Here is a 72,089-nt window from a genome sequence, read left to right on the forward strand (position 1 = left end):
AACCCCTGTGGTGTCACAATGCATCCCATGCCCTTTTAGGCCACTTGATGTCACAATGAAACATTTGATTCTTGGCCTCCATGGTGTCATAATGATTCCTTGTTTCTATTGGGCCCCATGCTGTCACAATTCATCCCTGGCCCTTTTACGCCCCCTGGTGTCAAATGGGATCCTGGGATTATTAGCCTCCATTGGGTCACAATGGATCCTTGCTTCTCTTAACCCCTGTGCTGTCACAATGCATCCCATGCCCTTTTAGGCCACTTGATGTCACAATGAATCATTTGATTCTTGGCCTCCATGGTGGCATAATAGATCCTTGCTTCTATTGGTCCCCGTGCTGTAACAATCCATCCCTGGTCCTTTTTATACCCACTGGTTCCACAAGAGATCATGAGATTGTTAGCCTGCATTGGGTCACAATGGTTCCTTGCATCTCTTAACCTCTGTGCTGTCACAATGCATTCCAAGCCCTTTTAGGCCACTTGATGTCACAATGAACCATTTGATTCTTGGCCTTCATGGTGTCATAATGGTTCCTTGCTTCTATAGGTCCCCATGCTGTCAGCGTTCATCCGTGGTCCTTTTACGCCCCCTGGTGTCAAAAGGGATTCTTAGATTGTTAGCCTGCATTGGGTCACAATGGATCCTTGCTTCTCTTAACCCCTGTGGTGTCACAATGCATCCCATGCCATTTTAGGCCACTTGATGTCACAATGAATCATTTGATTCTTGGCCTCCATGGTGGCGTAATAGTACCAGGTTTTAATTGGGCCCCATGCTTTCACAATACATCCCTGTCCCTTTTAGGCCCATTACTGTCAAAAGGGATCATTAGATTGTTAGCCTGATTGGGTCACAATGGTTCCTTGTTTCTCTTAACCTCTGTGGTGTCACAATGCATCCCATGCCCTTTTAGGCCACTTGATGTCACAATGAATCATTTGATTCTTGGCCTCCATGGTGTCATAATGGTTCCTTCTTTCTATTGGGCCCCATGCTGTCACAATTCATCCCTGGCCCTTTTACGCGCCCTGGTGTCAAATGGGATCCTGGGATTATTAGCCTCCATTGGGTCACAATGGTTCCTTGCTTCTCTTAACCTCTGTGGTGTCACAATGCATTCCAAGCCCTTTTAGGCCACTTGATGTCACAATGAATCATTTGATTCTTGGCCTCCATGGTGGCGTAATTGTACCAGGTTTTAATTGGGCCCCATGCTTTCACAATACATCCCTCCCCCTTTTAGGCCCATTTGTGTCAAAGGGGATCATTAGATTGTTAGCCTGCATTGGGTCACAATGGATCCTTGCTTCTCTTAACCTCTGAGGTGTCACAATGCATCCCATGCCGTTTTAGGCCACATGATGTCACAATGAATTATTTGATTCTTGGCCTCCATGGTGGCATAATAGATCCTTGATTCTATTGGTCCCCGTGCTGCAATAATTCATCCCTGCCCCTTTTAGGCCCATTGGTGTCACAAGGGATCATTAGATTGTTAGCCTGCTTTGGGTCAAAATGGTTCCTTGCTTCTCTTAATCTCTGTGGTGTCACAATGCATTCCAAGCCCTTTTAGGCCACTTGATGTCACAATGAATCATTTCATTCTTGGCCTCCACGGTGTCATAATGGTTCCTTGTTTCTATTGGGCCCCATGCTGTCACAATTCATCCCTGGCCCTTTTACGCCCCCTGGTGTCAAATGGGATTCTTAGATTGTTAGCCTGCATTGGGTCACAATGGTTCCTTGCTTCTCTTAACCTCTGTGGTGTCACAATGCATTCCAAGCCCTTTTAGGCCACTTGGTCTTACAATGAACCATTTGATTCTAGGCCTCCATGGTGTCATAATGGTTCCTTGCTCCTATAGGTCCCCATGCTGTCAGAGTTCATGCGTGGTCCTTTTGCGCCCCCTGGTGTCAAAAGGGATTCTTAGATTGTTAGCCTGCATTGGGTCACAATGGTTCCTTGTTTCTCTTAACCCCTGTGGTGTCACAATGCATCCCATGCCCTTTTAGGCCACTTGATGTCACAATGAATCATTTGATTCTTGGCCTCCATGGTGTCATATTGGTTCCTTGTTTCTATTGGGCGCCATGCTGTCACAATTCATCCCTGGCCCTTATACGCCCCCTGGTGTCAAATGGGATCCTGGGATTATTAGCCTCCATTGGGTCACAATGGATCCTTGCTTCTCTTAACCCCTGTGGTGTCACAATGCATCCCATGCCCTTTTAGGCCACTTGATGTCACAATGAATCATTTGATTCTTGGCCTCCATGGTGGCATAATAGATCCTTGCTTCTATTGGTCCCCGTGCTGTAACAATCCATCCCTGGCCCTTTTTATACCCCCTGGTTCCACAAGGGATCATTAGATTGTTAGCCTGCATTGGGTCACAATGGTTCCTTGCTTCTCTTATCCTCTGTGGTGTCACAATTCATTCCAAGCCCTTTTAGGCCACTTGATGTCACAATGAACCATTTGATTCTTGGCCTTCATGGTGTCATAATGGTTCCTTGCTTCTATAGGTCTCCATGCTGTCAGAGTTCATCCGTGGTCCTTTTGCGCCCCCTGGTGTCAAAAGGGATTCTTAGATTCTTAGCCTGCATTGGGTCACAATGGATCCTTGCTTCTCTTAACCTCTGTGGTGTCACAATGCATTCCAAGCCCTTTTAGGCCACTTGATGTCACAATGAATCATTTGATTCTTGGCCTCCATGGTGGCGTAATTGTACCAGGATTTAATTGGTCCCCATGATTTCACAATACATCCCTGCCCCTTTTAGGCCCATTAGTGTCAAAAGGGATCATTAGATTGTTAGCCTGTATTGGGTCAAAATGGTTCCTTGTTTCTCTTAACCTCTGTGGTGTCACAATGCATCCCATGCCCTTTTAGGCCACTTGATGTCACAATGAACCATTTGATTCTTGGCCTCCATGGTGTCATAATGGTTCCTTGTTTCTATTGGGCCCCATGCTGTCACAATTCATCCCTGGCCCTTTTACGCCCCCTGGTGTCAAATGGGATCCTGGGATTATTAGCCTCCATTGGGTCACAATGGATCCTCGCTTCTCTTAACCCCTGTGGTGTCACAATGCATCCCATGCCCTTTTAGGCCACTTGATGTCACAATGAATCATTTGATTCTTGGCCTCCATGGTGGCATAATAGATCCTTGCTTCTATAGGTTCCCATGCTGTCAGAGTTCATCCGTGGTCCTTTTGCGCCCCCTGGTGTCAAAAGGGATTCTTAGATTTTTAGCCTGCATTGGGTCACAATGGATCCTTGCTTCTCTTAACCCCTGTGGTGTCACAATGCATCCCATGCCCTTTTAGGCCACTTGATGTCACAATGAAACATTTGATTCTTGGCCTCCATGGTGGCATAATGGTTCCTTGTTTCTATTGGGCCCCATGCTGTCACAATTCATCCCTGGCACTTTTACGCCCCCTGGTGTCAAATGGGATCCTGGGATTATTAGCCTCCATTGGGTCACAATGGATCCTTGCTTCTCTTAACCCCTGTGCTGTCACAATGCATCCCATGCTCTTTTAGGCCACTTGATGTCACAATGAATCATTTGATTCTTGGCCTCCATGGTGGCATAATAGATCCTTGCTTCTATTGGTCCCCGTGCTGTAACAATCCATCCCTGGCCCTTTTTATACCCCCTGGTTCCACAAGGGATCATGAGATTGTTAGCCTGCATTGGGTCACAATGGTTCCTTGCTTCTCTTATCCTCTGTGGTGTCACAATTCATTCCAAGCCCTTTTAGGCCACTTGATGTCACAATGAACCATTTGATTCTTGGCCTTCATGGTGTCATAATGGTTCCTTGCTTCTATAGGTCTCCATGCTGTCAGAGTTCATCCGTGGTCCTTTTGCGCCCCCTGGTGTCAAAAGGGATTCTTAGATTCTTAGCCTGCATTGGGTCACAATGGATCCTTGCTTCTCTTAACCTCTGTGGTGTCACAATGCATTCCAAGCCCTTTTAGGCCACTTGATGTCACAATGAATCATTTGATTCTTGGCCTCCATGGTGGCGTAATTGTACCAGGATTTAATTGGTCCCCATGATTTCACAATACATCCCTGCCCCTTTTAGGCCCATTAGTGTCAAAAGGGATCATTAGATTGTTAGCCTGTATTGGGTCAAAATGGTTCCTTGTTTCTCTTAACCTCTGTGGTGTCACAATGCATCCCATGCCCTTTTAGGCCACTTGATGTCACAATGAACCATTTGATTCTTGGCCTCCATGGTGTCATAATGGTTCCTTGTTTCTATTGGGCCCCATGCTGTCACAATTCATCCCTGGCACTTTTACGCCCCCTGGTGTCAAATGGGATCCTGGGATTATTAGCCTCCATTGGGTCACAATGGATCCTTGCTTCTCTTAACCCCTGTGGTGTCACAATGCATCCCATGCCCTTTTAGGCCACTTGATGTCACAATGAATCATTTGATTCTTGGCCTCCATGGTGGCATAATAGATCCATGCTTCTATAGGTTCCCATGCTGTCAGAGTTCATCCGTGGTCCTTTTGCGCCCCCTGGTGTCAAAAGGGATTCTTTGATTGTTAGCCTGCATTGGGTCACAATGGATCCTTGCTTCTCTTAACCCCTGTGGTGTCACAATGCATCCCATGCCCTTTTAGGCCACTTGATGTCACAATGAAACATTTGATTCTTGGCCTCCATGGTGTCATAATGGTTCCTTGTTTCTATTGGGCCCCATGCTGTCACAATTCATCCCTGGCCCTTTTACGCCCCCTGGTGTCAAATGGGATCCTGGGATTATTAGCCTCCATTGGGTCACAATGGATCCTTGCTTCTCTTAACCCCTGTGCTGTCACAATGCATCCCATGCTCTTTTAGGCCACTTGATGTCACAATGAATCATTTGATTCTTGGCCTCCATGGTGGCATAATAGATCCTTGCTTCTATTGGTCCCCGTGCTGTAACAATCCATCCCTGGCCCTTTTTATACCCCCTGGTGTCAAATGGGATCCTGGGATTATTAGCCTGCATTGGGTCACAATGGTTCCTTGCTTCTCTTAACCTCTGTGCTGTCACAATGCATTCCAAGCCCTTTTAGGCCACTTGATGTCACAATAAATCATTTGATTCTTGGCCTCCATGGTGCCATAATTGTACCAGGTTTTAATTGGGCCCCATGCTTTCACAATACATCCCTCCCCCTTTTAGGCCCATTGGTGTCAAAGGGGATCATTAGATTGTTAGCCTGCTTTGGGTCACAATGGATCCTTGCTTCTCTTAACCTCTGAGGTGTCACAATGCATCCCATGCCCTTTTAGGCCACATGATGTCACAATGAATTATTTGATTCTTGGCCTCCATGGTGGCATAATAGATCCTTGATTCTATTGGTCCCCGTGCTGCAATAATTCATCCCTGCCACTTTTAGGCCCATTGGTGTCACAAGGGATCATTAGATTGTTAGCCTGCTTTGGGTCACAATGGTTCCTTGCTTCTCTTAACCTCTGTGGTGTCACAATGCATTCCAAGCCCTTTTAGGCCACTTGATGTCACAATGAATCATTTCATTCTTGGCCTCCACGGTGTCATAATGGTTCCTTGTTTCTATTGGGCCCCATGCTGTAACAATTCATCCCTGGCCCTTTTACGCCCCCTGGTGTCAAAAGGGATTCTTAGATTGTTACCCTGCATTGGGTCACAATGGTTCCTTGCTTCTCTTAACCTCTGTGGTGTCACAATGCATTCCAAGCCCTCGTAGGCCACTTGGTCTTACAATGAACCATTTGATTCTAGGCCTCCATGGTGTCATAATGGTTCCTTGCTCCTATAGGTCCCCATGCTGTCAGAGTTCATGCGTGGTCCTTTTGCGCCCCCTGGTGTCAAAAGGGATTCTTAGATTGTTAGCCTGCATTGGGTCACAATGGTTCCTTGTTTCTCTTAACCTCTGTGGTGTCACAATGCATCCCATGCCCTTTTAGGCCACTTGATGTCACAATGAACCATTTGATTCTTGGCCTCCATGGTGTCATAATGGTTCCTTGTTTCTATTGGGCCCCATGCTGTCACAATTCATCCCTGGCACTTTTACGCCCCCTGGTGTCAAATGGGATCCTGGGATTATTAGCCTCCATTGGGTCACAATGGATCCTTGCTTCTCTTAACCCCTGTGGTGTCACAATGCATCCCATGCCCTTTTAGGCCACTTGATGTCACAATGAATCATTTGATTCTTGGCCTCCATGGTGGCATAATAGATCCTTGCTTCTATAGGTTCCCATGCTGTCAGAGTTCATCCGTGGTCCTTTTGCGCCCCCTGGTGTCAAAAGGGATTCTTAGATTGTTAGCCTGCATTGGGTCACAATGGATCCTTGCTTCTCTTAACCCCTGTGGTGTCACAATGCATCCCATGCCCTTTTAGGCCACTTGATGTCACAATGAACCATTTGATTCTTGGCCTCCATGGTGTCATAATGGTTCCTTGTTTCTATTGGGCCCCATGCTGTCACAATTCATCCCTGGCCCTTATACGCCCCCTGGTGTCAAATGGGATCCTGGGATTATTAGCCTCCATTGGGTCACAATGGATCCTTGCTTCTCTTAACCTCTGTGCTGTCACAATGCATTCCAAGCCCTTTTAGGCCACTTGATGTCACAATGAATCATTTGATTCTTGGCCTCCATGGTGCCATAATTGTACCAGGTTTTAATTGGGCCCCATGCTTTCACAATACATCCCTCCCCCTTTTAGGCCCTTTGGTGTCAAAGGGGATCATTAGATTGTTAGCCTGCATTGGGTCACAATGGATCCTTGCTTCTCTTAACCTCTGAGGTGTCACAATGCATCCCATGCCCTTTTAGGCCACATGATGTCACAATGAATTATTTGATTCTTGGCCTCCATGGTGGCATAATAGATCCTTGATTCTATTGGTCCCCGTGCTGCAATAATTCATCCCTGCCCCTTTTAGGCCCATTGGTGTCACAAGGGATCATTAGATTGTTAGCCTGCTTTGGGTCACAATGTATCCTTGCTTCTCTTAACCCCTGTGGTGTCACAATGCATTCCAAGCCCTTTTAGGCCACTTGATGTCACAATGAATCATTTCATTCTTGGCCTCCACGGTGTCATAATGGTTCCTTGTTTCTATTGGGCCCCATGCTGTAACAATTCATCCCTGGCCCTTTTACGCCCCCTGGTGTCAAAAGGGATTCTTAGATTGTTAGCCTGCATTGGGTCACAATGGTTCCTTGCTTCTCTTAACCTCTGTGGTGTCACAATGCATTCCAAGCCCTTTTAGGCCACTTGGTCTTACAATGAACCATTTGATTCTAGGCCTCCATGGTGTCATAATGGTTCCTTGCTCCTATAGGTCCCCATGCTGTCAGAGTTCATGCGTGGTCCTTTTGCGCCCCCTGGTGTCAAAAGGGATTCTTAGATTGTTAGCCTGCATTGGGTCACAATGGTTCCTTGTTTCTCTTAACCCCTGTGGTGTCACAATGCATCCCATGCCCTTTTAGGCCACTTGATGTCACAATGAATCATTTGATTCTTGGCCTCCATGGTGTCATATTGGTTCCTTGTTTCTATTGGGCGCCATGCTGTCACAATTCATCCCTGGCCCTTATACGCCCCCTGGTGTCAAATGGGATCCTGGGATTATTAGCCTCCATTGGGTCACAATGGATCCTTGCTTCTCTTAACCCCTGTGGTTTCACAATGCATCCCATGCCCTTTTAGGCCACTTGATGTCACAATGAATCATTTGATTCTTGGCCTCCATGGTGGCATAATAGATCCTTGCTTCTATTGGTCCCCGTGCTGTAACAATCCATCCCTGGCCCTTTTTATACCCCCTGGTTCCACAAGGGATCATGAGATTGTTAGCCTGCATTGGGTCTCAATGGTTCCTTGCTTCTCTTATCCTCTGTGGTGTCACAATTCATTCCAAGCCCTTTTAGGCCACTTGATGTCACAATGAACCATTTGATTCTTGGCCTTCATGGTGTCATAATGGTTCCTTGCTTCTATAGGTCTCCATGCTGTCAGAGTTCATCCGTGGTCCTTTTGCGCCCCCTGGTGTCAAAAGGGATTCTTAGATTCTTAGCCTGCATTGGGTCACAATGGATCCTTGCTTCTCTTAACCTCTGTGGTGTCACAATGCATTCCAAGCCCTTTTAGGCCACTTGATGTCACAATGAATCATTTGATTCTTGGCCTCCATGGTGGCGTAATTGTACCAGGATTTAATTGGTCCCCATGATTTCACAATACATCCCTGCCCCTTTTAGGCCCATTAGTGTCAAAAGGGATCATTAGATTGTTAGCCTGTATTGGGTCAAAATGGTTCCTTGTTTCTCTTAACCTCTGTGGTGTCACAATGCATCCCATGCCCTTTTAGGCCACTTGATGTCACAATGAACCATTTGATTCTTGGCCTCCATGGTGTCATAATGGTTCCTTGTTTCTATTGGGCCCCATGCTGTCACAATTCATCCCTGGCACTTTTACGCCCCCTGGTGTCAAATGGGATCCTGAGATTATTAGCCTCCATTGGGTCACAATGGATCCTTGCTTCTCTTAACCCCTGTGGTGTCACAATGCATCCCATGCCCTTTTAGGCCACTTGATGTCACAATGAGTCATTTGATTCTTGGCCTCCATGGTGGCATAATAGATCCTTGCTTCTATAGGTTCCCATGCTGTCAGAGTTCATCCGTGGTCCTTTTGCGCCCCCTGGTGTCAAAAGGGATTCTTAGATTGTTAGCCTGCATTGGGTCACAATGGATCCTTGCTTCTCTTAACCTCTGTGGTGTCACAATGCATTCCAAGCCCTTTTAGGCCACTTGATGTCACAATGAACCATTTGATTCTAGGCCTCCATGGTGTCATAATGGTTCCTTGCTCCTATAGGTCCCCATGCTGTCAGAGTTCATGCGTGGTCCTTTTGCGCCCCCTGGTGTCAAAAGGGATTCTTAGATTGTTAGCCTGCATTGGGTCACAATGGTTCCTTGTTTCTCTTAACCCCTGTGGTGTCACAATGCATCCCATGCCCTTTTAGGCCACTTGATGTCACAATGAATCATTTGATTCTTGGCCTCCATGGTGGCATAATGGTTCCTTGTTTCTATTGGGCGTCATGCTGTCACAATTCATCCCTGGCCCTTATACGCCCCCTGGTGTCAAATGGGATCCTGGGATTATTAGCCTCCATTGGGTCACAATGGATCCTTGCTTCTCTTAACCCCTGTGGTGTCACAATGCATCCCATGCCCTTTTAGGCCACTTGATGTCACAATGAATCATTTGATTCTTGGCCTCCATGGTGGCATAATAGATCCTTGCTTCTATAGGTTCCCATGCTGTCAGAGTTCATCCGTGGTCCTTTTGCGCCCCCTGGTGTCAAAAGGGATTCTTAGATTCTTAGCCTGCATTGTGTCACAATGGATCCTTGCTTCTCTTAACCCCTGTGGTGTCACAATGCATCCCATGCCCTTTTAGGCCACTTGATGTCACAATGAAACATTTGATTCTTGGCCTCCATGGTGTCATAATGGTTCCTTGTTTCTATTGGGCCCCATGCTGTCACAATTCATCCCTGGCCCTTTTACGCCCCCTGGTGTCAAATGGGATCCTGGGATTATTAGCCTCCATTGGGTCACAATGGATCCTTGCTTCTCTTAACCCCTGTGCTGTCACAATGCATTCCAAGCCCTTTTAGGCCACTTGATGTCACAATGAATCATTTGATTCTTGGCCTCCATGGTGTCATAATGGTTCCTTGTTTCTATTGGGCCCCATGCTGTCACAATTCATCCCTGGCCCTTTTACGCCCCCTGGTGTCAAATGGGATCCTGGGATTATTAGCCTCCATTGGGTCACAATGGTTCCTTGCTTCTCTTAACCTCTGTGCTGTCACAATGCATTCCAAGCCCTTTTAGGCCACTTGGTCTTACAATGAACCATTTGATTCTTGGCCTCCATGGTGGCATAATGGTTCCTTGCTTCTATAGGTCCCCATGCTGTCAGAGTTCATGCGTGGTCCTTTTGCGCCCCCTGGTGTCAAAAGGGATCCTTAGATTGTTAGCCGGCATTGGGTCACAATGGTTCCTTGTTTCTCTTAACCCCTGTGGTGTCACAATGCATCCCATGCCCTTTTAGGCCACTTGATGTCACAATGAATCATTTGATTCTTGGCCTCCATGGTGTCATATTGGTTCCTTGTTTCTATTGGGCGCCATGCTGTCACAATTCATCCCTGGCCCTTATACACCCCCTGGTGTCAAATGGGATCCTGGGATTATTAGCCTCCATTGGGTCACAATGGATCCTTGCTTCTCTTAACCCCTGTGGTGTCACAATGCATCCCATGCCCTTTTAGGCCACTTGATGTCACAATGAATCATTTGATTCTTGGCCTCCATGGTGGCATAATAGATCCTTGCTTCTATTGGTCCCCGTGCTGTAACAATCCATCCCTGGCCCTTTTTATACCCCCTGGTTCCACAAGGGATCATGAGATTGTTAGCCTGCATTGGGTCACAATGGTTCCTTGCTTCTCTTATCCTCTGTGGTGTCACAATTCATTCCAAGCCCTTTTAGGCCACTTGATGTCACAATGAATCATTTGATTCTTGGCCTTCATGGTGTCATAATGGTTCCTTGCTTCTATAGGTCTCCATGCTGTCAGAGTTCATCCGTGGTCCTTTTGCGCCCCCTGGTGTCAAAAGGGATTCTTAGATTCTTAGCCTGCATTGGGTCACAATGGATCCTTGCTTCTCTTAACCTCTGTGGTGTCACAATGCATTCCAAGCCCTTTTAGGCCACTTGATGTCACAATGAATCATTTGATTCTTGGCCTCCATGGTGGCGTAATTGTACCAGGATTTAATTGGTCCCCATGATTTCACAATACATCCCTGCCCCTTTTAGGCCCATTAGTGTCAAAAGGGATCATTAGATTGTTAGCCTGTATTGGGTCAAAATGGTTCCTTGTTTCTCTTAACCTCTGTGGTGTCACAATGCATCCCATGCCCTTTTAGGCCACTTGATGTCACAATGAACCATTTGATTCTTGGCCTCCATGGTGTCATAATGGTTCCTTGTTTCTATTGGGCCCCATGCTGTCACAATTCATCCCTGGCACTTTTACGCCCCCTGGTGTCAAATGGGATCCTGGGATTATTAGCCTCCATTGGGTCACAATGGATCCTTGCTTCTCTTAACCCCTGTGGTGTCACAATGCATCCCATGCCCTTTTAGGCCACTTGATGTCACAATGAGTCATTTGATTCTTGGCCTCCATGGTGGCATAATAGATCCTTGCTTCTATAGGTTCCCATGCTGTCAGAGTTCATCCGTGGTCCTTTTGCGCCCCCTGGTGTCAAAAGGGATTCTTAGATTGTTAGCCTGCATTGGGTCACAATGGATCCTTGGTTCTCTTAACCCCTGTGGTGTCACAATGCATCCCATGCCCTTTTAGGCCACTTGATGTCACAATGAAACATTTGATTCTTGGCCTCCATGGTTTCATAATGGTTCCTTGTTTCTATTGGGCCCCATGCTGTCACAATTCATCCCTGGCCCTTTTACGCCCCCTGGTGTCAAATGGGATCCTGGGATTATTAGCCTCCATTGGGTCACAATGGTTCCTTGCTTCTCTTAACCCCTGTGGTGTCACAATGCATACCATGCCCTTTTAGGCCACTTGATGTCACAATGAATCATTTGATTCTTGGCCTCCATGGTGCCATAATAGATCCTTGCTTCTATTGGTCCCCGTGCTGTAACAATCCATCCCTGGCCCTTTTTATAACCCCTGGTGTCAAATGGGATCCTGGGATTATTAGCCTGCATTGGGTCACAATGGTTCCTTGCTTCTCTTAACCTCTGTGCTGTCACAATGCATTCCAAGCCCTTTTAGGCCACTTGGTCTTTCAATGAACCATTTGATTCTTGGCCTCCATGGTGGCATAATGGTTCCTTGCTTCTATAGGTCCCCATGCTGTCACAGTTCATGCGTGGTCCTTTTGCGCCCCCTGGTGTCAAAAGATATTCTTAGATTGTTAGCCTGCATTGGGTCACAATGGTTCCTTGCTTCTCTTAACCCCTGTGGTGTCACAATGCATCCCATGCCCTTTTAGGCCACTTGATGTCACAATGAATCATTTGATTCTTGGCCTCCATGGTGGCATAATAGATCCATGCTTCTATAGGTTCCCATGCTGTCAGAGTTCATCCGTGGTCCTTTTGCGCCCCCTGGTGTCAAAAGGGATTCTTTGATTGTTAGCCTGCATTGGGTCACAATGGATCCTTGCTTCTCTTAACCCCTGTGGTGTCACAATGCATCCCATGCCCTTTTAGGCCACTTGATGTCACAATGAAACATTTGATTCTTGGCCTCCATGGTGTCATAATGGTTCCTTGTTTCTATTGGGCCCCATGCTGTCACAATTCATCCCTGGCCCTTTTACGCCCCCTGGTGTCAAATGGGATCCTGGGATTATTAGCCTCCATTGGGTCACAATGGATCCTTGCTTCTCTTAACCCCTGTGCTGTCACAATGCATCCCATGCTCTTTTAGGCCACTTGATGTCACAATGAATCATTTGATTCTTGGCCTCCATGGTGGCATAATAGATCCTTGCTTCTATTGGTCCCCGTGCTGTAACAATCCATCCCTGGCCCTTTTTATACCCCCTGGTGTCAAATGGGATCCTGGGATTATTAGCCTGCATTGGGTCACAATGGTTCCTTGCTTCTCTTATCCTCTGTGCTGTCACAATGCATTCCAAGCCCTTTTAGGCCACTTGATGTCACAATAAATCATTTGATTCTTGGCCTCCATGGTGCCATAATTGTACCAGGTTTTAATTGGGCCCCATGCTTTCACAATACATCCCTCCCCCTTTTAGGCCCATTGGTGTCAAAGGGGATCATTAGATTGTTAGCCTGCTTTGGGTCACAATGGATCCTTGCTTCTCTTAACCTCTGAGGTGTCACAATGCATCCCATGCCCTTTTAGGCCACATGATGTCACAATGAATTATTTGATTCTTGGCCTCCATGGTGCCATAATAGATCCTTGATTCTATTGGTCCCCGTGCTGCAATAATTCATCCCTGCCACTTTTAGGCCCATTGGTGTCACAAGGGATCATTAGATTGTTAGCCTGCTTTGGGTCACAATGGTTCCTTGCTTCTCTTAACCTCTGTGGTGTCACAATGCATTCCAAGCCCTTTTAGGCCACTTGATGTCACAATGAATCATTTCATTCTTGGCCTCCACGGTGTCATAATGGTTCCTTGTTTCTATTGGGCCCCATGCTGTAACAATTCATCCCTGGCCCTTTTACGCCCCCTGGTGTCAAAAGGGATTCTTAGATTGTTACCCTGCATTGGGTCACAATGGTTCCTTGCTTCTCTTAACCTCTGTGGTGTCACAATGCATTCCAAGCCCTCGTAGGCCACTTGGTCTTACAATGAACCATTTGATTCTAGGCCTCCATGGTGTCATAATGGTTCCTTGCTCCTATAGGTCCCCATGCTGTCAGAGTTCATGCGTGGTCCTTTTGCGCCCCCTGGTGTCAAAAGGGATTCTTAGATTGTTAGCCTGCATTGGGTCACAATGGTTCCTTGTTTCTCTTAACCTCTGTGGTGTCACAATGCATCCCATGCCCTTTTAGGCCACTTGATGTCACAATGAACCATTTGATTCTTGGCCTCCATGGTGTCATAATGGTTCCTTGTTTCTATTGGGCCCCATGCTGTCACAATTCATCCCTGGCACTTTTACGCCCCCTGGTGTCAAATGGGATCCTAGGATTATTAGCCTCCATTGGGTCACAATGGATCCTTGCTTCTCTTAACCCCTGTGGTGTCACAATGCATCCCATGCCCTTTTAGGCCACTTGATGTCACAATGAATCATTTGATTCTTGGCCTCCATGGTGGCATAATAGATCCTTGCTTCTATAGGTTCCCATGCTGTCAGAGTTCATCCGTGGTCCTTTTGCGCCCCCTGGTGTCAAAAGGGATTCTTAGATTGTTAGCCTGCATTGGGTCACAATGGATCCTTGCTTCTCTTAACCCCTGTGGTGTCACAATGCATCCCATGCCCTTTTAGGCCACTTGATGTCACAATGAACCATTTGATTCTTGGCCTCCATGGTGTCATAATGGTTCCTTGTTTCTATTGGGCCCCATGCTGTCACAATTCATCCCTGGCCCTTATACGCCCCCTGGTGTCAAATGGGATCCTGGGATTATTAGCCTCCATTGGGTCACAATGGATCCTTGCTTCTCTTAACCTCTGTGCTGTCACAATGCATTCCAAGCCCTTTTAGGCCACTTGATGTCACAATGAATCATTTGATTCTTGGCCTCCATGGTGCCATAATTGTACCAGGTTTTAATTGGGCCCCATGCTTTCACAATACATCCCTCCCCCTTTTAGGCCCATTGGTGTCAAAGGGGATCATTAGATTGTTAGCCTGCATTGGGTCACAATGGATCCTTGCTTCTCTTAACCTCTGAGGTGTCACAATGCATCCCATGCCCTTTTAGGCCACATGATGTCACAATGAATTATTTGATTCTTGGCCTCCATGGTGGCATAATAGATCCTTGATTCTATTGGTCCCCGTGCTGCAATAATTCATCCCTGCCCCTTTTAGGCCCATTGGTGTCACAAGGGATCATTAGATTGTTAGCCTGCTTTGGGTCACAATGTATCCTTGCTTCTCTTAACCCCTGTGGTGTCACAATGCATTCCAAGCCCTTTTAGGCCACTTGATGTCACAATGAATCATTTCATTCTTGGCCTCCACGGTGTCATAATGGTTCCTTGTTTCTATTGGGCCCCATGCTGTAACAATTCATCCCTGGCCCTTTTACGCCCCCTGGTGTCAAAAGGGATTCTTAGATTGTTAGCCTGCATTGGGTCACAATGGTTCCTTGCTTCTCTTAACCTCTGTGGTGTCACAATGCATTCCAAGCCCTTTTAGGCCACTTGGTCTTACAATGAACCATTTGATTCTAGGCCTCCATGGTGTCATAATGGTTCCTTGCTCCTATAGGTCCCCATGCTGTCAGAGTTCATGCGTGGTCCTTTTGCGCCCCCTGGTGTCAAAAGGGATTCTTAGATTGTTAGCCTGCATTGGGTCACAATGGTTCCTTGTTTCTCTTAACCCCTGTGGTGTCACAATGCATCCCATGCCCTTTTAGGCCACTTGATGTCACAATGAATCATTTGATTCTTGGCCTCCATGGTGTCATATTGGTTCCTTGTTTCTATTGGGCGCCATGCTGTCACAATTCATCCCTGGCCCTTATACGCCCCCTGGTGTCAAATGGGATCCTGGGATTATTAGCCTCCATTGGGTCACAATGGATCCTTGCTTCTCTTAACCCCTGTGGTTTCACAATGCATCCCATGCCCTTTTAGGCCACTTGATGTCACAATGAATCATTTGATTCTTGGCCTCCATGGTGGCATAATAGATCCTTGCTTCTATTGGTCCCCGTGCTGTAACAATCCATCCCTGGCCCTTTTTATACCCCCTGGTTCCACAAGGGATCATGAGATTGTTAGCCTGCATTGGGTCTCAATGGTTCCTTGCTTCTCTTATCCTCTGTGGTGTCACAATTCATTCCAAGCCCTTTTAGGCCACTTGATGTCACAATGAACCATTTGATTCTTGGCCTTCATGGTGTCATAATGGTTCCTTGCTTCTATAGGTCTCCATGCTGTCAGAGTTCATCCGTGGTCCTTTTGCGCCCCCTGGTGTCAAAAGGGATTCTTAGATTCTTAGCCTGCATTGGGTCACAATGGATCCTTGCTTCTCTTAACCTCTGTGGTGTCACAATGCATTCCAAGCCCTTTTAGGCCACTTGATGTCACAATGAATCATTTGATTCTTGGCCTCCATGGTGGCGTAATTGTACCAGGATTTAAATGGTCCCCATGATTTCACAATACATCCCTGCCCCTTTTAGGCCCATTAGTGTCAAAAGGGATCATTAGATTGTTAGCCTGTATTGGGTCAAAATGGTTCCTTGTTTCTCTTAACCTCTGTGGTGTCACAATGCATCCCATGCCCTTTTAGGCCACTTGATGTCACAATGAACCATTTGATTCTTGGCCTCCATGGTGTCATAATGGTTCCTTGTTTCTATTGGGCCCCATGCTGTCACAATTCATCCCTGGCACTTTTACGCCCCCTGGTGTCAAATGGGATCCTGAGATTATTAGCCTCCATTGGGTCACAATGGATCCTTGCTTCTCTTAACCCCTGTGGTGTCACAATGCATCCCATGCCCTTTTAGGCCACTTGATGTCACAATGAGTCATTTGATTCTTGGCCTCCATGGTGGCATAATAGATCCTTGCTTCTATAGGTTCCCATGCTGTCAGAGTTCATCCGTGGTCCTTTTGCGCCCCCTGGTGTCAAAAGGGATTCTTAGATTGTTAGCCTGCATTGGGTCACAATGGATCCTTGCTTCTCTTAACCTCTGTGGTGTCACAATGCATTCCAAGCCCTTTTAGGCCACTTGATGTCACAATGAACCATTTGATTCTAGGCCTCCATGGTGTCATAATGGTTCCTTGCTCCTATAGGTCCCCATGCTGTCAGAGTTCATGCGTGGTCCTTTTGCGCCCCCTGGTGTCAAAAGGGATTCTTAGATTGTTAGCCTGCATTGGGTCACAATGGTTCCTTGTTTCTCTTAACCCCTGTGGTGTCACAATGCATCCCATGCCCTTTTAGGCCACTTGATGTCACAATGAATCATTTGATTCTTGGCCTCCATGGTGGCATAATGGTTCCTTGTTTCTATTGGGCGTCATGCTGTCACAATTCATCCCTGGCCCTTATACGCCCCCTGGTGTCAAATGGGATCCTGGGATTATTAGCCTCCATTGGGTCACAATGGATCCTTGCTTCTCTTAACCCCTGTGGTGTCACAATGCATCCCATGCCCTTTTAGGCCACTTGATGTCACAATGAATCATTTGATTCTTGGCCTCCATGGTGGCATAATAGATCCTTGCTTCTATAGGTTCCCATGCTGTCAGAGTTCATCCGTGGTCCTTTTGCGCCCCCTGGTGTCAAAAGGGATTCTTAGATTCTTAGCCTGCATTGTGTCACAATGGATCCTTGCTTCTCTTAACCCCTGTGGTGTCACAATGCATCCCATGCCCTTTTAGGCCACTTGATGTCACAATGAAACATTTGATTCTTGGCCTCCATGGTGTCATAATGGTTCCTTGTTTCTATTGGGCCCCATGCTGTCACAATTCATCCCTGGCCCTTTTACGCCCCCTGGTGTCAAATGGGATCCTGGGATTATTAGCCTCCATTGGGTCACAATGGATCCTTGCTTCTCTTAACCCCTGTGCTGTCACAATGCATTCCAAGCCCTTTTAGGCCACTTGATGTCACAATGAATCATTTGATTCTTGGCCTCCATGGTGTCATAATGGTTCCTTGTTTCTATTGGGCCCCATGCTGTCACAATTCATCCCTGGCCCTTTTACGCCCCCTGGTGTCAAATGGGATCCTGGGATTATTAGCCTCCATTGGGTCACAATGGTTCCTTGCTTCTCTTAACCTCTGTGCTGTCACAATGCATTCCAAGCCCTTTTAGGCCACTTGGTCTTACAATGAACCATTTGATTCTTGGCCTCCATGGTGGCATAATGGTTCCTTGCTTCTATAGGTCCCCATGCTGTCAGAGTTCATGCGTGGTCCTTTTGCGCCCCCTGGTGTCAAAAGGGATCCTTAGATTGTTAGCCGGCATTGGGTCACAATGGTTCCTTGTTTCTCTTAACCCCTGTGGTGTCACAATGCATCCCATGCCCTTTTAGGCCACTTGATGTCACAATGAATCATTTGATTCTTGGCCTCCATGGTGTCATATTGGTTCCTTGTTTCTATTGGGCGCCATGCTGTCACAATTCATCCCTGGCCCTTATACACCCCCTGGTGTCAAATGGGATCCTGGGATTATTAGCCTCCATTGGGTCACAATGGATCCTTGCTTCTCTTAACCCCTGTGGTGTCACAATGCATCCCATGCCCTTTTAGGCCACTTGATGTCACAATGAATCATTTGATTCTTGGCCTCCATGGTGGCATAATAGATCCTTGCTTCTATTGGTCCCCGTGCTGTAACAATCCATCCCTGGCCCTTTTTATACCCCCTGGTTCCACAAGGGATCATGAGATTGTTAGCCTGCATTGGGTCACAATGGTTCCTTGCTTCTCTTATCCTCTGTGGTGTCACAATTCATTCCAAGCCCTTTTAGGCCACTTGATGTCACAATGAACCATTTGATTCTTGGCCTTCATGGTGTCATAATGGTTCCTTGCTTCTATAGGTCTCCATGCTGTCAGAGTTCATCCGTGGTCCTTTTGCGCCCCCTGGTGTCAAAAGGGATTCTTAGATTCTTAGCCTGCATTGGGTCACAATGGATCCTTGCTTCTCTTAACCTCTGTGGTGTCACAATGCATTCCAAGCCCTTTTAGGCCACTTGATGTCACAATGAATCATTTGATTCTTGGCCTCCATGGTGGCATAATTGTACCAGGATTTAATTGGTCCCCATGATTTCACAATACATCCCTGCCCCTTTTAGGCCCATTAGTGTCAAAAGGGATCATTAGATTGTTAGCCTGTATTGGGTCAAAATGGTTCCTTGTTTCTCTTAACCTCTGTGGTGTCACAATGCATCCCATGCCCTTTTAGGCCACTTGATGTCACAATGAACCATTTGATTCTTGGCCTCCATGGTGTCATAATGGTTCCTTGTTTCTATTGGGCCCCATGCTGTCACAATTCATCCCTGCCCCTTTTAGGCCCATTAGTGTCAAAAGGGATCATTAGATTTTTAGCCTGCTTTGGGTCACAATGGTTCCTTGCTTCTCTTAACCTCTGTGGTGTCACAATGCATTCCAAGCCCATTTAGGCCACTTGATGTCACAATGAACCATTTGCTTCTTGGCCTTCATGGTGTCATAATGGTTCCTTGCTTCTATAGGTCCCCATGCTGTCAGAGTTCATCCGTGGTCCTTTTGCGCCCCCTGGTGTCAAAAGGGATTCTTAGATTGTTAGCCTGCATTGGGTCACAATGGATCCTTGCTTCTCTTAACCCCTGTGGTGTCACAATGCATCCCATGCCATTTTAGGCCACTTGATGTCACAATGAATCATTTGATTCTTGGCCTCCATGGTGGCGTAATTGTACCAGGTTTTAATTGGGCCCCATGCTTTCACAATACATCCCTGCCCCTTTTAGGCCCATTGGCGTCAAAAGGGATCATTAGATTGTTAGCCTGCATTGGGTCACAATGGTTCCTTGCTTCTCTTAACCTTTGCGGTGTCACAATGCATCCCATGCGCTTTTAGGCCACTTGATGTCACAATGAATCATTTGATTCTTGGCCTCCATGGTGTCATAATGGTTCCTTGTTTCTATTGGGCCCCATGCTGTCACAATTCATCCCTGGCCCTTTTACGCCCCCTGGTGTCAAATGGGATCCTGGGATTATTAGCCTGCATTGGGTCACAATGGTTCCTTGCTTCTCTTAACCTCTGTGGTGTCACAATGCATTCCAAGCCCTTTTAGGCCACTTGATGTCACAATGAATCATTTGATTCTTGGCCTCCATGGTGGCATAATGGTTCCTTATTTCTATTGGGCCCCATGCTGTCACAATTCATCCCTGGCCCTTTTACGCCCCCTGGTGTCAAATGGGATCCTGGGATTATTAGTCTCCATTGGGTCACAATGGATCCTTGCTTCTCTTAACCCCTGTGGTGTCACAATGCATCCCATGCCCTTTTAGGCCACTTGATGTCACAATGAATCATTTGATTCTTGGCCTCCAGGGTGGCATAATAGATCCTTGCTTCTATTGGTCCCCGTGCTGTAACAATCCATCCCTGGCCCTTTTTATACCCCCTGGTGCCACAAGGGATCATTAGATTGTTAGCCTGCATTGGGTCACAATGGTTCCTTGCTTCTCTTAACCCCTGTGGTGTCACAATGCATCCCATGCCCTTTTAGGCCACTTGATGTCACAATGAACAATTTGATTCTTGGCCTCCATGGTGTCATAATGGTTCCTTGTTTCTATTGGGCCCCATGCTGTCACAATTAATCCCTGGCCCTTTTACGCCCCCTGGTGTCAAATGGGATCCTGGGATTATTAGCCTCCATTGGGTCACAATGGTCCCTTGCTTCTCTTAACCTCTGTGGTGTCACAATGCATTCCAAGCCCTTTTAGGCCACTTGGTCTTACAATGAACCATTTGATTCTTGGCCTCCATGGTGTCATAATGGTTCCTTGCTTCTATAGGTCCCCATGCTGTCAGAGTTCATCCGCGGTCCTTTTGCGCCCCCTGGTGTCAAAAGGGATTCTTAGATTGTTAGCCTGCTTTGGGTCACAATGGTTCCTTGCTTCTCTTAACCCCTGTGGTGTCACAATGCATCCCATGCCCTTTTAGGACACATGATGTCACAATGAATTATTTGATTCTTGGCCTCCAAGGTGGCATAATAGATCCATGATTCTATTGGTCCCCGTGCTGCAATAATTCATCCCTGCCCCTTTTAGGCCCATTGGTGTCACAAGGGATCATTAGATTGTTAGCCTGCTTTGGGTCACAATGGTTCCTTGCTTCTCTTAACCGCTGTGGTGTCACAATGCATTCCAAGCCCTTTTAGGCCACTTGATGTCACAATGAATCATTTGATTCTTGGCCTCCATGGTGTCATAATGGTTCCTTGTTTCTATTGGGCCCCATGCTGTCACAATTCATCCCTGGCCCTTTTACGCCCCCTGGTGTCAAAAGGGATTCTTAGATTGTTACCCTGCATTGGGTCACAATGGATCCGTGCTTCTCTTAACCCCTGTGGTGTCACAATGCATTCCAAGACCTTTTAGGCCACTTGGTCTTACAATGAACCATTTGATTCTAGGCCTCCATGGTGTCATAATGGTTCCTTGCTCCTATAGGTCCCCATGCTGTCAGAGTTCATCCGTGGTCCTTTTGTGCCCCCTGGTGTCAAAAGGGATTCTTAGATTGTTAGCCTGCATTGGGTCACAATGGATCCTTGTTTCTCTTAACCCCTGTGGTGTCACAATGCATCCCATGCCATTTTAGGCCACTTGATGTCACAATGAATCATTTGATTCTTGGCCTCCATGGTGGCATAATAGATCCGTGCTTCTATAGGTTCCCATGCTGTCACAATTCATCCCTGGCCCTTTTACGCCCCCTGGTGTCAAATGGGATCCTGGGATTATTAGCCTCCATTGGGTCACAATGGATCCTTGCTTCTCTTAACCCCTGTGGTGTCACAATGCATCCCATGCCCTTTTAGGCCACTTGATGTCACAATGAATCATTTGATTCTTGGCCTCCATGGTGGCATAATAGATCCTTGCTTCTATTGGTCCCCGTGCTGTAACAATCCATCCCTGGCCCTTTTTATACCCCCTGGTGTCAAATGGGATCCTGGGATTATTAGCCTGCATTGGGTCACAATGGTTCCTTGCTTCTCTTAACCTCTGTGGTGTCACAATGCATTCCAAGCCCTTTTAGGCCACTTGATGTCACAATGAATCATTTGATTCTTGGCCTCCATGGTGCCATAATTGTACCAGGTTTTAATTGGGCCCCATGCTTTCACAATACATCCCTCCCCCTTTTAGGCCCATTGGTGTCAAAGGGGATCATTAGATTGTTAGCCTGCATTGGGTCACAATGGATCCTTGCTTCTCTTAACCTCTGAGGTGTCACAATGCATCCCATGCCCTTTTAGGCCACATGATGTCACAATGAATTATTTGATTCTTGGCCTCCTTGGTGGCATAATAGATCCTTGATTCTATTGGTCCCCGTGCTGCAATAATTCATCCCTGCCCCTTTTAGGCCCATTGGTGTCACAAGGGATCATTAATTTGTTAGCCTGCTTTGGGTCACAATGGTTCCTTGCTTCTCTTAACCTCTGTGGTGTCACAATGCATTCCAAGCCCTTTTAGGCCACTTGATGTCACAATGAATCATTTCATTCTTGGCCTCCACGGTGTCATAATGGTTCCTTGTTTCTATTGGGCCCCATGCTGTAACAATTCATCCCTGGCCCTTTTACGCCCCCTGGTGTCAAAAGGGATTCTTAGATTGTTAGCCTGCATTGGGTCACAATGGTTCCTTGCTTCTCTTAACCTCTGTGGTGTCACAATGCATTCCAAGCCCTTTTAGGCCACTTGGTCTTACAATGAACCATTTGATTCTAGGCCTCCATGGTGTCATAATGGTTCCTTGCTCCTATAGGTCCCCATGCTGTCAGAGTTCATGCGTTGTCCTTTTGCGCCCCCTGGTGTCAAAAGGGATTCTTAGATTGTTAGCCTGCATTGGGTCACAATGGTTCCTTGTTTCTCTTAACCCCTGTGGTGTCACAATGCATCCCATGCCCTTTTAGGCCACTTGATGTCACAATGAATCATTTGATTCTTGGCCTCCATGGTGTCATATTGGTTCCTTGTTTCTATTGGGCGCCATGCTGTCACAATTCAACCCTGGCCCTTATACGCCCCCTGGTGTCAAATGGGATCCTGGGATTATTAGCCTCCATTGGGTCACAATGGATCCTTGCTTCTCTTAACCCCTGTGGTGTCACAATGCATCCCATGCCCTTTTAGGCCACTTGATGTCACAATGAATCATTTGATTCTTGGCCTCCATGGTGGCATAATAGATCCTTGCTTCTATTGGTCCCCGTGCTGTAACAATCCATCCCTGGCCCTTTTTATACCCCCTGGTTCCACAAGGGATCATGAGATTGTTAGCCTGCATTGGGTCACAATGGTTCCTTGCTTCTCTTATCCTCTGTGGTGTCACAATTCATTCCAAGCCCTTTTAGGCCACTTGATGTCACAATGAACCATTTGATTCTTGGCCTTCATGGTGTCATAATGGTTCCTTGCTTCTATAGGTCTCCATGCTGTCAGAGTTCATCCGTGGTCCTTTTGCGCCCCCTGGTGTCAAAAGGGATTCTTATATTCTTAGCCTGCATTGGGTCACAATGGATCCTTGCTTCTCTTAACCTCTGTGGTGTCACAATGCATTCCAAGCCCTTTTAGGCCACTTGATGTCACAATGAATCATTTGATTCTGGGCCTCCATGGTGGCGTAATTGTACCAGGATTTAATTGGTCCCCATGATTTCACAATACATCCCTGCCCCTTTTAGGCCCATTAGTGTCAAAAGGGATCATTAGATTATTAGACTGCATTGGGTCACAATGGTTCCTTGCTTCTCTTAACCTCTGTGGTGTCACAATGCATCCCATGCCCTTTTAGGCCACTTGATGTCACAATGAACCATTTGATTCTTGGCCTCCATGGTGTCATAATGGTTCCTTGTTTCTATTGGGCCCCATGCTGTCACAATTAATCCCTGGCACTTTTAAGCCCCCTGGTGTCAAATGGGATCCTGGGATTATTAGCCTCCATTGGGTCACAATGGATCCTTGCTTCTCTTAACCCCTGTGGTGTCACAATGCATCCCATGCCCTTTTAGGCCACTTGATGTCACAATGAATCATTTGATTCTTGGCCTCCATGGTGGCATAATAGATCCTTGCTTCTATAGGTTCCCATGCTGTCAGAGTTCATCCGTGGTCCTTTTGCGCCCCCTGGTGTCAAAAGGGATTCTTAGATTGTTAGCCTGCATTGGGTCACAATGGATCCTTGCTTCTCTAAACCCCTGTGGTGTCACAATGCATCCCATGCCCTTTTAGGCCACTTGATGTCACAATGAAACATTTGATTCTTGGCCTCCATGGTGTCATAATGGTTCCTTGTTTCTATTGGGCCCCATGCTGTCACAATTCATCCCTGGCCCTTTTACGCCCCCTGGTGTCAAATGGGATCCTGGGATTATTAGCCTCCATTGGGTCACAATGGATCCTTGCTTCTCTTAACCCCTGTGGTGTCACAATGCATCCCATGCCCTTTTAGGCCACTTGATGTCACAATGAATCATTTGATTCTTGGCCTCCATGGTGGCATAATAGATCCTTGCTTCTATTGGTCCCCGTGCTGTAACAATCCATCCCTGGCCCTTTTTATACCCCCTGGTGTCAAATGGGATCCTGGGATTATTAGCCTGCATTGGGTCACAATGGTTCCTTGCTTCTCTTAACCTCTGTGCTGTCACAATGCATTCCAAGCCCTTTTAGGCCACTTGGTCTTACAATGAACCATTTGATTCTTGGCCTCCATGGTGGCATAATGGTTCCTTGCTTCTATAGGTCCCCATGCTGTCAGAGTTCATGCGTGGACCTTTTGCGCCCCCTGGTGTCAAAAGGGATTCTTAGATTGTTAGCCTGCATTGGGTCACAATGGTTCCTTGCTTCTCTTAACCCCTGTGGTGTCACAATGCATCCCATGCCCTTTTAGGCCACTTGATGTCACAATGAATCATTTGATTCTTGGCCTCCATGGTGTCATAATGGTTCCTTGTTTCTATTGGGCCCCATGCTGTCACAATTCATCCCTGGCCCTTTTACGCCCCCTGGTGTCAAATGGGATCCTGGGATTATTAGCCTGCATTGGGTCACAATGGTTCCTTGCTTCTCTTAACCTCTGTGGTGTCACAATGCATTCCAAGCCCTTTTAGGCCACTTGATGTCACAATGAATCATTTGATTCTTGGCCTCCATGGTGGCATAATTGTACCAGGATTTAATTGGTCCCCATGATTACACAATACATCCCTGCCCCTTTTAGGCCCATTAGTGTCAAAAGGGATCTTTAGATTGTTAGCCTGTATTGGGTCAAAATGGTTCCTTGTTTCTCTTAACCTCTGTGGTGTCACAATGCATCCCATGCCCTTTTAGGCCACTTGATGTCACAATGAACCATTTGATTCTTGGCCTCCATGGTGTCATAATGGTTCCTTGTTTCTATTGGGCCCCATGCTGTCACAATTCATCCCTGGCCCTTTTACGCCCCCTGGTGTCAAATGGGATCCTGGGATTATTAGCCTCCATTGGGTCACAATGGTTCCTTGCTTCTGTTAACCTCTGTGCTGTCACAATGCATTCCAAGCCCTTTTAGGCCACTTGGTCTTACAATGAACCATTTGATTCTTGGCCTCCATGGTGGCATAATGGTTCCTTGCTTCTATAGGTCCCCATGCTGTCAGAATTCATGCGTGGTCCTTTTGCGCCCCCTGGTGTCAAAAGGGATTCTTAGATTGTTAGCCTGCATTGGGTCACAATGGTTCCTTGCTTCTCTTAACCCCTGTGGTGTCACAATGCATCCCATGCCCTTTTAGGCCACTTGATGTCACAATGAATCATTTGATTCTTGGCCTCCATGGTGTCATAATGGTTCCTTGTTTCTATTGGGCCCCATGCTGTCACAATTCATCCCTGGCCCTTTTACGCCCCCTGGTGTCAAATGGGATCCTGGGATTATTAGCCTCCATTGGGTCACAATGGATCCTTGCTTCTCTTAACCCCTGTGCTGTCACAATGCATCCCATGCCCTTTTAGGCCACTTGATGTCACAATGAATCATTTGATTCTTGGCCTCCATGGTGGCATAATAGATCCTTTCTTCCATTGGTCCCCGTGCTGTAACAATCCATCCCTGGACCTTTTTATACCCCCTGGTGCCACGAGGGATCATGAGATTGTTAGCCTCCATTGGGTCACAATGGTTCCTTGCTTCTCTTATCCTCTGTGGTGTCACAATGCATTCGAAGCCCTTTTAGGCCACTTGATGTCACAATGAACCATTTGATTCTTGGCCTTCATGGCGTCTTAATGGTTCCTTGCTTCTATAGGTCCCCATGCTGTCAGAGTTCATCCGTGGTCCTTTTGCGCCCCGTGGTGTCAAAAGGGATTCTTAGATTGTTAGCCTGCATTGGGTCACAATGGTTCCTTGCTTCTCTTAACCCCTGTGGTGTCACAATGCATCCCATGCCATTTTAGGCCACTTGATGTCACAATGAATCATTTGATTCTTGGCCTCCATGGTGGCGTATTTGTACCAGGTTTTAATTGGGCCCCATGCTTTCACAATACATCCCTGCCCCTTTTAGGCCCATTAGTGTCAAAAGGGATCATTAGATTGTTAGCCTGCATTGGGTCACAATGGTTCCTTGTTTCTCTTAACCTCTGTGGTGTCACAATGCATCGCATGCCCTTTTAGGCCACTTGATGTCACAATGAACAATTTGATTCTTGGCCTCCATGGTGTCATAATGGTTCCTTCTTTCTATTGGGCCCCATGCTGTCACAATTCATCCCTGGCCCTTTTACGCCCCCTGGTGTCAAATGGGATCCTGGGATTATTAGCCTCCATTGGGTCACAATGGTCCCTTGCTTCTCTTAACCTCTGTGGTGTCACAATGCATTCCAAGCCCTTTTAGGCCACTTGGTCTTAAAATGAACCATTTGATTCTTGGCCTCCATGGTGTCTTAATGGTTCCTTGCTTCTATAGGTCCCCATGCTGTCAGAGTTCATCCGTGGTCCTTTTGTGCCCCCTGGTGTCAAAAGGGATTCTTAGATTGTTAGCCTGCATTGGGTCACAATGGATCCTTGCTTCTCTTAACCCCTGTGGTGTCACAATGCATCCCATGCCATTTTAGGCCACTTGATGTCACAATGAATCATTTGATTCTTGGCCTCCATGGTGGCATAATTGTACCAGGTTTTAATTGGGCCGCATGCTTTCACAATACATCCCTGCCCCTTTTAGGCCCATTAGTGTCAAAAGGGATCATTAGATTTTTAGCCTGCTTTGGGTCACAATGGTTCCTTGCTTCTCTTAACCTCTGTGGTGTCACAATGCATTCCAAGCCCTTTTAGGCCACTTGATGTCACAATGAACCATTTGATTCTTGGCCTTCATGGTGTCATAATGGTTCCTTTCTTCTATAGGTCCCCATGCTGTCAGAGTTCATCCGTGGTCCTTTTGCGCCCCCTGGTGTCAAAAGGGATTCTTAGATTGTTAGCCTGCATTGGGTCACAATGGATCCTTGCTTCTCTTAACCCCTGTGGTGTCACAATGCATCCCATGCCATTTTAGGCCACTTGATGTCACAATGAATCATTTGATTCTTGGCCTCCATGGTGGCTAAATTGTACCAGGTTTTAATTGGGCCCCATGCTTTCACAATACATCCCTGCCCCTTTTAGGCCCATTGGTGTCAAAAGGGATCATTAGATTGTTAGCCTGCATTGGGTCACAATGGTTCCTTGTTTCTCTTAACCTTTGCGGTGTCACAATGCATCCCATGCGCTTTTAGGCCACTTGATGTCACAATGAATCATTTGATTCTTGGCCTCCATGGTGTCATAATGGTTCCTTGTTTCTATTGGGCCCCATGCTGTCACAATTCATCCCTGGCCCTTTTACGCCCCCTGGTGTCAAATGGGATCCTGGGATTATTAGCCTCCATTGGGTCACAATGGTTCCTTGCTTCTCTTAACCTCTGTGGTGTCACAATGCATCCCATGCCCTTTTAGGCCACTTGATGTCACAATGAATCATTTGATTCTTGGCCTCCATGGTGGCATAATAGATCCGTGCTTCTATAGGTTCCCATGCTGTCAGAGTTCATCCGTGGTCCTTTTGCGCCCCCTGGTGTCAAAAGGGATTCTTAGATTGTTAGCCTGCATTGGGTCACAATGGATCCTTGCTTCTCTTAACCCCTGTGGTGTCACAATGCATTCCAAGCCCTTTTAGGCCACTTGATGTCACAATGAACCATTTGATTCTTGGCCTCCATGGTGTCATAATTGTTCCTTGTTTCTATTGGGCCCCATGCTGCCACAATTCGTCCCTGGCCCTTTTACGCCCCCTGGTGTCAAATGGGATCCTGGGATTATTAGTCTCCATTGGGTCACAATGGATCCTTGCTTCTCTTAACCCCTGTGGTGTCAAAATGCATCCCATGCCCTTTTAGGCCACTTGATGTCACAATGAAACATTTGATTCTTGGCCTCCATGGTGGCATAATAGATCCTTGTTTCTATTGGTCCCCGTGCTGTAACAATCCATCCCTGGCCCTTTTTATACCCCCTGGTGCCACAAGGGATCGTTAGATTGTTAGCCTGCATTGGGTCACAATGGTTCCTTGCTTCTCTTAACCTCTGTGGTGTCACAATGCATTCCAAGCCCTTTTAGGCCACTTGATGTCACAATGAATCATTTGATTCTTGGCCTCCATGGTGGCATAATGGTTCCTTCTTTCTATTGGGCCCCATGCTGTCACAATTCATCCTTGGCCCTTTTACGCCCCTTGGTGTCAAATGGGATCCTGGGATTATTAGTCTCCATTGGGTCACAATGGATCCTTGCTTCTCTTAACCCCTGTGGTGTCACAATGCATCCCATGCCCTTTTAGGCCACTTGATGTCACAATGAATCATTTGATTCTTGGCCTCCATGGTGGCATAATAGATCCTTGCTTCTATTGGTCCCCGTGCTGTAACAATCCATCCCTGGCCCTTTTTATACCCCCTGGTGCCACAACGGATCATTAGATTGTTAGCCTGCATTGGGTCACAATGGTTCCTTGCTTCTCTTAACCCCTGTGGTGTCACAATGCATCCCATGCCCTTTTAGGCCACTTGATGTCACAATGAACAATTTGATTCTTGGCCTCCATGGTGTCATAATGGTTCCTTGTTTCTATTGGGCCCCATGCTGTCACAATTCATCCCTGGCCCTTTTACGCCCCCTGGTGTCAAATGGGATCCTGGGATTATTAGCCTCCATTGGGTCACAATGGTCCCTTGCTTCTCTTAACCTCTGTGGTGTCACAATGCATTCCAAGCCCTTTTAGGCCACTTGGTCTTACAATGAACCATTTGATTCTTGGCCTCCATGGTGTCATAATGGTTCCTTGCTTCTATAGGTCCCCATGCTGTCAGAGTTCATCCGTGGTCCTTTTGCGCCCCCTGGTGTCAAAAGGGATTCTTAGATTGTTAGCCTGCATTGGGTCGCAATGGTTCCTTGCTTCTCTTAACCCCTGGGGTGTCACAATGCATCCCATGCCCTTATAGGACACATGATGTCACAATGAATTATTTGATTCTTGGCCTCCAAGGTGGCATAATAGATCCATGATTCTATTGGGCCCCGTGCTGCAATAATTCATCCCTGCCCCTTTTAGGCCCATTGGTCTCACAAGGGATCATTAGATTGTTAGCCTGCTTTGGGTCACAATGGTTCCTTGCTTCTCATAACCGCTGTGGTGTCACAATGCATTCCAAGCCCTTTTAGGCCACTTGATGTCACAATGAATCATTTGATTCTTGGCCTCCATGGTGTCATAATGGTTCCTTGTTTCTATTGGGCCCCATGCTGTCACAAATCATCCCTGGCCCTTTTACGCCCCCTGGTGTCAAAAGGGATTCTTAGATTGTTACCCTGCATTGGGTCACAATGGATCCTTGCTTCTCTTAACCCCTGTGGTGTCACAATGCATTCCAAGCGCTTTTAGGCCACTTGGTCTTACAATGAACCATTTGATTCTAGGCCTCCATGGTGTCATAATGGTTCCTTTCTTCTATAGGTCCCCATGCTGTCAGAGTTCATCCGTGGTCCTTTTGCGCCCCCTGGTGTCAAAAGGGATTCTTAGATTGTTAGCCTGCATTGGGTCACAATGGATCCTTGTTTCTCTTAACCCCTGTGGTGTCACAATGCATACCATGACCTTTTAGGCCACTTGATGTCACAATGAATCATTTGATTCTTGGCCTCCATGGTGTCATATTGGTTCCTTGTTTCTATTGGGCGCCATACTGTCACAATTCATCCCTGGCCCTTATACGCCCCCTGGTGTCAAATGGGATCCTGGGATTATTAGCCTCCATTGGGTCACAATGGATCCTTGCTTCTCTTAACCCCTGTGGTGTCACAATGCATCCCATGCCCTTTTAGGCCACTTGATGTCACAATGAATCATTTGATTCTTGGCCTCCATGGTGGCATAATAGATCCGTGCTTCTATAGGTTCCCATGCTGTCAGAGTTCATCCGTGGTCCTTTTGCACCCCCTGGTGTCAAAAGGGATTCTTAGATTGTTAGCCTGCATTGGGTCACAATGGTTCCTTGCTTCTCTTAACCTCTGTGGTGTCACAATGCATTCCAAGCCCTTTTAGGCCACTTGATGTCACAATGAATCATTTGATTCTTGGCCTCCATGGTGGCATAATTGTACCAGGATTTAATTGGTCCCCATGATTACACAATACATCCCTGCCCCTTTTAGGCCCATTAGTGTCAAAAGGGATCATTAGATTGTTAGCCTGTATTGGGTCAAAATGGTTCCTTGTTTCTCTTAACCTCTGTGGTGTCACAATGCATCCCATGCCCTTTTAGGCCACTTGATGTCACAATGAACCATTTGATTCTTGGCCTCCATGGTGTCATAATGGTTCCTTGTTTCTATTGGGCCCCATGCTGTCACAATTCATCCCTGGCCCTTTTACGCCCCCTGGTGTCAAATGGGATCCTGGGATTATTAGCCTCCATTGGGTCACAATGGTCCCTTGCTTCTCTTAACCTCTGTGGTGTCACAATGCATTCCAAGCCCTTTTAGGCCACTTGGTCTTACAATGAACCATTTGATTCTTGGCCTCCATGGTGTCATAATGGTTCCTTGCTTCTATAGGTCCCCATGCTGTCAGAGTTCATCCGTGGTCCTTTTGCGCCCCCTGGTGTCAAAAGGGATTCTTAGATTGTTAGCCTGCATTGGGTCACAATGGTTCCTTGCTTCTCTTAACCCCTGTGGTGTCACAATGCATTCCAAGCCCTTTTAGGACACATGATGTCACAATGAATTATTTGATTCTTGGCCTCCAAGGTGGCATAATAGATCCATGATTCTATTGGTCCCCGTGCTGCAATAATTCATCCCTGCCCCTTTTAGGCCCATTGGTCTCACAAGGGATCATTAGATTGTTAGCCTCCATTGGGTCACAATGGTTCCTTGCTTCTCATAACCGCTGTGGTGTCACAATGCATTCCAAGCCCTTTTAGGCCACTTGATGTCACAATGAATCATTTGATTCTTGGCCTCCATGGTGTCATAATGGTTCCTTGTTTCTATTGGGCCCCATGCTGTCACAATTCATCCCTGGCCCTTTTACGCCCCCTGGTGTCAAAAGGGATTCTTAGATTGTTACCCTGCATTGGGTCACAATGGATCCTTGCTTCTCTTAACCCCTGTGGTGTCACAATGCATTCCAAGCGCTTTTAGGCCACTTGGTCTTACAATGAACCATTTGATTCTAGGCCTCCATGGTGTCATAATGGTTCCTTTCTTCTATAGGTCCCCATGCTGTCAGAGTTCATCCGTGGTCCTTTTGCGCCCCCTGGTGTCAAAAGGGATTCTTAGATTGTTAGCCTGCATTGGGTCACAATGGATCCTTGTTTCTCTTAACCCCTGTGGTGTCACAATGCATACCATGACCTTTTAGGCCACTTGATGTCACAATGAATCATTTGATTCTTGGCCTCCATGGTGTCATATTGGTTCCTTGTTTCTATTGGGCGCCATACTGTCACAATTCATCCCTGGCCCTTATACGCCCCCTGGTGTCAAATGGGATCCTGGGATTATTAGCCTCCATTGGGTCACAATGGATCCTTGCTTCTCTTAACCCCTGTGCTGTCACAATGCATCCCATGCCCTTTTAGGCCACTTGATGTCACAATGAATCATTTGATTCTTGGCCTCCATGGTGGCATAATAGATCCGTGCTTCTAGAGGTTCCCATGCTGTCAGAGTTCATCCGTGGTCCTTTTGCACCCCCTGGTGTCAAAAGGGATTCTTAGATTGTTAGCCTGCATTGGGTCACAATGGTTCCTTGCTTCTCTTAACCTCTGTGGTGTCACAATGCATTCCAAGCCCTTTTAGGCCACTTGATGTCACAATGAATCATTTGATTCTTGGCCTCCATGGTGGCATAATTGTACCAGGATTTAATTGGTCCCCATGATTACACAATACATCCCTGCCCCTTTTAGGCCCATTAGTGTCAAAAGGGATCATTAGATTGTTAGCCTGTATTGGGTCAAAATGGTTCCTTGTTTCTCTTAACCTCTGTGGTGTCACAATGCATCCCATGCCCTTTTAGGCCACTTGATGTCACAATGAACCATTTGATTCTTGGCCTCCATGGTGTCATAATGGTTCCTTGTTTCTATTGGGCCCCATGCTGTCACAATTCATCCCTGGCCCTTTTACGCCCCCTGGTGTCAAATGGGATCCTGGGATTATTAGCCTCCATTGGGTCACAATGGTTCCTTGCTTCTCTTAACCTCTGTGCTGTCACAATGCATTCCAAGCCCTTTTAGGCCACTTGGTCTTACAATGAACCATTTGATTCTTGGCCTCCATGGTGTCATAATGGTTCCTTGCTTCTATAGGTCCCCATGCTGTCAGAGTTCATGCGTGGTCCTTTTGCGCCCCCTGGTGTCAAAAGGGATTCTTAGATTGTTAGCCTGCATTGGGTCACAATGGTTCCTTGCTTCTCTTAACCCCTGTGCTGTCACAATGCATCCCATGCCCTTTTAGGCCACTTGATGTCACAATGAATCATTTGATTCTTGGCCTCCATGGTGTCATAATGGTTCCTTGTTTCTATTGGGCCCCATGCTGTCACAATTCATCCCTGCACCTTTTACGCCCCCTGGTGTCAAATGGGATCCTGGGATTATTAGCCTCCATTGGGTCACAATGGATCCTTGCTTCTCTTAACCCCTGTGCTGTCACAATGCATCCCATGCCATTTTAGGCCACTTGATGTCACAATGAATCATTTGATTCTTGGCCTCCATGGTGGCATAATAGATCCTTTCTTCCATTGGTCCCCGTGCTGTAACAATCCATCCCTGGACCTTTTTATACCCCCTGGTGCCACGAGGGATCATGATATTGTTAGCCTGCATTGGGTCACAATGGTTCCTTGCTTCTCTTATCCTCTGTGGTGTCACAATGCATTCCAAGCCCTTTTAGGCCACTTGATGTCACAATGAACCATTTGATTCTTGGCCTTCATGGCGTCATAATGGTTCCTTGCTTCTATAGGTCCCCATGCTGTCAGAGTTCATCCGTGGTCATTTTGCGCCCCGTGGTGTCAAAAGGGATTCTTAGATTGTTAGCCTGCATTGGGTCACAATGGTTCCTTGCTTCTCTTAACCTCTGTGGTGTCACAATGCATCCCATGCCATTTTAGGCCACTTGATGTCACAATGAATCATTTGATTCTTGGCCTCCATGGTGGCGTATTTGTACCAGGTTTTAATTGGGCCCCATGCATTCACAATACATCCCTGCCCCTTTTAGGCCCATTAGTGTCAAAAGGGATCATTAGATTGTTAGCCTGCTTTGGGTCACAATGGTTCCTTGCTTCTCTTAACCCCTGTGGTGTCACAATGCATCGCATGCCCTTTTAGGCCACTTGATGTCACAATGAACAATTTGATTCTTGGCCTCCATGGTGTCATAATGGTTCCTTGTTTCTATTGGGCCCCATGCTGTCACAATTCATCCCTGGCCCTTTTACGCCCCCTGGTGTCAAATGGGATCCTGGGATTATTAGCCTCCATTGGGTCACAATGGTCCCTTGCTTCTCTTAACCTCTGTGGTGTCACAATGCATTCCAAGCCCTTTTAGGCCACTTGGTCTTAAAATGAACCATTTGATTCTTGGCCTCCATGGTGTCTTAATGGTTCCTTGCTTCTATAGGTCCCCATGCTGTCAGAGTTCATCCGTGGTCCTTTTGTGCCCCCTGGTGTCAAAAGGGATTCTTAGATTGTTAGCCTGCATTGGGTCACAATGGATCCTTGCTTCTCTTAACCCCTGTGGTGTCACAATGCATCCCATGCCATTTTAGGCCACTTGATGTCACAATGAATCATTTGATTCTTGGCCTCCATGGAGGCATAATTGTACCAGGTTTTAATTGGGCCCCATGCTTTCACAATACATCCCTGCCCCTTTTAGGCCCATTAGTGTCAAAAGGGATCATTAGATTTTTAGCCTGCTTTGGGTCACAATGGTTCCTTGCTTCTCTTAACCTCTGTGGTGTCACAATGCATTCCAAGCCCTTTTAGGCCACTTGATGTCACAATGAACCATTTGATTCTTGGCCTTCATGGTGTCATAATGGTTCCTTTCTTCTATAGGTCCCCATGCTGTCAGAGTTCATCCGTGGTCCTTTTGCGCCCCCTGGTGTCAAAAGGGATTCTTAGATTGTTAGCCTGCATTGGGTCACAATGGATCCTTGCTTCTCTTAACCCCTGTGGTGTCACAATGCATCCCATGCCATTTTAGGCCACTTGATGTCACAATGAATCATTTGATTCTTGGCCTCCATGGTGGCGTAATTGTACCAGGTTTTAATTGGGCCCCATGCTTTCACAATACATCCCTGCCCCTTTTAGGCCCATTGGTGTCAAAAGGGATCATTAGATTGTTAGCCTGCATTGGGTCACAATGGTTCCTTGTTTCTCTTAACCTTTGCGGTGTCACAATGCATCCCATGCGCTTTTAGGCCACTTGATGTCACAATGAATCATTTGATTCTTGGCCTCCATGGTGTCATAATGGTTCCTTGTTTCTATTGGGCCCCATGCTGTCACAATTCATCCCTGGCCCTTTTACGCCCCCTGGTGTCAAATGGGATCCTGGGATTATTAGCCTCCATTGGGTCACAATGGTTCCTTGCTTCTCTTAACCCCTGTGGTGTCACAATGCATTCCAAGCCCTTTTAGGCCACTTGATGTCACAATGAATCATTTGATTCTTGGCCTCCATGGTGTCATAATGGTTCCTTGTTTCTATTGGGCCCCATGCTGCCACAATTCGTCCCTGGCCCTTTTACGCCCCCTGGTGTCAAATGGGATCCTGGGATTATTAGTCTCCATTGGGTCACAATGGATCCTTGCTTCTCTTAACCCCTGTGGTGTCAAAATGCATCCCATGCCCTTTTAGGCCACTTGATGTCACAATGAAACATTTGATTCTTGGCCTCCATGGTGGCATAATAGATCCTTGTTTCTATTGGTCCCCGTGCTGTAACAATCCATCCCTGGCCCTTTTTATACCCCCTGGTGCCACAAGGGATCGTTAGATTGTTAGCCTGCATTGGGTCACAATGGTTCCTTGCTTCTCTTAACCTCTGTGGTGTCACAATGCATTCCAAGCCCTTTTAGGCCACTTGATGTCACAATGAATCATTTGATTCTTGGCCTCCATGGTGTCATAATGGTTCCTTCTTTCTATTGGGCCCCATGCTGTCACAATTCATCCCTGGCCCTTTTACGCCCCCTGGTGTCAAATGGGATCCTGGGATTATTAGTCTCCATTGGGTCACAATGGATCCTTGCTTCTCTTAACCCCTGTGGTGTCACAATGCATCCCATGCCCTTTTAGGCCACTTGATGTCACAATGAATCATTTGATTCTTGGCCTCCAGGGTGGCATAATAGATCCTTGCTTCTATTGGTCCCCGTGCTGTAACAATCCATCCCTGGCCCTTTTTATACCCCCTGGTGCCACAAGGGATCATTAGATTGTTAGCCTGCATTGGGTCACAATGGTTCCTTGCTTCTCTTAACCCCTGTGGTGTCACAATGCATCCCATGCCCTTTTAGGCCACTTGATGTCACAATGAACAATTTGATTCTTGGCCTCCATGGTGTCATAATGGTTCCTTGTTTCTATTGGGCCCCATGCTGTCACAATTCATCCCTGGCCCTTTTACGCCCCCTGGTGTCAAATGGGATCCTGGGATTATTAGCCTCCATTGGGTCACAATGGTCCCTTGCTTCTCTTAACCTCTGTGGTGTCACAATGCATTCCAAGCCCTTTTAGGCCACTTGGTCTTACAATGAACCATTTGATTCTTGGCCTCCATGGTGTCATAATGGTTCCTTGCTTCTATAGGTCCCCATGCTGTCAGAGTTCATGCGTGGTCCTTTTGCGCCCCCTGGTGTCAAAAGGGATTCTTAGATTGTTAGCCTGCATTGGGTCACAATGGTTCCTTGCTTCTCTTAACCCCTGTGGTGTCACAATGCATCCCATGCCCTTTTAGGACACATGATGTCACAATGAATTATTTGATTCTTGGCCTCCAAGGTGGCATAATAGATCCATGATTCTATTGGGCCCCGTGCTGCAATAATTCATCCCTGCCCCTTTTAGGCCCATTGGTCTCACAAGGGATCATTAGATTGTTAGCCTGCTTTGGGTCACAATGGTTTCTTGCTTCACATAACCGCTGTGGTATCACAATGCATTCCAAGCCCTTTTAGGCCACTTGATGTCACAATGAATCATTTGATTCTTGGCCTCCATGGTGTCATAATGGTTCCTTGTTTCTATTGGGCCCCATGCTGTCACAATTCATCCCTGGCCCTTTTACGCCCCCTGGTGTCAAAAGGGATTCTTAGATTGTTACCCTGCATTGGGTCACAATAGATCCTTGCTTCTCTTAACCCCTGTGGTGTCACAATGCATTCCAAGCCCTTTTAGGCCACTTGGTCTTACAATGAACCATTTGATTCTAGGCCTCCATGGTGTCATAATGGTTCCTTTCTTCTATAGGTCCCCATGCTGTCAGAGTTCATCCGTGGTCCTTTTGCGCCCCCTGGTGTCAAAAGGGATTCTTAGATTGTTAGCCTGCATTGGGTCACAATGGATCCTTGTTTCTCTTAACCCCTGTGGTGTCACAATGCATACCATGACCTTTTAGGCCACTTGATGTCACAATGAATCATTTGATTCTTGGCCTCCATGGTGTCATATTGGTTCCTTGTTTCTATTGGGCGCCATACTGTCACAATTCATCCCTGGCCCTTATACGCCCCCTGGTGTCAAATGGGATCCTGGGATTATTAGCCTCCATTGGGTCACAATGGATCCTTGCTTCTCTTAACCCCTGTGGTGTCACAATGCATCCCATGCCCTTTTAGGCCACTTGATGTCACAATGAATCATTTGATTCTTGGCCTCCATGGTGGCATAATAGATCCGTGCTTCTATTGGTTCCCATGCTGTCAGAGTTCATCCGTGGTCCTTTTGCGCCCCCTGGTGTCAAAAGGGATTCTTAGATTGTTAGCCTGCATTGGGTCACAATGGATCCTTGCTTCTCTTAACCCCTGTGGTGTCACAATGCATCCCATGCCCTTTTAGGCCACTTGATGTCACAATGAAACATTTGATTCTTGGCCTCCATGGTGTCATAATGGTTCCTTGTTTCTATTGGGCCCCATGCTGTCACAATTCATCCCTGGCCCTTTTACGCCCCCTGGTGTCAAATGGGATCCTGGGATTATTAGCCTCCATTGGGTCACAATGGATCCTTGCTTCTCTTAACCCCTGTGCTGTCACAATGCATCCCATGCCCTTTTAGGCCACTTGATGTCACAATGAATCATTTGATTCTTGGCCTCCATGGTGGCATAATAGATCCTTGCTTCTATTGGTCCCCGTGCTGTAACAATCCATCCCTGGCCATTTTTATACCCCCTGGTTCCACAAGGGATCATGAAATTGTTAGCCTGCATTGGGTCACAATGGTTCCTTGCTTCTCTTAACCTCTGTGGTGTCACAATGCATTCCAAGCCCTTTTAGGCCACTTGATGTCACAATGAACAATTTGATTCTTGGCCTTCATGGTGTCATAATGGTTCCTTGCTTCTATAGGTCTCCATGCTGTCAGAGTTCATCCCTGGACATTTTGCGCACCCTGGTGTCAAAAGGGATTCTTAGATTGTTAGCCTGCATTGGGTCACAATGGATCCTTGTTTCTCTTAACCCCTGTGGTGTCACAATGCATCCCATGCCATTTTAGGCCACTTGATGTCACAATGAATCATTTGATTCTTGGCCTCCATGGTGTCATATTGGTTCCTTGTTTCTATTGGGCGCCATACTGTCACAATTCATCCCTGGCCCTTATACGCCCCCTGGTGTCAAATGGGATCCTAGGATTATTAGCCTCCATTGGGTCACAATGGATCCTTGCTTCTCTTAACCCCTGTGGTGTCACAATGCATCCCATGCCCTTTTAGGCCACTTGATGTCACAATGAATCATTTGATTCTTGGCCTCCATGGTGGCATAATAGATCCTTGCTTCTATTGGTCCCCGTGCTGTAACAATCCATCCCTGGCCTTTTTATACCCCCTGGTTCCACAAGGGATCATGAGATTGTTAGCCTGCATTGGGTCACAATGGTTCCTTGCTTCTCTTAACCTCTGTGGTGTCACAATGCATTCCAAGCCCTTTTAGGCCACTTGATGTCACAATGAACCATTTGATTCTTGGCCTTCATGGTGTCATAATGGTTCCTTGCTTCTATAGGTCTCCATGCTGTCAGAGTTCATCCGTGGTCCTTTTGCGCCCCCTGGTGTCAAAAGGGATTCTTAGATTCTTAGCCTGCATTGGGTCACAATGGATCCTTGCTTCTCTTAACCCCTGTGGTGTCACAATGCATTCCAAGCCCTTTTAGGCCACTTGATGTCACAATGAATCATTTGATTCTTGGCCTCCATGGTGGCGTAATTGTACCAGGATTTAATTGGTCCCCATGATTTCACAATACATCCCTGCCCCTTTTAGGCCCATTAGTGTCAAAAGGGATCATTAGATTGTTAGCCTGTATTGGGTCAAAATGGTTACTTGTTTCTCTTAACCTCTGTGGTGTCACGATGCATCCCATGCCCTTTTAGGCCACTTGATGTCACAATGAACCATTTGATTCTTGGCCTCCATGGTGTCATAATGGTTCCTTGTTTCTATTGGGCCCCATGCTGTCACAATTCATCCCTGACCCTTTTACGCCCCCTGGTGTCAAATGGGATCCTGGGATTATTAGCCTCCATTGGGTCACAATGGTCCCTTGCTTCTCTTAACCCCTGTGGTGTCACAATGCATCCCATGCCCTTTTAGGCCACTTGATGTCACAATGAACCATTTGATTCTTGGCCTCCATGGTGTCATAATGGTTCCTTGTTTCTATTGGGCCCCATGCTGTCACAATTCATCCCTGGCCCTTTTACGCCCCCTGGTGTCAAATGGGATCCTGGGATTATTAGCCTCCATTGGGTCACAATGGATCCTTGCTTCTCTTAACCCCTGTGGTGTCACAATGCATCCCATGCCCTTTTAGGCCACTTGATGTCACAATGAATCATTTGATTCTTGGCCTCCATGGTGGCATAATAGATCCTTGCTTCTATAGGTCCCCATGCTGTCAGAGTTCATCCGTGGTCCTTTTGCGCCCCCTGGTGTCAAAAGGGATTCTTAGATTGTTAGCCTGCATTGGGTCACAATGGTTCCTTGCTTCTCTTAACCCCTGTGGTGTCACAATGCATCCCATGCCCTTTTAGGCCACTTGATGTCACAATGAATCATTTGATTCTTGGCCTCCATGGTGTCATAATGGTTCCTTGTTTCTATTGGGCCCCATGCTGTCACAATTCATCCCTGGCCCTTTTACGCCCCCTGGTGTCAAATGGGATCCTGGGATTATTAGCCTCCATTGGATCACAATGGATCCATGCTTCTCTTAACCCCTGTGCTGTCACAATGCATCCCATGACCTTTTAGGCCACTTGATGTCACAATGAATCATTTGATTCTTGGCCTCCATGGTGGCATAATAGATCCTTGCTTCTATTGGTCCCCGTGCTGTAACAATCCATCCCTGGACCTTTTTATACCCCCTGGTGCCACAAGGGATCATGAGATTGTTAGCCTCCATTGGGTCACAATGGTTCCTTGCTTCTCTTATCCTCTGTGGTGTCACAATGCATTCCAAGCCCTTTTAGGCCACTTGATGTCACAATGAACCATTTGATTCTTGGCCTTCATGGTGTCATAATGGTTCCTTGCTTCTATAGGTCCCCATGCTGTCAGAGTTCATCCGTGGTCCTTTTGCGCCCCCTGGTGTCAAAAGGGATTCTTAGATTGTTAGCCTGCATTGGGTCGCAATGGTTCCTTGCTTCTCTTAACCCCTGTGGTGTCACAATGCATCCCATGCCATTTTAGGCCACTTGATGTCACAATGAATCATTTGATTCTTGGCCTCCATGGTGGCGTAATTGTACCAGGTTTTAATTGGGCCCCATGCTTTCACAATACATCCCTGCCCATTTTAGGCCCATTGGTGTCAAAAGGGATCATTAGATTGTTAGCCTGCATTGGGTCACAATGGATCCTTGCTTCTCTTAACCCCTGTGCTGTCACAATGCATCCCATGCCCTTTTAGGCCACTTGATGTCACAATGAATCATTTGATTCTTGGCCTCCATGGTGTCATAATGGTTCCTTGTTTCTATTGGGCCCCATGCTGTCACAATTCATCCCTGGCCCTTTTACGCCCCCTGGTGTCAAATGGAATCCTGGGATTATTAGCCTCCATTGGGTCACAATGGTTCCTTGCTTCTCTTAACCTCTGTGGTGTCACAATGCATTCCAAGCCCTTTTAGGCCACTTGATGTCACAATGAATCATTTGATTCTTGGCCTCCATGGTGGCATAATAGATCCTTGCTTCTATTGGTCCCCGTGCTGTAACAATCCATCCCTGGCCCTTTTTATACCCCCTGGTGCCACAAGGGATCATGAGATTGTTAGCCTCCATTGGGTCACAATGGTTTCTTGCTTCTCTTAACCTCTGTGGTGTCACAATGCATTCCAAGCCCTTTTAGGCCACTTGATGTCACAATGAACCATTTGATTCTTGGCCTTCATGGTGTCATAATGGTTCCTTGCTTCTATAGGTCCCCATGCTGTCAGAGTTCATCCGTGGTCCTTTTGCGCCCCCTGGTGTCAAAAGGGATTCTTAGATTGTTAGCCTGCATTGGGTCACAATGGTTCCTTGCTTCTCTTAACCCCTGTGGTGTCACAATGCATCCCATGCCATTTTAGGCCACTTGATGTCACAATGAATCATTTGATTCTTGGCCTCCATGGTGGCGTATTTGTACCAGGTTTTAATTGGGCCCCATGCTTTCACAATCCATCCCTGCCCCTTTTAGGCCCATTAGTGTCAAAAGGGATCATTAGATTGTTAGCCTGCATTGGGTCACAATGGTTCCTTGTTTCTCTTAACCTCTGTGGTGTCACAATGCATCGCATGCCCTTTTAGGCCACTTGATGTCACAATGAACAATTTGATTCTTGGCGTCCATGGTGTCATAATGGTTCCTTGTTTCTATTGGGCCCCATGCTGTCACAATTCATCCCTGGCCCTTTTACGCCCCCTGGTGTCAAATGGGATCCTGGGATTATTAGCCTCCATTGGGTCACAATGGTTCCTTGCTTCTCTTAACCTCTGTGGTGTCACAATGCATTCCAAGCCCTTTTAGGCCACTTGATGTCACAATGAACCATTTGATTCTTGGCCTTCATGGTGTCATAATGGTTCCTTTCTTCTATAGGTCCCCATGCTGTCAGAGTTCATCCGTGGTCCTTTTGCGCCCCCTGGTGTCAAAAGGGATTCTTAGATTGTTAGCCTGCATTGGGTCACAATGGATCCTTGCTTCTCTTAACCCCTGTGGTGTCACAATGCATCCCATGCCATTTTAGGCCACTTGATGTCACAATGAATCATTTGATTCTTGGCCTCCATGGTGGCGTAATTGTACCAGGTTTTAATTGGGCCCCATGCTTTCACAATACATCCCTGCCCCTTTTAGGCCCATTGGTGTCAAAAGGGATCATTAGATTGTTAGCCTGCATTGGGTCACAATGGTTCCTTGTTTCTCTTAACCTTTGCGGTGTCACAATGCATCCCATGCGCTTTTAGGCCACTTGATGTCACAATGAATCATTTGATTCTTGGCCTCCATGGTGTCATAATGGTTCCTTCTTTCTATTGGGCCCCATGCTGTCACAATTCATCCCTGGCCCTTTTACGCCCCCTGGTGTCAAATGGGATCCTGGGATTATTAGTCTCCATTGGGTCACAAAGGATCCTTGCTTTTCTTAACCCCTGTGGTGTCACAATGCATCCCATGCCCTTTTAGGCCACTTGATGTCACAATGAATCATTTGATTCTTGGCCTCCAGGGTGGCATAATAGATCCTTGCTTCTATTGGTCCCCGTGCTGTAACAATCCATCCCTGGCCCTTTTTATACCCCCTGGTGCCACAAGGGATCATTAGATTGTTAGCCTGCATTGGGTCACAATGGTTCCTTGCTTCTCTTAACCCCTGTGGTGTCACAATGCATCCCATGCCCTTTTAGGCCACTTGATGTCACAATGAACAATTTGATTCTTGGCCTCCATGGTGTCATAATGGTTCCTTGTTTCTATTGGGCCCCATGCTGTCACAATTCATCCCTGGCCCTTTTACGCCCCCTGGTGTCAAATGGGATCCTGGGATTATTAGCCTCCATTGGTTCACAATGGTCCCTTGCTTCTCTTAACCTCTGTGGTGTCACAATGCATTCCAAGCCCTTTTAGGCCACTTGGTCTTACAATGAACCATTTGATTCTTGGCCTCCATGGTGTCATAATGGTTCCTTGCTTCTATAGGTCCCCATGCTGTCAGAGTTCATCCGTGGTCCTTTTGCGCCCCCTGGTGTCAAAAGGGATTCTTAGATTGTTAGCCTGCATTGGGTCACAATGGTTCCTTGCTTCTCTTAACCCCTGTGGTGTCACAATGCATCCCATGCCCTTTTAGGACACATGATGTCACAATGAATTATTTGATTCTTGGCCTCCAAGGTGGCATAATAGATCCATGATTCTATTGGGCCCCGTGCTGCAATAATTCATCCCTGCCCCTTTTAGGCCCATTGGTCTCACAAGGGATCATTAGATTGTTAGCCTGCTTTGGGTCACAATGGTTCCTTGCTTCTCATAACCGCTGTGGTGTCACAATGCATTCCAAGCCCTTTTAGGCCACTTGATGTCACAATGAATCATTTGATTCTTGGCCTCCATGGTGTCATAATGGTTCCTTGTTTCTATTGGGCCCCATGCTGTCACAATTCATCCCTGGCCCTTTTACGCCCCCTGGTGTCAAAAGGGATTCTTAGATTGTTACCCTGCATTGGGTCACAATGGATCCTTGCTTCTCTTAACCCCTGTGGTGTCACAATGCATTCCAAGCCCTTTTAGGCCACTTGGTCTTACAATGAACCATTTGATTCTAGGCCTCCATGGTGTCATAATGGTTCCTTTCTTCTATAGGTCCCCATGCTGTCAGAGTTCATCCGTGGTCCTTTTGCGCCCCCTGGTGTCAAAAGGGATTCTTAGATTGTTAGCCTGCATTGGGTCACAATGGATCCTTGTTTCTCTTAACCCCTGTGGTGTCACAATGCATACCATGACCTTTTAGGCCACTTGATGTCACAATGAATCATTTGATTCTTGGCCTCCATGGTGTCATATTGGTTCCTTGTTTCTATTGGGCGCCATACTGTCACAATTCATCCCTGGCCCTTATACGCCCCCTGGTGTCAAATGGGATCCTGGGATTATTAGCCTCCATTGGGTCACAATGGATCCTTGCTTCTCTTAACCCCTGTGGTGTCACAATGCATCCCATGCCCTTTTAGGCCACTTGATGTCACAATGAATCATTTGATTCTTGGCCTCCATGGTGGCATAATAGATCCGTGCTTCTATTGGTTCCCATGCTGTCAGAGTTCATCCGTGGTTCTTTTGCGCCCCCTGGTGTCAAAAGGGATTCTTAGATTGTTAGCCTGCATTGGGTCACAATGGTTCCTTGCTTCTCTTAACCCCTGTGGTGTCACAATGCATCCCATGCCCTTTTAGGCCACTTGATGTCACAATGAAACATTTGATTCTTGGCCTCCATGGTGGCATAATAGATCCTTGCTTCTATTGGTCCCCGTGCTGTAACAATCCATCCCTGGCCCTTTTTATACCCCCTGGTGCCACAAGGGATCATGAGATTGTTAGCCTGCATTGGGTCACAATGGTTCCTTGCTTCTCTTAACCTCTGTGGTGTCACAATGCATTCCAAGCCCTTTTAGGCCACTTGATGTCACAATGAACAATTTGATTCTTGGCCTTCATGGTGTCATAATGGTTCCTTGCTTCTATAGGTCTCCATGCTGTCAGAGTTCATCCGTGGTCCTTTTGCGCCCCCTGGTGTCAAAAGGGATTCTTAGATTGTTAGCCTGCATTGGGTCACAATGGATCCTTGTTTCTCTTAACCCCTGTGGTGTCACAATGCATCCCATGCCATTTTAGGCCACTTGATGTCACAATGAATCATTTGATTCTTGGCCTCCATGGTGTCATATTGGTTCCTTGTTTCTATTGGGCGCCATACTGTCACAATTCATCCCTGGCCCTTATACGCCCCCTGGTGTCAAATGGGATCCTAGGATTATTAGCCTCCATTGGGTCACAATGGATCCTTGCTTCTCTTAACCCCTGTGGTGTCACAATGCATCCCATGCCCTTTTAGGCCACTTGATGTCACAATGAATCATTTGATTCTTGGCCTCCATGGTGGCATAATAGATCCTTGCTTCTATTGGTCCCCGTGCTGTAACAATCCATCCCTGGCCTTTTTATACCCCCTGGTTCCACAAGGGATCATGAGATTGTTAGCCTGCATTGGGTCACAATGGTTCCTTGCTTCTCTTAACCTCTGTGGTGTCACAATGCATTCCAAGCCCTTTTAGGCCACTTGATGTCACAATGAAACATTTGATTCTTGGCCTCCATGGTGTCATAATGGTTCCTTGTTTCTATTGGGCCCCATGCTGTCACAATTCATCCCTGGCCCTTTTAAGCCCCCTGGTGTCAAATGGGATCCTGGGATTATTAGCCTCCATTGGGTCACAATGGATCCTTGCTTCTCTTAACCCCTGTGCTGTCACAATGCATCCCATGCCCTTTTAGGCCACTTGATGTCACAATGAATCATTTGATTCTTGGCCTCCATGGTGGCATAATAGATCCTTGCTTCTATTGGTCCCCGTGCTGTAACAATCCATCCCTGGCCCTTTTTATACGCCCTGGTTCCACAAGGGATCATGAGATTGTTAGCCTGCATTGGGTCACAATGGTTCCTTGCTTCTCTTAACCTCTGTGGTGTCACAATGCATTCCAAGCCCTTTTAGGCCACTTGATGTCACAATGAACAATTTGATTCTTGGCCTTCATGGTGTCATAATGGTTCCTTGCTTCTATAGGTCTCCATGCTGTCAGAGTTCATCCCTGGACATTTTGCGCACCCTGGTGTCAAAAGGGATTCTTAGATTGTTAGCCTGCATTGGGTCACAATGGATCCTTGTTTCTCTTAACCCCTGTGGTGTCACAATGCATCCCATGCCATTTTAGGCCACTTGATATCACAATGAATCATTTGATTCTTGGCCTCCATGGTGTCATATTGGTTCCTTGTTTCTATTGGGCGCCATACTGTCACAATTCATCCCTGGCCCTTATACGCCCCCTGGTGTCAAATGGGATCCTAGGATTATTAGCCTCCATTGGGTCACAATGGATCCTTGCTTCTCTTAACCCCTGTGGTGTCACAATGCATCCCATGCCCTTTTAGGCCACTTGATGTCACAATGAATCATTTGATTCTTGGCCTCCATGGTGGCATAATAGATCCTTGCTTCTATAGGTCCCCATGCTGTCAGAGTTCATCCGTGGTCCTTTTGCGCCCCCTGGTGTCAAAAGGGATTCTTAGATTGTTAGCCTGCATTGGGTCACAATGGTTCCTTGCTTCTCTTAACCTCTGTGGTGTCACAATGCATCCCATGCCCTTTTAGGCCACTTGATGTCACAATGAATCATTTGATTCTTGGCCTCCATGGTGTCATAATGGTTCCTTGTTTCTATTGGGCCCCATGCTGTCACAATTCATCCGTGGCCCTTTTACGCCCCCTGGTGTCAAATGGGATCCTGGGATTATTAGCCTCCATTGGATCACAATGGATCCTTGCTTCTCTTAACCCCTGTGCTGTCACAATGCATCCCATGCCCTTTTAGGCCACTTGATGTCACAATGAATCATTTGATTCTTGGCCTCCATGGTGGCATAATAGATCCTTGCTTCTATTGGTCCCCGTGCTGTAACAATCCATCCCTGGACCTTTTTATACCCCCTGGTGCCACAAGGGATCATGAGATTGTTAGCCTCCATTGGGTCACAATGGTTCCTTGCTTCTCTTATCCTCTGTGGTGTCACAATGCATTCCAAGCCCTTTTAGGCCACTTGATGTCACAATGAACCATTTGATTCTTGGCCTTCATGGTGTCATAATGGTTCCTTGCTTCTATAGGTCCCCATGCTGTCAGAGTTCATCCGTGGTCCTTTTGCGCCCCCTGGTGTCAAAAGGGATTCTTAGATTGTTAGCCTGCATTGGGTCACAATGGTTCCTTGCTTCTCTTAACCCCTGTGGTGTCACAATGCATCCCATGCCATTTTAGGCCACTTGATGTCACAATGAATCATTTGATTCTTGGCCTCCATGGTGGCGTAATTGTACCAGGTTTTAATTGGGCCCCATGCTTTCACAATACATCCCTGCCCATTTTAGGCCCATTGGTGTCAAAAGGGATCATTAGATTGTTAGCCTGCATTGGGTCACAATGGATCCTTGCTTCTCTTAACCTCTGCGGTGTCACAATGCATCCCATGCCCTTTTAGGCCACTTGATGTCACAATGAATCATTTGATTCTTGGCCTCCATGGTGTCATAATGGTTCCTTGTTTCTATTGGGCCCCATGCTGTCACAATTCATCCCTGGCCCTTTTACGCCCCCTGGTGTCAAATGGAATCCTGGGATTATTAGCCTCCATTGGGTCACAATGGTTCCTTGCTTCTCTTAACCTCTGTGGTGTCACAATGCATTCCAAGCCCTTTTAGGCCACTTGATGTCACAATGAATCATTTGATTCTTGGCCTCCATGGTGGCATAATAGATCCTTGCTTCTATTGGTCCCCGTGCTGTAACAATCCATCCCTGGCCCTTTTTATACCCCCTGGTGCCACAAGGGATCATGAGATTGTTAGCCTGCATTGGGTCACAATGGTTTCTTGCTTCTCTTAACCTCTGTGGTGTCACAATGCATTCCAAGCCCTTTTAGGCCACTTGATGTCACAATGAACCATTTGATTCTTGGCCTTCATGGTGTCATAATGGTTCCTTTCTTCTATAGGTCCCCATGCTGTCAGAGTTCATCCGTGGTCCTTTTGCGCCCCCTGGTGTCAAAAGGGATTCTTAGATTGTTAGCCTGCATTGGGTCACAATGGATCCTTGCTTCTCTTAACCCCTGTGGTGTCACAATGCATCCCATGCCATTTTAGGCCACTTGATGTCACAATGAATCATTTGATTCTTGGCCTCCATGGTGGCGTAATTGTACCAGGTTTTAATTGGGCCCCATGCTTTCACAATACATCCCTGCCCCTTTTAGGCCCATTGGTGTCAAAAGGGATCATTAGATTGTTAGCCTGCATTGGGTCACAATGGTTCCTTGTTTCTCTTAACCTTTGCGGTGTCACAATGCATCCCATGCGCTTTTAGGCCACTTGATGTCACAATGAATCATTTGATTCTTGGCCTCCATGGTGTCATAATGGTTCCTTCTTTCTATTGGGCCCCATGCTGTCACAATTCATCCCTGGCCCTTTTACGCCCCCTGGTGTCAAATGGGATCCTGGGATTATTAGTCTCCATTGGGTCACAAAGGATCCTTGCTTTTCTTAACCCCTGTGGTGTCACAATGCATCCCATGCCCTTTTAGGCCACTTGATGTCACAATGAATCATTTGATTCTTGGCCTCCAGGGTGGCATAATAGATCCTTGCTTCTATTGGTCCCCGTGCTGTAACAATCCATCCCTGGCCCTTTTTATACCCCCTGGTGCCACAAGGGATCATTAGATTGTTAGCCTGCATTGGGTCACAATGGTTCCTTGCTTCTCTTAACCCCTGTGGTGTCACAATGCATCCCATGCCCTTTTAGGCCACTTGATGTCACAATGAACAATTTGATTCTTGGCCTCCATGGTGTCATAATGGTTCCTTGTTTCTATTGGGCCCCATGCTGTCACAATTCATCCCTGGCCCTTTTACGCCCCCTGGTGTCAAATGGGATCCTGGGATTATTAGCCTCCATTGGGTCACAATGGTCCCTTGCTTCTCTTAACCTCTGTGGTGTCACAATGCATTCCAAGCCCTTTTAGGCCACTTGGTCTTACAATGAACCATTTGATTCTTGGCCTCCATGGTGTCATAATGGTTCCTTGCTTCTATAGGTCCCCATGCTGTCAGAGTTCATCCGTGGTCCTTTTGCGCCCCCTGGTGCCACAAGGGATCATTAGATTGTTAGCCTGCATTGGGTCACAATGGTTCCTTGCTTCTCTTAACCCCTGTGGTGTCACAATGCATCCCATGCCCTTTTAGGACACATGATGTCACAATGAATTATTTGATTCTTGGCCTCCGAGGTGGCATAATAGATCCATGATTCTATTGGGCCCCGTGCTGCAATAATTCATCCCTGCCCCTTTTAGGCCCATTGGTCTCACAAGGGATCATTAGATTGTTAGCCTGCTTTGGGTCACAATGGTTCCTTGCTTCTCATAACCGCTGTGGTGTCACAATGCATTCCAAGCCCTTTTAGTCCACTTGATGTCACAATGAATCATTTGATTCTTGGCCTCCATGGTGTCATAATGGTTCCTTGTTTCTATTGGGCCCCATGCTGTCACAATTCATCCCTGGCCCTTTTACGCCCCCTGGTGTCAAAAGGGATTCTTAGATTGTTACCCTGCATTGGGTCACAATGGATCCTTGCTTCTCTTAACCCCTGTGGTGTCACAATGCATTCCAAGCCCTTTTAGGCCACTTGGTCTTACAATGAACCATTTGATTCTAGGCCTCCATGGTGTCATAATGGTTCCTTTCTTCTATAGGTCCCCATGCTGTCAGAGTTCATCCGTGGTCCTTTTTATACCCCCTGGTGTCAAAAGGGATTCTTAGATTGTTAGCCTGCATTGGGTCACAATGGATCCTTGTTTCTCTTAACCCCTGTGGTGTCACAATGCATACCATGACCTTTTAGGCCACTTGATGTCACAATGAATCATTTGATTCTTGGCCTCCATGGTGTCATATTGGTTCCTTGTTTCTATTGGGCGCCATACTGTCACAATTCATCCCTGGCCCTTATACGCCCCCTGGTGTCAAATGGGATCCTGGGATTATTAGCCTCCATTGGGTCACAATGGATCCTTGCTTCTCTTAACCCCTGTGGTGTCACAATGCATCCCATGCCCTTTTAGGCCACTTGATGTCACAATGAATCATTTGATTCTTGGCCTCCATGGTGGCATAATAGATCCGTGCTTCTATTGGTTCCCATGCTGTCAGAGTTCATCCGTGGTCCTTTTGCGCCCCCTGGTGTCAAAAGGGATTCTTAGATTGTTAGCCTGCATTGGGTCACAATGGTTCCTTGCTTCTCTTAACCCCTGTGGTGTCACAATGCATCCCATGCCCTTTTAGGCCACTTGATGTCACAATGAAACATTTGATTCTTGGCCTCCATGGTGTCATAATGGTTCCTTGTTTCTATTGGGCCCCATGCTGTCACAATTCATCCCTGGCCCTTTTACGCCCCCTGGTGTCAAATGGGATCCTGGGATTATTAGCCTCCATTGGGTCACAATGGATCCTTGCTTCTCTTAACCCCTGTGCTGTCACAATGCATCCCATGCCCTTTTAGGCCACTTGATGTCACAATGAATCATTTGATTCTTGGCCTCCATGGTGGCATAATAGATCCTTGCTTCTATTGGTCCCCGTGCTGTAACAATCCATCCCTGGCCCTTTTTATACCCCCTGGTTCCACAAGGGATCATGAGATTGTTAGCCTGCATTGGGTCACAATGGTTCCTTGCTTCTCTTAACCTCTGTGGTGTCACAATGCATTCCAAGCCCTTTTAGGCCACTTGATGTCACAATGAACAATTTGATTCCTGGCCTTCATGGTGTCATAATGGTTCCTTGCTTCTATAGGTCTCCATGCTGTCAGAGTTCATCCCTGGACATTTTGCGCACCCTGGTGTCAAAAGGGATTCTTAGATTGTTAGCCTGCATTGGGTCACAATGGATCCTTGTTTCTCTTAACCCCTGTGGTGTCACAATGCATCCCATGCCATTTTAGGCCACTTGATGTCACAATGAATCATTTGATTCTTGGCCTCCATGGTGTCATATTGGTTCCTTGTTTCTATTGGGCGCCATACTGTCACAATTCATCCCTGGCCCTTATACGCCCCCTGGTGTCAAATGGGATCCTAGGATTATTAGCCTCCATTGGGTCACAATGGATCCTTGCTTCTCTTAACCCCTGTGGTGTCACAATGCATCCCATGCCCTTTTAGGCCACTTGGTCTTACAATGAACCATTTGATTCTTGGCCTCCATGGTGTCATAATGGTTCCTTGCTTCTATAGGTCCCCATGCTGTCAGAGTTCATCCGTGGTCCTTTTGCGCCCCCTGGTGCCACAAGGGATCATTAGATTGTTAGCCTGCATTGGGTCACAATGGTTCCTTGCTTCTCTTAACCCCTGTGGTGTCACAATGCATCCCATGCCCTTTTAGGACACATGATGTCACAATGAATTATTTGATTCTTGGCCTCCAAGGTGGCATAATAGATCCATGATTCTATTGGGCCCCGTGCTGCAATAATTCATCCCTGCCCCTTTTAGGCCCATTGGTCTCACAAGGGATCATTAGATTGTTAGCCTGCTTTGGGTCACAATTGTTCCTTGCTTCTCATAACCGCTGTGGTGTCACAATGCATTCCAAGCCCTTTTAGGCCACTTGATGTCACAATGAATCATTTGATTCTTGGCCTCCATGGTGTCATAATGGTTCCTTGTTTCTATTGGGCCCCATGCTGTCACAATTCATCCCTGGCCCTTTTACGCCCCCTGGTGTCAAAAGGGATTCTTAGATTGTTACCCTGCATTGGGTCACAATGGATCCTTGCTTCTCTTAACCCCTGTGGTGTCACAATGCATTCCAAGCCCTTTTAGGCCACTTGGTCTTACAATGAACCATTTGATTCTAGGCCTCCATGGTGTCATAATGGTTCCTTTCTTCTATAGGTCCCCATGCTGTCAGAGTTCATCCGTGGTCCTTTTTATACCCCCTGGTGTCAAAAGGGATTCTTAGATTGTTAGCCTGCATTGGGTCACAATGGATCCTTGTTTCTCTTAACCCCTGTGGTGTCACAATGCATACCATGACCTTTTAGGCCACTTGATGTCACAATGAATCATTTGATTCTTGGCCTCCATGGTGTCATATTGGTTCCTTGTTTCTATTGGGCGCCATACTGTCACAATTCATCCCTGGCCCTTATACGCCCCCTGGTGTCAAATGGGATCCTGGGATTATTAGCCTCCATTGGGTCACAATGGATCCTTGCTTCTCTTAACCCCTGTGCTGTCACAATGCATCCCATGCCCTTTTAGGCCACTTGATGTCACAATGAATCATTTGATTCTTGGCCTCCATGGTGGCATAATAGATCCGTGCTTCTATAGGTTCCCATGCTGTCAGAGTTCATCCGTGGTCCTTTTGCGCCCCCTGGTGTCAAAAGGGATTCTTAGATTGTTAGCCTGCATTGGGTCACAATGGTTCCTTGCTTCTCTTAACCCCTGTGGTGTCACAATGCATCCCATGCCCTTTTAGGCCACTTGATGTCACAATGAAACATTTGATTCTTGGCCTCCATGGTGTCATAATGGTTCCTTGTTTCTATTGGGCCCCATGCTGTCACAATTCATCCCTGGCCCTTTTACGCCCCCTGGTGTCAAATGGGATCCTGGGATTATTAGCCTCCATTGGGTCACAATGGATCCTTGCTTCTCTTAACCCCTGTGCTGTCACAATGCATCCCATGCCCTTTTAGGCCACTTGATGTCACAATGAATCATTTGATTCTTGGCCTCCATGGTGGCATAATAGATCCTTGCTTCTATTGGTCCCCGTGCTGTAACAATCCATCCCTGGCCCTTTTTATACCCCCTGGTTCCACAAGGGATCATGAGATTGTTAGCCTGCATTGGGTCACAATGGTTCCTTGCTTCTCTTAACCTCTGTGGTGTCACAATGCATTCCAAGCCCTTTTAGGCCACTTGATGTCACAATGAACAATTTGATTCCTGGCCTTCATGGTGTCATAATGGTTCCTTGCTTCTATAGGTCTCCATGCTGTCAGAGTTCATCCCTGGACATTTTGCGCACCCTGGTGTCAAAAGGGATTCTTAGATTGTTAGCCTGCATTGGGTCACAATGGATCCTTGTTTCTCTTAACCCCTGTGGTGTCACAATGCATCCCATGCCATTTTAGGCCACTTGATGTCACAATGAATCATTTGATTCTTGGCCTCCATGGTGTCATATTGGTTCCTTGTTTCTATTGGGCGCCATACTGTCACAATTCATCCCTGGCCCTTATACGCCCCCTGGTGTCAAATGGGATCCTAGGATTATTAGCCTCCATTGGGTCACAATGGATCCTTGCTTCTCTTAACCCCTGTGGTGTCACAATGCATCCCATGCCCTTTTAGGCCACTTGATGTCACAATGAATCATTTGATTCTTGGCCTCCATGGTGGCATAATAGATCCTTGCTTCTATTGGTCCCCGTGCTGTAACAATCCATCCCTGGCCTTTTTATACCCCCTGGTTCCACAAGGGATCATGAGATTGTTAGCCTGCATTGGGTCACAATGGTTCCTTGCTTCTCTTAACCTCTGTGGTGTCACAATGCATTCCAAGCCCTTTTAGGCCACTTGATGTCACAATGAAACATTTGATTCTTGGCCTCCATGGTGTCATAATGGTTCCTTGTTTCTATTGGGCCCCATGCTGTCACAATTCATCCCTGGCCCTTTTAAGCCCCCTGGTGTCAAATGGGATCCTGGGATTATTAGCCTCCATTGGGTCACAATGGATCCTTGCTTCTCTTAACCCCTGTGCTGTCACAATGCATCCCATGCCCTTTTAGGCCACTTGATGTCACAATGAATCATTTGATTCTTGGCCTCCATGGTGGCATAATAGATCCTTGCTTCTATTGGTCCCCGTGCTGTAACAATCCATCCCTGGCCCTTTTTATACCCCCTGGTTCCACAAGGGATCATGAGATTGTTAGCCTGCATTGGGTCACAATGGTTCCTTGCTTCTCTTAACCTCTGTGGTGTCACAATGCATTCCAAGCCCTTTTAGGCCACTTGATGTCACAATGAACAATTTGATTCTTGGCCTTCATGGTGTCATAATGGTTCCTTGCTTCTATAGGTCTCCATGCTGTCAGAGTTCATCCCTGGACATTTTGCGCACCCTGGTGTCAAAAGGGATTCTTAGATTGTTAGCCTGCATTGGGTCACAATGGATCCTTGTTTCTCTTAACCCCTGTGGTGTCACAATGCATCCCATGCCATTTTAGGCCACTTGATGTCACAATGAATCATTTGATTCTTGGCCTCCATGGTGTCATATTGGTTCCTTGTTTCTATTGGGCGCCATACTGTCACAATTCATCCCTGGCCCTTATACGCCCCCTGGTGTCAAATGGGATCCTAGGATTATTAGCCTCCATTGGGTCACAATGGATCCTTGCTTCTCTTAACCCCTGTGGTGTCACAATGCATCCCATGCCCTTTTAGGCCACTTGATGTCACAATGAATCATTTGATTCTTGGCCTCCATGGTGGCATAATAGATCCTTGCTTCTATTGGTCCCCGTGCTGTAACAATCCATCCCTGGCCCTTTTTATACCCCCTGGTCTCAAAAGGGATCATGAGATTGTTAGCCTGCATTGGGTCACAATGGTTCCTTGCTTCTCTTAACCTCTGTGGTGTCACAATGCATTCCAAGCCCTTTTAGGCCACTTGATGTCACAATGAACCATTTGATTCTTGGCCTTCATGGTGTCATAATGGTTCCTTGCTTCTATAGGTCTCCATGCTGTCAGAGTTCATCCGTTGTCCTTTTGCGCCCCCTGGTGTCAAAAGGGATTCTTAGATTCTTGGCCTGCATTGGGTCACAATGGATCCTTGCTTCTCTTAACCCCTGTGGTGTCACAATGCATTCCAAGCCCTTTTAGGCCACTTGATGTCACAATGAATCATTTGATTCTTGGCCTCCATGGTGGCGTAATTGTACCAGGATTTAATTGGTCCCCATGATTTCACAATACATCCCTGCCCCTTTTAGGCCCATTAGTGTCAAAAGGGATCATTAGATTGTTAGCCTGTATTGGGTCAAAATGGTTCCTTGCTTCTCTTAACCTCTGTGGTGTCACAATGCATCCCATGCCCTTTTAGGCCACTTGATGTCACAATGAATCATTTGATTCTTGGCCTCCATGGTGTCATAATGGTTCCTTGTTTCTATTGGGCCCCATGCTGTCACAATTCATCCCTGGCCCTTTTACGCCCCCTGGTGTCAAATGGAATCCTGGGATTATTAGCCTCCATTGGGTCACAATGGTTCCTTGCTTCTCTTAACCTCTGTGGTGTCACAATGCATTCCAAGCCCTTTTAGGCCACTTGATGTCACAATGAATCATTTGATTCTTGGCCTCCATGGTGGCATAATAGATCCTTGCTTCTATTGGTCCCCGTGCTGTAACAATCCATCCCTGGCCCTTTTTATACCCCCTGGTGCCACAAGGGATCATGAGATTGTTAGCCTGCATTGGGTCACAATGGTTTCTTGCTTCTCTTAACCTCTGTGGTGTCACAATGCATTCCAAGCCCTTTTAGGCCACTTGATGTCACAATGAACCATTTGATTCTTGGCCTTCATGGTGTCATAATGGTTCCTTTCTTCTATAGGTCCCCATGCTGTCAGAGTTCATCCGTGGTCCTTTTGCGCCCCCTGGTGTCAAAAGGGATTCTTAGATTGTTAGCCTGCATTGGGTCACAATGGATCCTTGCTTCTCTTAACCCCTGTGGTGTCACAATGCATCCCATGCCATTTTAGGCCACTTGATGTCACAATGAATCATTTGATTCTTGGCCTCCATGGTGGCGTAATTGTACCAGGTTTTAATTGGGCCCCATGCTTTCACAATACATCCCTGCCCCTTTTAGGCCCATTGGTGTCAAAAGGGATCATTAGATTGTTAGCCTGCATTGGGTCACAATGGTTCCTTGTTTCTCTTAACCTTTGCGGTGTCACAATGCATCCCATGCGCTTTTAGGCCACTTGATGTCACAATGAATCATTTGATTCTTGGCCTCCATGGTGTCATAATGGTTCCTTCTTTCTATTGGGCCCCATGCTGTCACAATTCATCCCTGGCCCTTTTACGCCCCCAGGTGTCAAATGGGATCCTGGGATTATTAGTCTCCATTGGGTCACAAAGGATCCTTGCTTTTCTTAACCCCTGTGGTGTCACAATGCATCCCATGCCCTTTTAGGCCACTTGATGTCACAATGAATCATTTGATTCTTGGCCTCCAGGGTGGCATAATAGATCCTTGCTTCTATTGGTCCCCGTGCTGTAACAATCCATCCCTGGCCCTTTTTATACCCCCTGGTGCCACAGGGGATCATTAGATTGTTAGCCTGCATTGGGTCACAATGGTTCCTTGCTTCTCTTAACCCCTGTGGTGTCACAATGCATCCCATGCCCTTTTAGGCCACTTGATGTCACAATGAACAATTTGATTCTTGGCCTCCATGGTGTCATAATGGTTCCTTGTTTCTATTGGGCCCCATGCTGTCACAATTCATCCCTGGCCCTTTTACACCCCCTGGTGTCAAATGGGATCCTGGGATTATTAGCCTCCATTGGGTCACAATGGTCCCTTGCTTCTCTTAACCTCTGTGGTGTCACAATGCATTCCAAGCCCTTTTAGGCCACTTGGTCTTACAATGAACCATTTGATTCTTGGCCTCCATGGTGTCATAATGGTTCCTTGCTTCTATAGGTCCCCATGCTGTCAGAGTTCATCCGTGGTCCTTTTGCGCCCCCTGGTGTCAAAAGGGATTCTTAGATTGTTAGCCTGCATTGGGTCACAATGGTTCCTTGCTTCTCTTAACCCCTGTGGTGTCACAATGCATCCCATGCCCTTTTAGGACACATGATGTCACAATGAATTATTTGATTCTTGGCCTCCAAGGTGGCATAATAGATCCATGATTCTATTGGGCCCCGTGCTGCAATAATTCATCCCTGCCCCTTTTAGGCCCATTGGTCTCACAAGGGATCATTAGATTGTTAGCCTGCTTTGGGTCACAATGGTTCCTTGCTTCTCATAACCGCTGTGGTGTCACAATGCATTCCAAGCCCTTTTAGGCCACTTGATGTCACAATGAATCATTTGATTCTTGGCCTCCATGGTGTCATAATGGTTCCTTGTTTCTATTGGGCCCCATGCTGTCACAATTCATCCCTGGCCCTTTTACGCCCCCTGGTGTCAAAAGGGATTCTTAGATTGTTACCCTGCATTGGGTCACAATGGATCCTTGCTTCTCTTAACCCCTGTGGTGTCACAATGCATTCCAAGCCCTTTTAGGCCACTTGGTCTTACAATGAACCATTTGATTCTAGGCCTCCATGGTGTCATAATGGTTCCTTTCTTCTATAGGTCCCCATGCTGTCAGAGTTCATCCGTGGTCCTTTTTATACCCCCTGGTGTCAAAAGGGATTCTTAGATTGTTAGCCTGCATTGGGTCACAATGGATCCTTGTTTCTCTTAACCCCTGTGGTGTCACAATGCATACCATGACCTTTTAGGCCACTTGATGTCACAATGAATCATTTGATTCTTGGCCTCCATGGTGTCATATTGGTTCCTTGTTTCTATTGGGCGCCATACTGTCACAATTCATCCCTGGCCCTTATACGCCCCCTGGTGTCAAATGGGATCCTGGGATTATTAGCCTCCATTGGGTCACAATGGATCCTTGCTTCTCTTAACCCCTGTGGTGTCACAATGCATCCCATGCCCTTTTAGGCCACTTGATGTCACAATGAATCATTTGATTCTTGGCCTCCATGGTGGCATAATAGATCCGTGCTTCTATTGGTTCCCATGCTGTCAGAGTTCATCCGTGGTCCTTTTGCGCCCCCTGGTGTCAAAAGGGATTCTTAGATTGTTAGCCTGCATTGGGTCACAATGGTTCCTTGCTTCTCTTAACCCCTGTGGTGTCACAATGCATCCCATGCCCTTTTAGGCCACTTGATGTCACAATGAAACATTTGATTCTTGGCCTCCATGGTGTCATAATGGTTCCTTGTTTCTATTGGGCCCCATGCTGTCACAATTCATCCCTGGCCCTTTTACGCCCCCTGGTGTCAAATGGGATCCTGGGATTATTAGCCTCCATTGGGTCACAATGGATCCTTGCTTCTCTTAACCCCTGTGCTGTCACAATGCATCCCATGCCCTTTTAGGCCACTTGATGTCACAATGAATCATTTGATTCTTGGCCTCCATGGTGGCATAATAGATCCTTGCTTCTATTGGTCCCCGTGCTGTAACAATCCATCCCTGGCCCTTTTTATACCCCCTGGTTCCACAAGGGATCATGAGATTGTTAGCCTGCATTGGGTCACAATGGTTCCTTGCTTCTCTTAACCTCTGTGGTGTCACAATGCATTCCAAGCCCTTTTAGGCCACTTGATGTCACAATGAACAATTTGATTCCTGGCCTTCACGGTGTCATAATGGTTCCTTGCTTCTATAGGTCTCCATGCTGTCAGAGTTCATCCCTGGACATTTTGCGCACCCTGGTGTCAAAAGGGATTCTTAGATTGTTAGCCTGCATTGGGTCACAATGGATCCTTGTTTCTCTTAACCCCTGTGGTGTCACAATGCATCCCATGCCATTTTAGGCCACTTGATGTCACAATGAATCATTTGATTCTTGGCCTCCATGGTGTCATATTGGTTCCTTGTTTCTATTGGGCGCCATACTGTCACAATTCATCCCTGGCCCTTATACGCCCCCTGGTGTCAAATGGGATCCTAGGATTATTAGCCTCCATTGGGTCACAATGGATCCTTGCTTCTCTTAACCCCTGTGGTGTCACAATGCATCCCATGCCCTTTTAGGCCACTTGATGTCACAATGAATCATTTGATTCTTGGCCTCCATGGTGGCATAATAGATCCTTGCTTCTATTGGTCCCCGTGCTGTAACAATCCATCCCTGGCCCTTTTTATACCCCCTGGTCTCAAAAGGGATCATGAGATTGTTAGCCTGCATTGGGTCACAATGGTTCCTTGCTTCTCTTAACCCCTGTGGTGTCACAATGCATTCCAAGCCCTTTTAGGCCACTTGATGTCACAATGAATCATTTGATTCTTGGCCTCCATGGTGGCGTAATTGTACCAGGATTTAATTGGTCCCCATGATTTCACAATACATCCCTGCCCCTTTTAGGCCCATTAGTGTCAAAAGGGATCATTAGATTGTTAGCCTGTATTGGGTCAAAATGGTTACTTGTTTCTCTTAACCTCTGTGGTGTCACGATGCATCCCATGCCCTTTTAGGCCACTTGATGTCACAATGAACCATTTGATTCTTGGCCTCCATGGTGTCATAATGGTTCCTTGTTTCTATTGGGCCCCATGCTGTCACAATTCATCCCTGGCCCTTTTACGCCCCCTGGTGTCAAATGGGATCCTGGGATTATTAGCCTCCATTGGGTCACAATGGATCCTTGCTTCTCTTAACCCCTGTGGTGTCACAATGCATCCCATGCCCTTTTAGGCCACTTGATGTCACAATGAATCATTTGATTCTTGGCCTCCATGGTGGCATAATAGATCCTTGCTTCTATAGGTCCCCATGCTGTCAGAGTTCATCCGTGGTCCTTTTGCGCCCCCTGGTGTCAAAAGGGATTCTTAGATTGTTAGCCTGCATTGGGTCACAATGGTTCCTTGCTTCTCTTAACCCCTGTGGTGTCACAATGCATCCCATGCCCTTTTAGGCCACTTGATGTCACAATGAAACATTTGATTCTTGGCCTCCATGGTGTCATAATGGTTCCTTGTTTATATTTGGGCCCCATGCTGTCACAATTCATCCCTGGCCCTTTTACGCCCCCTGGTGTCAAATGGGATCCTGGGATTATTAGCCTCCATTGGGTCACAATGGATCCTTGCTTCTCTTAACCCCTGTGCTGTCACAATGCATCCCATGCTCTTTTAGGCCACTTGATGTCACAATGAATCATTTGATTCTTGGCCTCCATGGTGGCATAATAGATCCTTGCTTCTATTGGTCCCCATGCTGTAACAATCCATCCCTGGCCCTTTTTATACCCCCTGGTGTCAAATGGGATCCTGGGATTATTAGCCTGCATTGGGTCACAATGGTTCCTTGCTTCTCTTAACCTCTGTGGTGTCACAATGCATCCCAAGCCCTTTTAGGCCACTTGGTCTTACAATGAACCATTTGATTCTTGGCCTCCATGGTGGCATAATGGTTCCTTGCTTCTATAGGTCCCCATGCTGTCACAGTTCATGCGTGGTCCTTTTGCGCCCCCTGGTGTCAAAAGTTATTCTTAGATTGTTAGCCTGCATTGGGTCACAATGGTTCCTTGCTTCTCTTAACCCCTGTGGTGTCACAATGCATCCCATGCCCTTTTAGGCCACTTGATGTCACAATGAATCATTTGATTCTTGGCCTCCATGGTGTCATAATGGTTCCTTGTTTCTATTGGGCCCCATGCTGTCACAATTCATCCCTGGCCCTTTTACGCCCCCTGGTGTCAAATGGGATCCTGGGATTATTAGCCTCCATTGGATCACAATGGATCCTTGCTTCTCTTAACCCCTGTGCTGTCACAATGCATCCCATGACCTTTTAGGCCACTTGATGTCACAATGAATCATTTGATTCTTGGCCTCCATGGTGGCATAATAGATCCTTGCTTCTATAGGTCCCCGTGCTGTAACAATCCATCCCTGGACCTTTTTATACCCCCTGGTGCCACAAGGGATCATGAGATTGTTAGCCTCCATTGGGTCACAATGGTTCCTTGCTTCTCTTATCCTCTGTGGTGTCACAATGCATTCCAAGCCCTTTTAGGCCACTTGATGTCACAATGAACCATTTGATTCTTGGCCTTCATGGTGTCATAATGGTTCCTTGCTTCTATAGGTCCCCATGCTGTCAGAGTTCATCCGTGGTCCTTTTGCGCCCCCTGGTGTCAAAAGGGATTCTTAGATTGTTAGCCTGCATTGGGTCACAATGGATCCTTGCTTCTCTTAACCCCTGTGGTGTCACAATGCATCCCATGCCATTTTAGGCCACTTGATGTCACAATGAATCATTTGATTCTTGGCCTCCATGGTGGCGTAATTGTACCAGGTTTAATTGGGCCCCATGCTTTCACAATACATCCCTGCCCATTTTAGGCCCATTGGTGTCAAATGGGATCATTAGATTGTTAGCCTGCATTGGGTCACAATGGATCCTTGCTTCTCTTAACCTCTGCGGTGTCACAATGCATCCCATGCCCTTTTAGGCCACTTGATGTCACAATGAATCATTTGATTCTTGGCCTCCATGGGGTCATAATGGTTCCTTGTTTCTATTGGGCCCCATGCTGTCACAATTCATCCCTGGCCCTTTTACGCCCCCTGGTGTCAAATGGGATCCTGGGATTATTAGCCTCCATTGGATCACAATGGATCCTTGCTTCTCTTAACCCCTGTGCTGTCACAATGCATCCCATGCTCTTTTAGGCCACTTGATGTCACAATGAATCATTTGATTCTTGGCCTCCATGGTGGCATAATAGATCCTTGCTTCTATAGGTCCCCGTGCTGTAACAATCCATCCCTGGACCTTTTTATACCCCCTGGTGCCACAAGGGATCATGAGATTGTTAGCGTCCATTGGGTCACAATGGTTCCTTGCTTCTCTTATCCTCTGTGGTGTCACAATGCATTCCAAGCCCTTTTAGGCCACTTGATGTCACAATGAACCATTTGATTCTTGGCCTTCATGGTGTCATAATGGTTCCTTGCTTCTATAGGTCCCCATGCTGTCAGAGTTCATCCGTGGTCCTTTTGCGCCCCCTGGTGTCAAAAGGGATTCTTAGATTGTTAGCCTGCATTGGGTCACAATGGTTCCTTGCTTCTCTTAACCCCTGTGGTGTCACAATGCATCCCATGCCATTTTAGGCCACTTGATGTCACAATGAATCATTTGATTCTTGGCCTCCATGGTGGCGTAATTGTACCAGGTTTTAATTGGGCCCCATGCTTTCACAATACATCCCTGCCCATTTTAGGCCCATTGGTGTCAAAAGGGATCATTAGATTGTTAGCCTGCATTGGGTCACAATGGATCCTTGCTTCTCTTAACCTCTGCGGTGTCACAATGCATCCCATGCCCTTTTAGGCCACTTGATGTCACAATGAATCATTTGATTCTTGGCCTCCATGGTGTCATAATGGTTCCTTGTTTCTATTGGGCCCCATGCTGTCACAATTCATCCCTGGCCCTTTTACGCCCCCTGGTGTCAAATGGAATCCTGGGATTATTAGCCTCCATTGGGTCACAATGGTTCCTTGCTTCTCTTAACCTCTGTGGTGTCACAATGCATTCCAAGCCCTTTTAGGCCACTTGATGTCACAATGAATCATTTGATTCTTGGCCTCCATGGTGGCATAATAGATCCTTGCTTCTATTGGTCCCCGTGCTGTAACAATCCATCCCTGGCCCTTTTTCTACCCCCTGGTGCCACAAGGGATCATGAGATTGTTAGCCTGCATTGGGTCACAATGGTTTCTTGCTTCTCTTAACCTCTGTGGTGTCACAATGCATTCCAAGCCCTTTTAGGCCACTTGATGTCACAATGAACCATTTGATTCCTGGCCTTCATGGTGTCATAATGGTTCCTTGCTTCTATAGGTCTCCATGCTGTCAGAGTTCATCCGTGGTCCTTTTGCGCCCCCTGGTGTCAAAAGGGATTCTTAGATTGTTAGCCTGCATTGGGACACAATGGTTCCTTGCTTCTCTTAACCCCTGTGGTGTCACAATGCATCCCATGCCATTTTAGGCCACTTGATGTCACAATGAATCATTTGATTCTTGGCCTCCATGGTGGCGTATTTGTACCAGGTTTTAATTGGGCCCCATGCTTTCACAATCCATCCCTGCCCCTTTTAGGCCCATTAGTGTCAAAAGGGATCATTAGATTGTTAGCCTGCATTGGGTCACAATGGTTCCTTGTTTCTCTTAACCTCTGTGGTGTCACAATGCATCGCATGCCCTTTTAGGCCACTTGATGTCACAATGAACAATTTGATTCTTGGCGTCCATGGTGTCATAATGGTTCCTTGTTTCTATTGGGCCCCATGCTGTCACAATTCATCCCTGGCCCTTTTACGCCCCCTGGTGTCAAATGGGATCCTGGGATTATTAGCCTCCATTGGGTCACAATGGTTCCTTGCTTCTCTTAACCTCTGTGGTGTCACAATGCATTCCAAGCCCTTTTAGGCCACTTGATGTCACAATGAACCATTTGATTCTTGGCCTTCATGGTGTCATAATGGTTCCTTGCTTCAATAGTTCCCCATCATGCCAGAGTCCATCCGTGGTCCTTTTGCGCCCCCTGGTGTCAAAAGGGATTCTTAGATTGTTAGCCTGCATTGGGTCACAATGGATCCTTGCTTCTCTTAACCCCTGTGGTGTCACAATGCATCCCATGCCATTTTAGGCCACTTGATGTCACAATGAATCATTTGATTCTTGGCCTCCATGGTGGCGTAATTGTACCAGGTTTTAATTGGGCCCCATGCTTTCACAATACATCCCTGCCCCTTTTAGGCCCATTGGTGTCAAAAGGGATCATTAGATTGTTAGCCTGCATTGGGTCACAATGGTTCCTTGCTTCTCTTAACCTCTGCGGTGTCACAATGCATCCCATGCCCTTTTAGGCCACTTGATGTCACAATGAATCATTTGATTCTTGGCCTCCATGGTGTCATAATGGTTCCTTGTTTCTATTGGGCCCCATGCTGTCACAATTCATCCCTGCCCCTTTTACGCCCCCTGGTGTCAAATGGGATCCTGGGATTATTAGCCTCCATTGGGTCACAATGGTTCCTTGCTTCTCTTAACCTCTGTGGTGTCACAATGCATTCCAAGCCCTTTTAGGCCACTTGATGTCACAATGAATCATTTGATTCTTGGCCTCCATGGTGTCATAATGGTTCCTTGTTTCTATTGGGCCCCATGCTGTCACAATTCATCCCTGGACGTTTTACGCCCCCTGGTGTCAAATGGGATCCTGGGATTATTAGTCTCCATTGGGTCACAATGGATCCTTGCTTCTCTTAACCCCTGTGGTGTCACAATGCATCCCATGCCCTTTTAGGCCACTTGATGTCACAATGAATCATTTGATTCTTGGCCTCCATGGTGGCATAATAGATCCTTGCTTCTATTGGTCCCCATGCTGTCACAATTCATCCCTGGCCCTTTTTATACCCCCTGGTGCCACAAGGGATCATTAGATTGTTAGCCTGCATTGGGTCACAATGGTTCCTTGCTTCTCTTAACCTCTGTGGTGTCACAATGCATTCCAAGCCCTTTTAGGCCACTTGATGTCACAATGAACCATTTGATTCTTGGCCTTCATGGTGTCATAATGGTTCCTTGCTTCTATAGGTCCCCATGATGTCAGAGTTCATCCGTGGTCCTTTTGCGCACCCTGGTGTCAAAAGGGATTCTTAGGTTGTTAGCCTGCATTGGGTCACAATGGATCCTTGCTTCTCTTAACCCCTGTGGTGTCACAATGCATCCCATGCCCTTTTAGGCCATTTGATGTCACAATGAATCATTTGATTCTTGGCCTCCATGGTGGCGTATTTGTACCAGGTTTTAATTGGGCCCCATGCTTTCACAATCCATCCCTGTCCCTTCTAGGCCCATTAGTGTCAAAAGGGATCATTAGATTGTTAGCATGCATTGGGTCACAATGGTTCCTTGTTTCTCTTAACCTCTGTGGTGTCACAATGCATCGCATGCCCTTTTAGGCCACTTGATGTCACAATGAACCATTTGATTCTTGGCCTCCATGGTGTCATAATGATTCCTTGCTTCTATAGGTCCCCATGCTGTCAGAGTTCATCCGTGGTCCTTTTGCGCCCCCTGGTGTCAAAAGGGATTCTTAGATTGTTAGCCTTCATTGGGTCACAATGGTTCCTTGCTTCTCTTAACCCCTGTGGTGTCACAATGCATCCCATGCACTTTTAGGACACATGATGTCACAATGAATTATTTGATTCTTGGCCTCCCAGGTGGCACAATAAATCCTTGATTCTATTGGTCCCCGTGCTGCAATAATTCATCCCTGCCCCTTTTAGGCCCATTGGTGTCACAAGGGATCATTAGATTGTTAGCCTGCTTTGGGTCACAATTATTCCTTGCTTCTCTTAACCTCTGTGGTGTCACAATGCATTCCAAGCCCTTTTAGGCCACTTGATGTCACAATGAATCATTTGATTCTTGGCCTCCATGGTGTCATAATGGTTCCTTGTTTCTATTGGGCCCCATGCTGTCACAATTCATCCCTGGCACTTTTACGCCCCCTGGTGTCAAAAGGGATTCTTAGATTGTTACCCTGCATTGGGTCACAATGGATCCTTGCTTCTCTTAACCTCTGTGCTGTCACAATGCATTCCAAGCCCTTTTAGGCCACTTGGTCTACAATGAACCATTTGATTCTTGGCCTCCATGGTGTCATAATGGTTCCTTGCTCCTATAGGTCCCCATGCTGTCAGAGTTCATCCGTGGTCCTTTTGCGCCCCCTGGTGTCAAAAGGGATTCTTAGATTGTTAGCCTGCATTGGGTCACAATGGATCCTTGTTTCTCTTAACCCCTGTGGTGTCATAATGCATACCATGACCTTTTAGGCCACTTGATGTCACAATGAATCATTTGATTCTTGGCCTCCATGGTGTCATATTGGTTCCTTGTTTCTATTGGGCGCCATACTGTCACAATTCATCCCTGGCCCTTATACGCCCCCTGGTGTCAAATGGGATCCTGGGATTATTAGCCTCCATTGGGTCACAATGGATCCTTGCTTCTCTTAACCCCTGTGGTGTCACAATGCATCCCATGCCCTTTTAGGCCACTTGATGTCACAATGAATCATTTGATTCTTGGCCTCCATGGTGGCATAATTGTACCAGGATTTACTTGGGCCCCATGCTTTCACAATTCATCCCTGCCCCTTTTCGGCCCATTGGTGTCACAAGGGATCATTAGATTGTTAGCCTGCATTGGGTCACAATGGTTCCTTGTTTCTCTTAACCCCTGTGGTGTCACAATGCATCCCATGCCCTTTTAGGCCACTTGATGTCACAATGAAACATTTGATTCTTGGCCTCCATGGTGTCATAATGGTTCCTTGTTTCTATTGGGCCCCATGCTGTCACAATTCATCCCTGGCCCTTTTACGCCCCCTGGTGTCAAATGGGATCCTGGGATTATTAGCCTCCATTGGGTCACAATGTATCCTTGCTTCTCTTAACCCCTGTGGTGTCACAATGCATCCCATGCCCTTTTAGGCCACTTGATGTCACAATGAATCATTTGATTCTTGGCCTCCATGGTGGCATAATAGATCCTTGCTTCTATTGGTACCCGTGCTGTAACAATCCATCCCTGGCCCTTTTTATACCCCCTGGTTCCACAAGGGATCATGAGATTGTTAGCCTGCATTGGGTCACAATGGTTCCTTGCTTCTCTTAACCTCTGTGGTGTCACAATGCATTCCAAGCCCTTTTAGGCCACTTGATGTCACAATGAACCATTTGATTCTTGGCCTTCATGGTGTCATAATGGTTCCTTGCTTCTATAGGTCCCCATGCTGTCAGAGTTCATCCGTGGTCCTTTTGCGCCCCCTGGTGTCAAAAGGGATTCTTAGATTGTTAGCCTGCATTGGGTCACAATGGTTCCTTGTTTCTCTTAACCCCTGTGGTGTCACAATGCATCCCATGCCATTTTAGGCCACTTGATGTCACAATGAATCATTTGATTCTTGGCCTCCATGGTGTCATATTGGTTCCTTGTTCCTATTGGGCGCCATACTGTCACAATTCATCCCTGGCCCTTATACGCCCCCTGGTGTCAAATGGGATCCTGGGATTATTAGCCTCCATTGGGTCACAATGGATCCTTGCTTCTCTTAACCCCTGTGGTGTCACAATGCATCCCATGCCCTTTTAGGCCACTTGATGTCACAATGAATCATTTGATTCTTGGCCTCCATGGTGGCATAATTGTACCAGGTTTTAATTGGTCCCCATGATTTCACAATACATCCCTGCCCCTTTTAGGCCCATTAGTGTCAAAAGGGATCATTAGATTATTAGCTTGCATTGGGTCAAAATGGTTCCTTGTTTCTCTTAACCTCTGTGGTGTCACAATGCATCCCATGCCCTTTTAGGCCACTTGATGTCACAATGAACCATTTGATTCTTGGCCTCCATGGTGTCATAATGGTTCCTTGCTTCTATTGGGCCCCATGCTGTCACAATTCATCCCTGGCCCGTTTACGCCCCCTGGTGTCAAATGGGATCCTGGGATTATTAGCCTCCATTGGGTCACAATGGATCCTTGCTTCTCTTAACCCCTGTGGTGTCACAATGCATCCCATGCCCTTTTAGGCCACTTGATGTCACAATGAATCATTTGATTCTTGGCCTCCATGGTGGCATAATAGATCCCTGCTTCCATTGGTCCCCGTGCTGTAACAATCCATCCCTGGCCCTTTTTATACCCCCTGGTTCCACAAGGGATCATGAGATTGTTAGCCTGCATTGGGTCACAATGGTTCCTTGCTTCTCTTAACCTCTGTGGTGTCACAATGCATTCCAAGCCCTTTTAGGCCACTTGATGTCACAATGAACCATTTGATTCTTGGCCTTCATGGTGTCATAATGGTTCCTTGCTTCTATAGGTCCCCATGCTGTCAGAGTTCATCCGTGGTCCTTTTGCGCCCCCTGGTGTCAAAAGGGATCATTAGATTGTTAGCCTGCATTGGGTCACAATGGTTCCTTGTTACTCTTAGCCTCTGTGGTGTCACAATGCATCGCATGCCCTTTTAGGCCACTTGATGTCACAATGAATCATTTGATTCTTGGCCTCCATGGTGTCATAATCGTTCCTTGTTTCTATTGGGCCCCATGCTGTCACAATTCATCCCTGGCCCTTTTACGCCCCCTGGTGTCAAATGGGATCCTGGGATTATTAGCCTCCATTGGGTCACAATGGATCCTTGCTTCTCTTAACCTCTGTGGTGTCACAATGCATTCCAAGCCCTTTTAGGCCACTTGGTCTTACAATGAACCATTTGATTCTTGGCCTCCATGGTGTCATAATGGTTCCTTGCTTCTATAGGTCCCCATGCTGTCAGAGTTCATCCGTGGTCCTTTTGTGCCCCCTGGTGTCAAACGGGATTCTTATTTTGTTAGCCTGCATTGGGTCACAATGGTTCCTTGCTTCTCTTAACCCCTGTGGTGTCACAATGCATCCCATGCCCTTTTAGGCCACTTGATGTCACAATGAATAATTTGATTCTTGGCCTCCATGGTGGCATAATTGTACCAGGTTTTAATTGGGCCCCATGCTTTCACAATTCATCCCTGCCCCTTTTCGGCCCATTGGTGTCACAAGGGATCATTAGATTGTTAGCCTGCATTGGGTCACAATGGTTCCTTGTTTCTCTTAACCTCTGTGGTGTCACAATGCATCCCATGCCCTTTTAGGCCACTTGATGTCACAATGAATCATTTGATTCTTGGCCTCCATGGTGTCATAATGGTTCCTTGTTTCTATTGGGCCCCATGCTGTCACAATTCATCCCTGGCCCTTTTACACCCCCTGGTGTCAGATGGGATCCTGGGATTATTAGCCTCCATTGGGTCACAATGGATCCTTGCTTCTCTTAACCCCTGTGCTGTCACAATGCATCCCATGCCCTTTTAGGCCACTTGATGTCACAATGAATCATTTGATTCTTGGCCTCCATGGTGGCATAATAGATCCTTGCTTCTATTGGTCCCCGTGCTGTAACAATCCATCCCTGGCCCTTTTTATACCCCCTGGTGACACAAGGGATCATGAGATTGTTAGCCTGCATTGGGTCACAATGGTTCCTTGCTTCTCTTAACCTCTGTGCTGTCACAATGCATTCCAAGCCCTTTTAGGCCACTTGATGTCACAATGAACCATTTGATTCTTGGCCTTCATGGTGTCATAATGGTTCCTTGCTTCTATAGGTCCCCATGCTGTCAGAGTTCATCCGTGGTCCTTTTGCGCCCCCTGGTGTCAAAAGGGATTCTTAGATTCTTAGCCTGCATTGGGTCACAATGGATCCTTGCTTCTCTTAACGCCTGTGGTGTCACAATGCATCCCATGCCCTTTTAGGCCACTTGATGTCACAATGAATCATTTGATTCTTGGCCTCCATGGTGGCATAATTGTACCAGGTTTTAATTGGGCCCCATGCTTTCACAACACATCCCTGACCCTTTTAGGCCCATTAGTGACAAAAGGGATCATTAGATTGTTAGCCTGCTTTGGGTCACAATGGTTCCTTGTTTCTCTTAACCTCTGTGGTGTCACAATGCATCCCATGCCCTTTTAGGCCACTTGATGTCAGAATGAATCATTTGATTCTTGGCCTCCATGGTGTCATAATGGTTCCTTGTTTCTATTGGGCCCCATGCTGTCACAATTCATCCCTGGCCCTTTTACGCCCCCTGGTGTCAAATGGGATCCTGGGATTATTAGCCTCCATTGGTTCACAATGGTTCCTTGCTTCTCTTAACCTCTGTGGTGTCACAATGCATTCCAAGCCCTTTTAGGCCACTTGATGTCACAATGAACAATTTGATTCTTGGCCTCCATGGTGGCGTAATTGTACCAGGTTTTAATTGGTCCCCATGATTTCACAATACATCCCTGCCCCTTTTAGGCCCATTAGTGCCAAAGGGATCATTAGATTGTTAGCCTGCATTGGGTCAAAATGGTTCCTTGTTTCTCTTAACCTCTGTGGTGTCACAATGCATCCCATGCCCTTTTAGGCCACTTGATGTCACAATGAACCATTTGATTCTTGGCCTCCATGGTGTCATAATGGTTCCTTGTTTCTATTGGGCCCCATGCTGTCACAATTCATCCCTGGCCCGTTTACGCCCCCTGGTTTTCAAATGGGATCCTGGGATTATTAGCCTCCATTGGGTCACAATGGATCCTTGCTTCTCTTAACCCCTGTGGTGTCACAATGCATCCCATGCCCTTTTAGGCCACTTGATGTCACAATGAATCATTTGATTGTTGGCCTCCACGGTGGCATAATAGATCCTTGCTTCTATAGGTTCCCATGCTGCCAGAGTTCATCCGTGGTCCTTTTGCGCCCCCTGGTGTCAAAAGGGATTCTTAGATTATTAGCCTGCATTGAGTCACAATGGTTCCTTGCTTCTCTTAACCCCTGTGGTGTCACAATGCATTCCAAGCCCTTTTAGGCCACTTGATGTCACAATGAATCATTTGATTCTTGGCCTCCATGGTGGCATAATAGATCCTTGCTTCTTTTGGTCCCCGTGCTGTAACAATCCATCCCTGGCCCTTTTTATACCCCCTGGTGTCAAATGGGATCCTGGGATTATTAGCCTCCATTGGGTCACAATGGTCCCTTGCTTCTCTTAACCTCTGTGGTGTCACAATGCATTCCAAGCCCTTTTAGGCCACTTGGTCTTACAATGAACCATTTGATTCTTGGCCTCCATGGTGTCATAATGGTTCCTTGCTTCTATAGGTCCCCATGCTGTCAGAGTTCATCCGTGGTCCTTTTGCGCCCCCTGGTGTCAAACGGGATTCTTAGATTGTTAGCCTGCATTGGGTCACAATGGTTCCTTGCTTCTCTTAACCCCTGTGGTGTCACTATGCATCCCATGCCCTTTTAGGCCACTTGATGTCACAATGAATCATTTGATTCTTGGCCTCCATGGTGGCGTAATTGTACCAGGTTTTAATTGGGCCCCATGCTTTCACAATACATCCCTGCCCCTTTTAGGCCCATTAGTGTCAAAAGGGATCATTAGATTGTTAGCCTGCTTTGGGTCACAATGGATCCTTGCTTCTCTTAACCTCTGTGGTGTCACAATGCATCCCATGCCCTTTTAGGCCACTTGATGTCACAATGAATCATTTGATTCTTGGCCTCCATGGTGTCATAATGGTTCCTTGTTTCTATTGGGCCCCATGCTGTCACAATTCATCCCTGGCCCTTTTACGCCCCCTGGTGTCAAATGGGATCCTGGGACTATTAGCCTCCATTGGGTCACAATGGTTCCTTGCTTCTCTTAACCTCTGTGGTGTCACAATGCATTCCAAGCCCTTTTAGGCCACTTGATGTCACAATGAATCATTTGATTCTAGGCCTCCATGGTGGCGTAATTGTACCAGGTTTTAATTGGTCCCCATGATTTCACAATACATCCCTGCCCCTTTTAGGCCCATTAGTGCCAAAGGGATCATTAGATTGTTAGCCTGCATTGGGTCAAAATGGTTCCTTGTTTCTCTTAACCTCTGTGGTGTCACAATGCATCCCATGCCCTTTTAGGCCACTTGATGTCACAATGAACCATTTGATTCTTGGCCTCCATGGTGTCATAATGGTTCCTTGTTTCTATTGGGCCCCATGCTGTCACAATTCATCCCTGGCCCGTTTACGCCCCCTGGTGTCAAATGGGATCCTGGGATTATTAGCCTCCATTGGGTCGCAATGGATCCTTGCTTCTCTTAACCCCTGTGGTGTCACAATGCATCCCATGCCCTTTTAGGCCACTTGATGTCACAATGAATCATTTGATTCTTGGCCTCCACGGTGGCATAATAGATCCTTGCTTCTATAGGTTCCCATGCTGTCAGAGTTCATCCGTGGTCCTTTTGCGCCCCCTGGTGTCAAAAGGGATTCTTAGATTGTTAGCCTGCATTGGGTCACAATGGTTCCTTGCTTCTCTTAACCCCTGTGGTGTCACAATGCATCCCATGCCCTTTTAGGCCACTTGATGTCACAATGAATCATTTGATTCTTGGCCTCCATGGTGGCATAATAGATCCTTGCTTCTATTGGTCCCCGTGCTGTAACAATCCATCCCTGGCCCTTTTTATACCCCCTGGTGCCACAAGGGATCATGAGATTGTTAGCCTGCATTGGGTCACAATGGTTCCTTGCTTCTCTTAACCTCTGTGCTGTCACAATGCATTCCAAACCCTTTTAGGCCACTTGATGTCACAATGAACCATTTGATTCTTGGCCTTCATGGTGTCATAATGGTTCCTTGCTTCTATAGGTCCCCATGCTGTCAGAGTTCATCCGTGGTCCTTTTGCCCCCCCGGTGTCAAAAGGGATTCTTAGATTGTTAGCCTGCATTGGGTCACAATGGTTCCTTGTTTCTCTTAACCTCTGTGGTGTCACAATGCATCCCATGCCCTTTTAGGCCACTTGATGTCACAATGAATCATTTGATTCTTGGCCTCCATGGTGTCATAATGGTTCCTTGTTTCTATTGGGCCCCATGCTGTCACAATTCATCCCTGGCCCTTTTACGCCCCCTGGTCTCAAAAGGGATTCTTAGATTGTTAGCCTTCATTGGGTCACAATGGATCCTTGCTTCTCTTAACCTCTGTGGTGTCACAATGCATTCCAAGCCCTTTTAGGCCACTTGGTCTTACAATGAACCATTTGATTCTAGGCCTCCATGGTGTCATAATGGTTCCTTGCTCCTATAGGTCCCCATGCTGTCAGAGTTCATCCGTGGTCCTTTTGCGCCCCCTGGTGTCAAAAGGGATTCTTAGATTGTTAGCCTGCATTGGGTCACAATGGATCCTTGTTTCTCTTAACCCCTGTGGTGTCACAATGCATCCCATGCCCTTTTAGGCCACTTGATGTCACAATGAATCATTTGATTCTTGGCCTCCATGGTGTCATATTGGTTCCTTGT

This window comes from Cinclus cinclus, chromosome 7 (genome assembly GCF_963662255.1).
Source record: "Cinclus cinclus chromosome 7, bCinCin1.1, whole genome shotgun sequence".
Lineage (NCBI taxonomy): Eukaryota > Metazoa > Chordata > Aves > Passeriformes > Cinclidae > Cinclus > Cinclus cinclus.